The sequence below is a fragment of the Panthera onca genome, chromosome A2 (genome assembly GCF_046562875.1).
Source record: "Panthera onca isolate mPanOnc1 chromosome A2, mPanOnc1 haplotype 2, whole genome shotgun sequence".
Classification (NCBI taxonomy): domain Eukaryota; kingdom Metazoa; phylum Chordata; class Mammalia; order Carnivora; family Felidae; genus Panthera; species Panthera onca.
In genome coordinates this window covers 134,565,403-134,626,350 of record NC_138340.1, presented here as the reverse complement: position 1 = coordinate 134,626,350, position 60,948 = coordinate 134,565,403, and the positions used below count along the sequence as shown (strand labels likewise).

The window sequence follows — 60,948 nt, the reverse complement described above, 5'->3', positions numbered from 1 at the left end:
TTCAAAGCATTAGCCCCTGGATGTGTCATTTACCAAATGAGAATATTAATATTCATCACAAAGTTGTTGGGGTCTCAAATTAATTGACATATAAGGTGGGTGGGGAGATGGGTTAAACAGATGATGGAGATCAAGGAGTGTACTTGTTGAGATGAGCACTGGGTATTATGTGAAAATGTTGAATCACTGTATCACACACCTGAAACTAATATTACATTGAGTATTAACTAACTGGAATTTAAATAAAAACTTTAAAAAAATAAAGCATTGGGTAAACTGCTAAGTAAATAATTCTTATTAATTATAACTTTTATCTGAAGTAACTCATGCATGGTGATGGCCTTAGAACAAATATTCCACCTAAATTACTTTGCAGTAATTGATAAGCAGAAGCCCATTACCTCCCACAAACATACTATAAATATATACACACACTATGTACATGATCACCACACACAGACACAGACATAGACACTGACACATACATGCCTGTTTTGGGGAAAAATAATAATGCTGACTGTTCAACTGTTAAACATTTTTATTGTGGAGGCTTGTAACCTTTATAGGACATGCAAGATAAAAAAGTGTAAAATATATCAGTAAGCATATAAAATTTCAGCAATCTTTTGGACCAGCAATTGATTTGCAAAAGGGACTAGAACAGACATGTCTTGGGATACACAGTTTACAGATTGAATCACAAAGCAATTCCCCAAGTGATTTTCCTCATATAAAGATAAAAATATCTTTACACTTAAAAAGTATGTAGTATACTACATTTTCAGTTATGTACACAGTTTAAAAGTAAAACTATGTCCATGCCAGTGTCTGTTTTAAATGCAAAACTTAAACATAGGTAACAGGTTGATAATTAAAGTGTCAGGAAAACAGAAAAGATGAAAAGTAAAATCAAGCAGAGTTCCAATGGGTGCATGAGAATAAAAATATAAGCATATAACTGAAGGTTGAAAATAATGTCCCCAAGAACAGAATCTTAATATGAGCAGGAGGAATAAAAAGCTTTTAGATGTACCAGGAAGCTTTCTTTATGACTCAGGTTTACAGGTGAAATTCCTCAGTTTGAGTTCAGAAGAATTTGAATTTATTCCAGCAAAATTACTTCAATCGTTTATTACTGCCTCCTCCCCATCTTCTTTCTGAGCAAAGTGATGCTTGGATTAGGTCCAAAGCTCCTGGCAGGGGGAGGGGCTGTGTGTCACAGCATAACAGACGGTTACAAGTGCTTTACTTTGAAGGGGTCACATTTGCAACAAGTCTGACAGTCTCACACAATGGCCTCCATTTTATGAGCCCTTCCCTGGAGGCCCGCTGATCAGCTGAAAAGGGAACACAATGTTCAGCCACTAAACCACCCCAGTGATGGATTAGTTTGGAGTCAGGAAAGCGTGATTATTCTTGAAAATAAACGAAGCTGAATAGACATGCTGACCTCATTCAGCTGATGAGAGGCAGGGAAAGTTGGCTTCCACTCCTGCCAGCCCAGAGAGGGCTCAGTCCCACTTGTCCACCTTAATTCGTTTCAAGGGGTTGATATAGACCATACTCGATATGGATAAAGATGCTGCGTAATCAGATGCAGACATGAACTTCATCCAACTCTGTTTCTGAAAGTCAGAAACAAGCATGGAGAACTAGGCAATGGATTTTCTAATTTTTGGTCTTCAGGGAGACTGCTGACCTAATGAAAGTTGATTAGTTGGACCCTATTTGAAAAGGAAAATGTGAAGAACAGGAAGGCACTTAGGTCTCATTATCTATATGACAAATATCCAGGCACAGAAAGTATCACAGGTTAAAATTTCAAGAAGTGTAAGGCATTAGTCGCAACATGTGAATGTAGATTATGTTTTCTAACTTGATAAAGATCACTTGATCCGATTGGATCCTTAAAGTGAATGGCAGCAATCTACTAACACTTCAGATTGTGGGGGAAGAGTTTGCTTAAAACCTGCCCACATACCTGTACACTCAATGGCTATAGCCTGTAATTCTTCCCTTACCATAAAATGATCAACATTTTAGAATAGGCACTTGAGGTTGTTCTTTTTTTTTTCTCCTCAGTTCTTCATATTTCTCTCAAATTACCTTTCAACAATAGGTCCATGTCTCAGCCAATAAAACAATGATCCACATGCAAATAAGAATGTAAGGCAAAAACTTTAAATGGGTTTAAAAAATTGAGACCACCAAAAAAAATAGATGAAATAGCTCAGAAGAGACAAATAATAGTTACAAAAACTGAGTGATTTCTTTGTTCTGAACCGAGAAAACTCATTCATATACTGTTGCTATAATAGCAACTCGAAACTTGAAATTGGCACCAAGAAAATTAAAAGGAAAAAAAAAGAATCAGGTATACTTTTATCCCTAAAATGTCATTTATATTTCTTTCTGCATATTGATGCGAATATTGCTGAATATTTTGCCAACAGCCTCAAAGAACGGGTCACAGAAGGTGTGGACGTAGATGGAATAGACACGGCTGATGCACTGAATCTCAATCAGGAAACTCTTAATGCACGGTACAACTGCCCAGATGTGCAGGAAAGAAAGAATGGCAAAGTAAATGCCCCAGATAAGCGCCATTGGGATGCCAAAGAGGGCAGACAGCAAGCGGTAAAACCAGTATTTTGTCACAGTGAAGGTGGTGAAGCTGGCCTTCCAGATGCCATCAAAACTGTGTGTTCCTTCTGGTTCTGCAATCACGTCTTCAAAATCAATCTAAAAGGAAGAAGTGACAGAATGTGAGCTATAATACAGGAAAAGAAAAGCAACCACTATTGAGTATCCATAAATAGATATTAGTTTTTATTAACAGGTTCTGTATGAGATGCTCAAAGGCACCCAGAAGCATTAGCATCACTTGGAACCTGTTGGAGAAAACACAGATATTTGGTCCCCACCTAGACCTTATTGCATCTCTGGGGGTGGAATCCAGGAGAACTTTTAACATGTTCTGTAGATATTTCTTTAAAATTCCTGCCTTCGGGGCGCCTGGGTGGCTCAGTCGGTTAAGCAGCCGACTTCGGCTCAGGTCATGATCTCGCGGTCCGTGAGTTCAAGCCCCGCGTCGGGCTCTGTGCTGACAGCTCAGAGCCTGGAGCCTGTTTCAGATTCTGTGTCTCCCTCTCTCTGACCCTCCCCCGTTCATGCTCTGTCTCTCTCTGTCTCAAAAATAAATAAATGTTAAAAAAAAATTTAAAAATAAAATAAAATAAAATTCTTGCCTTCAAGTAAAACCTGGCAACATGGATAAGTATACAAGGTACACAGTAAACTGTAAATGACATGACCAACACAACTACACACACAGTGTTAAGGAGCTATTGTATAGTCAAATACTGGCTCTTTGAAAACTCAGTTGATAGAATTTCTTCAAATTAGTTCACTATGAGCTATGAGTACTCAAGGGATGGTGGGGCTTGGGCAGGGCTTGGAAAATAGGGGTATGATTTGGAGAGGAAGAAGGGACCTTGGAAATGGTGTGAGCAAGACCCCAGGAATAAGGAAGGGTGATACAGTGAGTATATAGGCAGACAGACCTGTACACACAGCTAGAAAGACAGGTCGAGGCCAATCTTGATTTTATTTTACCTATAGTGGAGGGTCCATTGAAGATACTGGAGCAGGAAAAGCAGCCATTTATCAAGATGAATTTAACAGCAGTGTGCAGGCTGGAGAAAAGGAACTCAAGGCAGAGAGACTGCTATATCCCAAGTTTGAGATGGGAGGGCCCAAAATGAATAGCCAGGAAAAAGAAGAAAGAAAAGAATGAATTTCAAGGATGTTAAAGGAAGACCCCACAAGATTTGGTTACTTCAAGGTTAGGGAGAGAGAAAAGCCTAAAATGAGCCCTGAGCTTTGAGATTCTGATTTGCCTGCTAGGGGAAACCAACGTGACATTAACAGCAAGAAGAAAGTTAGAAAGGAAGACAGTTAAAAACATGGTAAGGGAAATACATATTTATTCAAAAATATGTAAAGTTTTGAGTAAAGACAGATGCAAATATCAGTGGTCCACAGCAGTGAATGCTGTGGTAGTCCCTGTTGGTGGCCACTAGGAAGTAATCAAATGAGTTTGCAGTCATATAGCACTTAATAGTAACCAAGTGCTTCTACATGCTTCTCCATATGACCTGGGGTTTCAAACCAATCTGAGAAGGTAGGTTGGTATCGCTTTACAAAAGAAGATCTGGAAGTTCAGAGGGGCGCCTGGGTGGCTCAGTTGGTTAAGCATCTGACTTCGGCTCAGGTCATGATCTCACGGCTCCTGAGTTTGAGCCCCACGTTGGTCTCTGTGCTGACAGCTCAGAGCCTGGAGCCTGCATCAGATTCTGTCTCTGCCTCTCTCTGCCTCTCCCCTGCTTGTGCTCTCTCTCTCTCTTTCTCTCTCTTTCTCTCTCACTCTTTCTCAAATATAAATAAACATAAAAAAGAAAAAGAAAAGAAGTTCAGAGACATGGAGGGGGACTTGCTAATGTGATGCACACAGCAATGGTGGGACCAGAATGCAAACTCAACACCTTTCCTTAACAGCATTCTCTCCTACAGTACATGTTACCAATGAATTCCCAGGAGCTTTTCTCTTTCTGCAAGGATTTATATAAACTTAACTGAAGTATAGGATTAAAAAAAATTAACAATGGAACAGTAGGACAGAGCCAACTAAACTGCTTGGCAAAGGCAGGTATATGAAGGGATCTAATGTAGTTTGAAATCCAGACAAGTTGATCATTGCCAGCAACAACCCAGGCAAGCTCAGGATTAGGGAATGAGGACTTGGTGACTCTCTGGAGCTTCTCAGTGCCAAGAAGCCACAATTGATTCAACACAATAAAACTTCTTTTGGAAAAAGTACATGATGCTTACCAATAAAGTTTATTTTCTAGAACATTCTGTTTCTTGATCTATTGTCCAATGTCCTAATAATGTAATATGTAAAAATGGTATGTCTGCAATTATGTAAATGAAGTTAAACAGATTTATTGTTCTAATTTTTCTTTGATTTAGATCTAGACTCAGTAGTAAACATTTAGTTGTGTTAAAATTTTAAAAGGTCGTATGAAATAGGTAGCAAGTCAGATCAATCTGTGCAATTTACTTAATTGTCTACTGTCAAGTTTTGTTTTGATACTGTATTTTCCTAAAGCTGTTAAGAATAAAAGCCTGTGGGGGCTCCTGGGTGGCTCAATTGGTTAAGCGTCTGACTTCAGCTCAGGTCATGATCTCATGATCTCATGGTTCATGGGTTCAAGCCCTGCGTCGGGCTTTGTATTGACAGCTCAGAGCCTGGAGCCTGCTTTGGAATCTGTATCTTCCTCTCTCTCTGCCCCTCCCTCACTCACACTCTGTCTCTCTCTCAAAAATAAATAAACATTAAAAAATTAAAAAGAAATAAAAGTCTGTGGTTTTTCTTCATCTAACTGCAAGATACCCAATAGTTTTGTTTTTAAAAGGTGACCTTCTTTTGTAAAAGGATTTTGTGAAGTCAAAATTAATACACAAGAGCAGACATTCTTAATATGGGGTTAAAAGATGGGCAGTGGTGGTCCATGAGTGCCCAGAAATGGGAACATACATTTTGAGTGTACAACGGGAGAGGGTACCTCACTTTTATTAAAAAATAAAAACAGTTTACTATCAAAGGAGGGCAGGAAGCACTTTACTAGAGTAGGGTATTCCTACCTCTTTACAGAGCAGACTTGAAGCATGGCTGCCTTGAGATTCTTTTCCTAGGGAAGGGAGAGTTACTAACATTTGTTGACTGGCTATTATGTCAGACACTGTTCTCAATTTAACTCACATCAACTCCTAATGTATTATTCCCATTTTACAGGAAAAATGCAAGCTTCAGAAATGTTAATAATTTGTCCATATAGATAAGAGGTAAATTTGAGGTTTGAATCTGGTCTGAAAGATACACTTTCTTCAACATATCACTTTAGAAAAAATATTTTTTGAATCTTCTCCAAGGCAATTATAGTATTTCATAATTAAAAGGCACATTAACAAAAAATATAAAATTGCTGAATTTTACAGTTCTGGTAACTGTAAGAATTCCCACAGTATGGTCTCTGAGGATGATATTAACAATGATGTTATAGGGGTGCCTGGGTGGCTCAGTCGGTTAAGCGTCCGACTTCGGCTCAGGTCATGATCTCACGGTCTGTGAGTTCGAGCCCCGCGTCAGGCTCTGTGCTGACAGCTCAGAGCCTGGAGCCTGTTTCAGATTCTGTGTCTCCCTCTCTCTCTGCCTCTCCCCTGTTCACGCTCTGTCTCTCTCTGTCTCAAAAATAAATAAACGTTAAAAAAAAAATAAAAAAAAAAAAAACAATGATGTTATATACATCATATATACAGTTGGTCCTTAGTGAAGATCTATGGACATATGAATGTGGATAAGATTTCTTGATAATAAATTTATTTTCTAAACCTAACTATAAATTCATTTTTTTCAACAAACATATTGAAAATTCTTAACTGCCAGTGAGCATGATTTATCTGCATGTAAATTTAGAGCTGGTCTCCAGGGGTAGAGAGCAACATGACAAAAAACATGTTATATAAGTATATTCAATTAGTTGCTGCTTTAGTCCTGAAATTTTTAAATGGCTAAAGATTACTAAAAGTATAGCCATTTAGATTCAGCTGAGAAAAAGAAAGCAAGGCAGGTAAAGGAAACACACTGGAACCAGAAATAAAGCTTAGTTTCTCTCTACTTCCATTTCTACAACAGTAATAATAATAGGTTTTTGTGAGGAGTACATGAGATAATGTACGTAAAGTCTTAGTACAGGGATAGAGCATTATAATATAGCAAATGCCCAATAAATAGTAGCATTAAAAAAATTCCTTGCTGTGGTTGGCTAAGCTTTTTAATTGACAGTTATTATTATTATTGAAGCTATCAACCACAAAGCACAAGTGATTCAAAAGAAGTAATTTCCATTTATAATGATCTTCACCACTACCCTCTGAGATGCATGCCATTTTTCACATTTTACAGATGAGGGTAGTGTGGGAGGTTAAGAAATTACTCAAGGTCACACAAATGTTAAGTGGCAAAGGTGGAACTTGTTCAACTTCCAGGGTAAGCTCTTTCTGCTTATGTGTACCTGGGATTACAAGTCCCTATACTAGTCTTATTTGCTTAATTTTGACCCAGATAGATATGCTTCTCAAAATATTCACATTTTGATTATTAAAGGAATCATTGTTGATAGTGTTTCCATTTTAAGTTAGGACATCTAGTAACTAGGATGTTTTGCATTTTTGGTACTGATTGCATTTTCTTGGCCTTGCACAGTATGTTCTCACAATCCTGGGCACCCAGCCAAGAACTCTCACTCTAATTGGCAGATAAGGAAACTGAGGCACAGAATGATTAAAATGGGCCAGACATTCTTAAAGTCCCAAGTGAATTAGTGGAAAAGCTGCAATTAGAACTTTAACTTCCCGATTCCCAGGCCTGCGTCTAGTCCTGTGCTCCACACTATATCCCTAGGAATTACATCTGTCTCACCATATCCCTTCTCCATCTACCCCGTCCGTATCTCTAGGTCTCCTGTAAGTCTCTCATTACATTCCAAGGCATTGACTTGAAAGCTATCTCCATGTAAGGTTACGAGAAATGTCCTTTAGCAACGTGAAGATGAATGCTTTTGTACATTTATCTAGGGTGACATAAGCAGGAGGGAGTATTTTTTAAAATATCTTCATTTTGACATGCATTCACAATGCATTGAGCCCCAATAAAGTTCTGCTAGATAATCAGTAATTCCATATAAAGTCGGTTCACAATCCCCATCACTCAAAGCATAATTGCTTCAGCATTTTCATAGATGTTGAGAGCTGAAGGAATCCTAAAAGAAATGGAGTCCCATTTGAGAAATTGACAGCCAAAACTGTCAGATGACTGGATCAAGGATACCTTCCCACTTAATGGCAGACACAGGATTAGAATTCAGGCTTAGGAATTCTCCAGGCTCCTCTGCTACTGCTATCACTACACATCACTAGTCAATCTAGCTGCTACATTCTGTAGCCAGCAAGACAGCAAGACAGCTAGACTTGCATCTAAACTTGAACATCATCTTGCTTTCAATAGGTCCTGCAGATCTATTGTTGAATGAATGATAGCACCTCTCTCTGACAATCTCCAATATGTTCACTGTTTACATCCATCATTGGTTAATTTATCCCTCATATCACTCTGAAGTCTCATTTCCTCAGGGACTTACTCCTCTTACATGAGAGTAGGGCTTGCCTAGAGTGGGGCTTTATCTGCTCACTTAGGTTTGGAGCAGAAGAGGAATTAGAGATTTGCTTTAAAACAAAAACCAAGAGGTGCAGGTGCCATTTATTTTCTTAAAATGAGATGCCTCAGATGAGCTTGACCTGCACCTCCAAGAACTGATTTTCTGTTATATAATCTATGGAACAAGTTGTCCTTCTGGAAAGAATCATTATGCAGACTTCAGGATCAAAGGCATAAATGTGTTTCAGTGATATTTCTGTGTCTTAATAGATGTTTTGTAAGGAATCAACAGTTTATACTACTAGATTTTTATAAATGACATTAAATTCCTTTGTGCAACATTGACTTATGATGCTATAATTTCAGAAACATAAGTCAACAAAAATCTAGCAGCAGGTGTTAAGGAAAACAATCTGTCTTGTGTTTTGATCATACTTGACTAATATAATAAATCTAAAAAGATTTCATCTTGTTAAAAGTATGTCATGGCAATATTTTTTTTTAAAAATTTATATGTACACAGTATTAATAAAATACAGAGTCATTTTTTGTCTCAAAAATCTGACATTTTATTTCTGAATAAGGATTTTTTTAAGAAAGAAACTTTAAGTACTTTTAGGATTTCATAAGCAATGAAGCTTACATATTGTTTCTATGGGAAAATATCTTTTTAGACTATTAGTGGAAATTGTGATTATAAAGAACACATAAATAACAATATACAAGATGTTTACGAAAGACTTGTGTGTTGTCTGCCCAACATCCACAGAATCCTGATTTATTCAGGTACTAGCAATAATTCTTTGATCTCAGAGGTAAGACATGGTTGGTTTAGACTTGCCATGGTAGTGTTAGTCTCCGTACTGAGAGATTGGTTTAAGGAAAACATGTGGCCCAGTTCTGGATAAGTGGAAGTCTGCTGTGTGGGACTTCCAGGAAAGCTTTATCTTCCTTTTGAAAAGAGACAGAGGTGCATGATGTGGCCCTTTCCCCTTTTATCCTGCTTAGAATATGATGTGTTGCCTTAATGTAGGGAAGGCATCTTGTGGTGAAGTGACGTGTATATTTTAAAGGCCAAGAGTATAGAAGATGTTGCTTTTGTCATTATCAGCCTATAAAAACAATGCCAATAGCTGTCCGTCTCTAGACTTCTTATGTGACACATATATACACTCATTTTAAGCCACAGCTATTCAGGTTTCCAGTTTTCTATAGCAGAAAACACCCCTAAGTGATACAGTAACTAATAGTCTCTTCTGCTGGTTAACATAGTAGTTGTATATCTCCACATTTAGAGACCTGAGTTCAATTTCTAACCTCAATGTATCTTTCTAACACTACTAGACTACTCCCAGAATATGTTACTAACCTATATCAGAAAATACTGGCTTTACATTAACATTTAGTTTCAGTAAAGCACAAATAGGATGATAAATTATGAAAGAGACAAATGAACATATTGTGTGATAAATAGCATCTAAGATGGATCCCAATGATTTCTCCTCCCCTACTTCCTGTGTTCATGCCTCATATAACACCCTCCACTTGAGTATGGGCTGGAATTAGTGATTTCGTTCTAAATAATAAAAACATGGCAAGAGTAATGGGGTGCACTTCCAAGATTAGGTTAAAAAAGAGTGTGGCATCTGTCTTGCTTCCTTTCTTACTCTCTTGCTTGCCTACTCTGCTAGAAGCCAGATGCCAGGTGTGAGTTGCCCTATGCAGAGGCCTATGTGGAAGGAAATGAAGGAGGATGATACCCAACAATCATTGAGCGACTGAGGCCTGTAGTCCAACAGCCTGGGAGAAATTGAATCCTGCTATCAGCCATGTGAGTGAGCTTGGAAGTGGGTCCTCTCCCAGCTGAACCTTGAGGTAACTTCAGCTCTGATAACCTGGATTGCAGCTTGTTAGAGACCCTGAGCCAGAACCACTAAACTAAGTCACACTTGGGACTCCTGATGCACTGCAAGATAATAAATGTTTGTTGTTTTAGGCTACTGAATTTTGGGGTAATGTTATGCCACCCTGGATAACTAAAACAATTCCAAAACAAACCACCTTTATTTTGATTATCATTTCTTATTTTATATTTTATTTTTCTTTTCTATTAATTCAATTCTCCATACTTACAGAAAATTACAGGGGTGCCTGAGTGGTTCAGTTAGTTAAGCGTACAACTTTGGCTCAGGTCATAATCTTGCAGTTTGTGGGTTTGAGCCCCACGTCGGAGTCTGTGCTGACAACACAGAGCCTGGACCCTGCTTCAGATTGTGTCTCCTTTTCTCTGCCCCTCCCCCATTCATGCTCTGTCCCTCTCTCTCTCTCAAAAATAAATAAGCGTTAAAAAAATAAAATTACATACAACGTATGTATATAAACATACTAGAATTCAGTCTTGGGGAAAAATTCAGGAATATATGAAAAGGAAAGAGCATTTTCAACTTTCTTCAGTGTATGTCAAACAGCATGTTAGAAAAGTTTTAGGCTATTTATGGTTCCATCATTCATTTACCTAAAGTGGGTTGGATTTATAACCAGATAGGCACCAAAGACTAAGAGCCAGCTTCATCTACTCCATCTAGAAAGTCCATCACCAAATCTGGAGATATCTCTATATCTATCTATCTATCTATCTATCTATCTATCTATCATCTATCTATCTATATTTTAAGTAGGCTTCATGCCCTGTATGGAGCCCAACATTGAGATTGAACTGACAACCATGAGATAAAGACCTGAGCTGAGATCAAGAGTCAGATGCTTAACTGACTCAGCCACCTAGGTGCCCATGGACTCTTATATTTAATACTTGTGAGTGAACTACTCAGGGATCCCCAATTCCAAGGAGTTCTTAGCAGGGGCCATGTAGCAAAGGAATCAATCAACTGGAGGAGAGTGCTTCTTTAAAAGGCGCTCAGGTCCCATTTCATTCTCAAATCAGATTCTCTCCTGTGGGGCCTGCGGAGTCTGATTTTTAACAAGCTTTCTCTTCTTTTCTCATGCAAAAGACTAAACCAGAGTTATGCCCTGCCCCTTTGGATTTAGTGATAGCTCCTTTTTGTTCATGCTACTCTTTCCCCTCCAGCCGTGAAGTCCTAGTTTGCTTTCTGCTTCTCTTTGGGAGCTCCTGCTGGATGGCACATGGAAGTCAGTGGATAATGAATGGAAATGCTCTTTGAAAGCTTTTCCTAATTTAATCCTATAAATATGTATTATTGGACAAGGATGAATGACTTATTTATTATGAAAAACACTCTAACTGGCAATAGAAATCCTGATTTATTTTCATGATGCTAAACCCAGTATAAACAAAAGTACATTTAAAAAATCAAATACGTACTTCTAAAATCTGAACGTATGTACCAAACCCAGTCACACAGAAAGTAGGTTTAGACTGATTGCAAGCTCACTTCACTGTTCTCATGTATATTTCCAACATGTTGAGCAGCGTTTGAAGTTGATGGAATACATGTGCATGAACGTGTGGGTGTAGAGAGGGTTGAGGACTAGCACAATTAAATGTTACCAGAATGTAGGAACTTTGCCCTAATGCCCATGTATTTTCTCAGGGGCAAGGGCAAATACCCATGTGTTCACTGGGCCAAACTGGCACCACTGAGGGAAAAGGCTACAGTGTTCTTGCAGCCTCAACTGAAAATAGGCAGCCTGGGTTCTGTTAATGCCTGCGATTACTTGGATTCCCAGAGAGTCCACACACAGCCCTAAGAAAAATGTAAATCTGGGGTGGAACACTGATGTATTTTGAGCTGCCTTGGGGTGGTAGGTACTAGGCAACTTGACCTTACAGAAAACAGAGGATTGCCTCCTGGAGAGGGAAAGAGAGGGTTGCATTATTAATCACGGTTTCAAGCTGGAAGATGGTAAGGAGGGTATTTACCTACTTCTGTGAACAAGAGGAGATGGTGTGGGTGCAGGGGGAGGAATTTGGAGGAGATCTGCAGTCCCTGACCTGGGCCTCCAGTTGGGACCTTTGGGTCTCTCCCTTTGGACTGACCTCCCCCTTGTTGCTTTCCAGACACAGCAGAGGCCTCAGAATAATGACATTTCACATGAGTACCCTATTTCACTCATCTGCTTCCATTCAAAAAGTTGTGAAATTCTAGGTTATCTTTATAATAAGAATGGAAAAAAATCTTTTATATTCCCACTAAGAAGAGGTCATTTAACTAATAAGTGACTGGACCAAACCAGGACTTAAGGGAGGTCTGTGTCTGTTGCATTCAGCTTGATATCTTCCATGATACCTAGTAGTACTATGCACCCACAATTATCAAATAAACATTTCTTCAGTAAGTATACTATTTTAAAGGAGTTATAAATGTCCATCGAAAGGATGTAGGCATATATAACGTTTCACTAACCATCATATTATCTCCTATGAATTCTTTACCTGATATCACAAGTGCGCTTTTATTTATCTATTGTTTTGGTGTCTCATTTTGTTCAAAATGATGTTCTTATTTACCACAACCCTATATTGCCATGACCATTTTGATCAAAATGAAGTGGTTATCATTTAGGTGACTTGGGCACCATGGAAAGGGGCAATCCAAGCTCTGAAGTCTTCATCTTTAAGGAAAAATGATTTAGAAAAAATGATTTAGAAAGCATATTTTTGCTTGGTTGGGTTTTGTCCCAATGATCTGAATAACTACAATTATGTAAACATGGCCCAAACGCAGGGGGTGTGCACTGAAGTACAGTGAGGAGGCGTCACCAAGAGAAAGTGAAGGTGGAAACAGGAATAGCAGCTAGGCCCAGCCCTGCAGGGGACCAGCAGAGCACCCCAGTGGGGAATGGATAGTGAGGGAGTGAATTTGTTCTTTTCCCAATGAATTCCTGTTGCATATATGTGTGTTTGTGTGTCCCCAGTTCAGGAAAGGAGGCCTACAACTAATTTGTACTTCAGAAAGCATTTAAGGGACTCTGTTTACTTTCTTAGCAGGAATGGAGGAAAATGTACAGAGAAAGGCAGAGTATTAGGGTGGCAGAATCAGTTGACCCTTGAATAACCTAGGTTTGAACTATTGGGTCCACTTACACACAGATTTTTTTTGGTAAACACAGTACCACACTATAAATGTGTTTTCTGTATGATTTTCTTGATAACATTTTCTATTTCTCTAGCTTACTTTATTTTAAGAATATGGTACATAATACATATTACAATCAACATATGTGTTAATTATTCCTGTTATCAGTAAAGCTTCCGGTCAACAGTAGGCTATTAGTAGTTAAGTTCTGGGGGAGTCAAAAGTTATATATGGATTTTCAGGGGCACCTGGGTGGCTCAGTCAGTTAAGCATCTGACTCTTGGTTTTGACTCAGGTCACGATCTCAATGCCTGTGTCAAGCTCTGCATTGACAGCATGGAGCCTGCTTGGGATTCTTTCTCCCTCACTCTCTGCTCCTTACCTGCTCTAGCACATGCTCGCTCTCTCTCTCTCTCTGTCTCTCAAAATAAGTAAACTTTAAAAAAAGTTATATATGGATTTTTGACTGCACAGGGTGTGGGCACTGTTAGCCCCCATGTTGTTCAAGGGTCAACTGTATATTCTGAGGCAGCAGACTTTTACAGAGGCCTTGGAATAGCAATAACTTACATTATATAGCACTATATGCCTCTGGGTTCATATCACATCCTGTATGTGAGGAGCTAGCTGCAAGGCAGGAGTTATTTTCCCTATTTTACAGACTATGAGACTGAGCCTCAAGGAGGTTGTAATCATTGACTGGATCAAATACAAGACTTGTCTCTCAGGATCCTCATTCAATTCATCATACCATTCTCCTCAGCCCCACATCAAAATTCTCATTTTGTTTATGCAATACTGCTCATTCAAGTGGAGTCACATAGGAATTTCTGAGTCCACGTCTGGTTGCTCTCCCTTGCCTATACCCATGCTTCCCATCCAAACTGATACAGAATGCTTCTCAGACTCAGCAAATCACCATTGTCACCAGGACAGGGCATCTGATCCAAGCCAGAGGATGTGGGTGTCCTCCTGCTGTCAAACCTCCATGCTAAATGAGGTTACCCTCACTCCCCAGCAACCAAGCTCCTTTATACCCAGGACCCTTGGGTCATTTGACTAACCACTGGTCACCAGGGTCCCCATTGTCTTGTCATCTCTCTCTGGCTTTTCCATGTTTACCATAAGATGGTATCTTATTCCATTCCTGTAAGGCCAGTTGTTGTCCAACATTAGTACACTCAAGAAGTTTCTGGGTGATGTTTGTTAAAATGCAGATGCCTGGGCCCTGAGATCCTAGATTGGTGGGTTTGAGGGTAGGGTCCAGGTATCTGTACTCCCTCCCCTACTTTAATGCAAAGGGTCTGGGGAAGATACTTTGAGAAACAAAAGCTGCTTTAGGCTTCATTCCCTACTTCATTCCCTACCTGAGTGTCTGAGAAATCTGACAGTTCTGAGTGGGCATGATAATAGATTAGTTACTGTGTTGCTCCCTACTTTTGAGAGGCAATATTGTCCCCTCCCCTGGTTCATAGCATGAAAGCTAGGTTTGAATCTCAACTCTGCTATGTTACCTTACATAAGCTCTAAGCCTCTCTCTCTTAGTTTCTCATCTGTAAATTGGAGGTCAAATAGTACTTACTTCATAGGATTGTTCTGTGTACTAAATGACTTAACTTATGAAAAATGTTTGGGACAGTGCCTGGGGGCAATGGTCAGTGCTACATCAGGAGCTTCTGGTCCAAGAATTCCAACCAGGAGAAGTGGGGAAATGTCAGGGATTTCAGTAACAGTGTTGGGAGAATGGAGGAGATATTTTGGAAAAGGAGAACTCTTGGCATTCCTGAAATCGTTTCAGGCAGGTGAGTGCTTATTTTGCATCCTGCCATTATGCAAACAAGAAGGATTAAGTCATCTCTATCAAAGTGCATCACTCATCTCTATCAAGTGCATTAGCCTTCTGGAGTTTATTATAAACATGAGGCACACAGCAACCAAATATATCCTGAGGAAGATGATGCCCCAGCTGACTGAGCTCCTGGATTTGTCAGAAGGTGGCACCAACACCAAGTAATGGGACTCTCTTTGCTTTGGATTAATTCCTTTTTGCCTTCTTCTTTTTCAATCATTTGAAGGTAACCAACAGGTTTCTCCATCTTTTGCTCTTCTTAGGAGGAAGTAAGAATTACCCTAGGGTTTGTATTACACTTTAAAATTTTAAGTTAAATTTCTCTGTTCTGATAACAAAAATATACATTCCTAGTTTGCATCTTGTTATGCATTGAATTGTGTCCTCCTCAAAAAGACATGTTGAAATCCTAATCCTTAGTACCTCAGAATGTGACCATATTTGGAGACAAGGTCTTGCAGATGTAATTAGGATGAGGTCATACTGGAGTAGGGTGGGCCCTTCATCCAATATGGCTGGCATCCTTATAAGAAGATGGTAATGAGAAGACAAACAGGGAGAAGGCCATGTGATTGGAGTTATGCAGCTGCAAGCCAAGGAATGCCAAACATTGCCAGCAAATCACCAGAAACTAGGAAGAGACAAAGGACTCCCATACAGGTTTCAGGAGGAACATGGCCCTGGTGACATCTTGATTTTGGACATCTAGCATCCAGAACCATGAGACTATAAACTTCTATTGCTTTAAGCCACCCTGTGTGGGATTATTGTTAAGATAACCCTAAGAAATGAATATACATTCCTTTCAAATTCCTGAAAACTATCCTCCATGATGATTTCCAGGTTCCAAAGCATTTTCATGCTTCCTGGAGTAGGTTGCCCACCCTCTTTTTCTGGGGATCCCAGATAGAAATGTAAAACTATATTTAGTGTACCTGTGACGAGCTGGCTCTGAACCTTCTTTAGGAACCTGAACCATCTCTTCTGCCAACATGGCCTCACATATTTATGATCACAAAAAGTGCTTAGTTGCAGATGGTTCAGTACAAAGCAGACTGCATATCTTTTGATTCCTTATTTAAATCTTCAGTCTTCTGATATCGATTTGGTGGCACTTGCTGATGTTGAGTGTCACCAAACAAGTGATATGGAACAAGTGAACAGAGTAAAAATAGGCCATGTAAGGGCTAGTGATAGGAGAATTGACTGAAGCAGTGAACTTGAACAGGAAGGAATGGTGCCTTTGGGGATTCGTGTTTGCCATCCTTGAGGAGAAATAACTTCAGCCCTTGGAAGTATTGGAAGTTCTCTTAATAGAAAAGTCCTGCATTGCTTAATGCATGGAAATCTTATTCTACCTCCAAACAGCATTTATAAGGATTCATCTAGAGGCCTCACTTGCTCACGAAATTCTGTGTTTACAGTTGGGAGTTTGTTATTCTTTAAACTTCTGGGTGTGTCATGGGACAAATATGAATGATTACCACACTAAAGAAAATAAAAGCTCTTTCCATTCTAACAAAGACACAAGAAACGGAAATGTCTTCACCATTTTCAAACTACCGATTGGTCTGCATAGACATTTGTTTGAACCAGAGCATTTCCAACCCTCTTAACTTCTTTTCAGTTTCTACAATTCACTTCCTGATGGTGGGAGTTATTTCCTACCATTCAGTTAAGTCAACTAGGGTTACTAATAGCATTCATCTTACCTCACTGCTGGAATATTTTCCCCTCCAGTGCTTAGAGTCTGTTTATTAAACAAATAGAAAATTAATGAAATAAATCTACTTGCCTACATTGCTAGGCAAGTAAGGAAAAGGATCTAAACTAGAGTTCTTGTCAGATCTAAGCAAGGATAATCACAGCCATTATGTGGTTCTCAAGACACAGACCCTAACTTCTACCACAAGGTTTCTCCATCTGAGCACTGTTGGCATTTTGGGCCAGATAATTCTTTGTTGTGGGGTGAAAGTAGGGGTACTGTCCTGTGCACTATAGAATGATTATCAGTATCCCTATCCTCCACCCAATAGATGCAGTAGTACCCCCTGAACTGTGACAATTGAAAATAACTCCAGACACTGCCAAATATCCCTTAGGAGGGAGAGCAAAATTATCCCTGGTTGAAAACTACTGCTCTAGAAAATCATAATTTGATGCAATGAGCTAGGACCTGAACTTTAGAAATATTTATAGCCTAGAATGCTTGTATATTTATTGCAGGCACTTTTGGTTTATAGTACTATGGCTTTGTGAGTTGATTGATTGATTGATTCATTCATTCATTCATTTGTTCAGTATTTATGAAACACCTACTTTTGAGGATGGAATAAGTGAAACAAGGAAACATAGCTGGTTATGAGTCATTGAAAAGGGGGCAGTGCAAATAAAATAGAGATGACCTCTGGCTGCTCAAGCTTATTCAGGAATCATTACCAGGGAGGGGTGATGTCCTTCTGTGGTGCACCACCTTATTATTAAGGTAACAGAGGAATTTTCTTTCTTGCTACTCCCCAAATCAGTAATAATTTGAATTTAGACTGGAATTTTGAGTAATTTCTTTCAGGACAATGACCCGAGTCCTTCCCTGTTTTAGGGCCTTCCTACCTCCTGTTAGTTTTGCTTGGAACACTCCTTCCATCACTCTTCACCTGGCTATCTTGGAGTTGTCATGTATTAATCTAAATGTTCTTTCTTCAAAGACTTCTTTCTGGTCCCCACCCCTTTTCTCACCTGGATGTTTTATAATCCAGCCTTTCTGACACTTATTTAATGGTTTGATTGAGTGAGTGTGTGTTTGAGAAAGAGAGAGAGAGAGAGGGTAAGAGCTAGAGAGAGATTATTTCTGCTACTAGACTATAACCTCCCTGAAATATAGTTTGGTGTGTGTGTGTGTGTGTGTGTGCGCAAGCATGCACGCGCGTGTGTGGGAGGAAAGGAGAGAGAGAGCACAAGCAGGGCAGAGGGAGAGGGAGAGGGAGAGAGAGAATCTTAGGCAGATTTCATGCCCAGAGTAGAGCCTGACTCAGGGCTCTGTCTCAGGACTGTGAGATCATGACCTGAGCTGAAATCAAGAGTCAGACACTTGACTAAGCCACTCAGGCTCTCACCTCCCTGGAATATATTAGGTACTAAATTAATATTTGCTGAATAAATGAATGAATTAGTTAATGCTGCCATTTGCTTAGCTATATTTCTCTCTCTTCTATTTACAAGAGCACCAACCTGATAAAATGTCCTTTAGGAAAGAAGTTCTGAATATGTTATTATCCCATCCAAGGGTTAGTAATTGCATTTATTGATCGCATTAAGTTATTCTAACACAGTTTTAGTAATTTTGGTGAAAGAGTGATCAAAGGTGATTAATAACAGTAAACTCAGATTAATTCAATTTTTGCTTCTCATGAAATTTGGGTTCAAACCTATGGATTTAGACATAGCTTTGCTTAGGGAGTTGATTAGTTCCTGAAGAATGTTCAGGTGGTCTGAAATCATGTTTAGCTTTGGCATCGTACAGGTTGGGCGCTAAGTGATAGGATTAAAATCATACAGGGCCCTAAATTTGAAACTTTGTATGGATCAGAGAGAAATAAATTATAGCTGGCTAATGGGAAAATCTGACTCAAAGTAATAGTGCTTCTGCTCCATAGCTCTTAGTCATCTGATTCTATTGCTTGCAGATGGGCTGTTAAAAGAACTTCAGAAATGTGGCCACATGGGCTAGGTGAATTTGACAACTGTCAGCACTCAGAAAATCTGAGCATTTTTTATTTAGTCAGACTTTTTTAAGACCATTGCTCTAAAGTTATAAGTAAGGGTGTAATCTGTTAAGTGAATGAAGAGGAATAAACTGGTTACAAAAAAAATTACTGAAAGTTTGTAATCTACTTTGGAACTAATTTTCTGGTCTATCTTGGGACACAAGCAGAGTTTTGAGGCAAGGACAATAAAAGGGAAGACCACAGTTCTGAGCACAGATGAGAAGGGAAAATGAACTCCAGCTCCTCATCTCTTTAGTACCAAATATTTATTGGTAGTATATTCAGCATGTCATCTGTCGTTAGCTCAGTACTTCAAAGATGATTTAACTGAATCCCACAGCCTGAATATTAAGAATGAGAATGACAATTGGTAAAATCTAGGAAGAAAGTAAAAGTAGTATTGATGAGGAGTCTTCCACCATTCTCTCTGAATGGACTTCATATACCTTTACAGGCTTCCACTCTTATGAATACTGGTCAACCGGATCATAGAATTTTAGAAGTGAAAGCAACTTAGGGACCATCTAGTCTCTTATTGATTGCTATAGGTGAAGAAACTGCTGTCCAGAGGGTCCAAGTGACTTTTCTAAGGCTCAAGGCAACACTGGAGGTCAGTGTCCAAGAAAGGGTAGAATTCAGACTTTTTCTGAGGCTCAGTTTCCCCATCTGCTCTGAGGAGTAATTGGCATCAGTAAAGCACTTCTCTCTTCTCTGTGCCAGGCACTAGAGAAACGACAGAGACCTGCCTGTCGCTAGGCCCAGTGAAGCTTCCTGTGGCCTCTGTACCAGTAGAAGAAAAACCAGTGCATGTTGTCAGCTCCATTCTTAGTATGCCTGAGCCGTGAACCATGTAGAAAAAGGGGAATGGGGATGACACTCTAACCAGATGATATTCCTCTTGGGGAGAATAGAAAGAATGAGCAAAAGAAAAGGGAAACAACAGGACTGGATTACATGAGTGACACGAGATTTATCCCACATACAAAGTCTGTCTTATACAGTTGCTATACTAGAGTTCCAGAAAGTATTTTTTGTAATAGGAATTTGAGAGACAATATCATACTCCAATGCTAAGGATTGGAGTGCTAAGGATTCCCCAAAATGAAGACGCTGAGAAGGAATAATTTCCCCATGGTGGCCCTTATGGTCCTGAAAGTTTTATGATGGCACATAATTTTATTATTAAGAAATTCGGAGTCTAAACCAGACTCAAATCTGGCTGTACATTAGCCTAACCTGGAAAGCTTTCAGAAAAACAAAAAACAAAAAACAACAAGAAAAAAAAACAAATAACAACAATACATAGGCCTGGACCGCATCATAAATTAGTTCAGTTAGAATTTCTGGGGATGGGATACAACAGTATTTTGAGATGTTCCCCCGATGATTTATGCCTAAATCATGTGGTCTAAAGTCACAAAACAGCCACCCCTTTGCAGAAGCCATACTGTCTAGTGAGTTTAAATCACAATAGAGGTTTATACAAACTGTGAAATTGTTTGAATATGCAATGTGTAGGTGGGAGTGGATGGGCAGGCTTGCCATAGAGATAATATTTCATACTGACCTTTTGGTACATACAATGCATGCATTTTTCAGTGTTCTACTTTCAGATGTTTACCACATGCATTCCCAACCACTGTTTAAAACAATGCCGTACCAACTACTCTTTGCCCTCAAACAAACCAGGTATCCTGCTGGAATAGAGGAAAAGTGCTCATATGTATGCCAGTGCTTAATTATGAGACTGTGTGTCAATGCTGTTATACATCTATTTGTAATTGCAGAGGTAGAGGAATTTGAGCAGTTACATAGACTAGTAAGGAATTTAACACACAACTATTATAAAACAACCTCTGTGACACATTCCTGGGATTAACCCCTCTAATTACTTGAAATTTCTTCTCCCAGGAAACCTAACACTTTTTTTTTAAGTGTACATCCCTTCCTCCCTTTTCCTTGTCCTGAATGGTGATTGTGTCTGAGCAGTATTTTTCTTGTAAGTCTCATAATAACCTGGCAATACCTAAAGACAGCTGTCATTCCATGTTCCCTTCCAACTCTTCTAAAAAATTGTCCAGACAAAGCAGTCCCTTCTCAGCCATACCTGGAGGTTTCTCTTCATCCCTTATCTGCTTCCTTTTGCTCTTCTGTGGGATCTTTCTAGCATCTCTACCTCCCTCATAAGATCAAAACAGAACGCATTTTTAATAAGTCTAACAAATAGGAAATGAAGTAGAGAATCTTGTAGGTGACATTTCTTCTGATTGCATTGTCCATTTGATTCCATCTATTATACTTCCTTTAAAGTATCATTATATTACTGAGATGTTTAGTGTTTATGAAAAACTGGTAGACTAGCTTGCATCCCCTATTGCCCAAGGGGAATGGAGCATTGTGGATTCATTTAAGGGCACATTTACAATAGTGATTATTACCCTGGAGATCTTGGTCCCTTATATAGACCAATATAATATGGAATTATAACAAGGGGTTTCCATATCCATTATGCTCACCAAGCATCTTGGTTTTCCACACCAAATTTCCACAGAAATGACAACCTTTTCCTGGTATTTTCTTATTTTTTATAAATTTACCTTATTTTTTATAAATTTTTATAAAATTTTTATAAATTGTTTCCTACTTAATATCTATACGTTCTATTTCTAGTCATTTATCATTATCTCACTTTGTATAGCCCTTTATCTTAATAGGGCCATAAATATAGGCCCTATATTTATGGGCTACTTACAATTTGTCACAACCACTTTGATGTTATTTTTATCACAGATATTAACAAGGTCATTGTAATTGGTGTCATTTGTAAGTTGTGAGTCCTCTTGTATTCCAGTCATTGATAAAATATTAAATGTGCTAGGTAGGGCTGTGGTCTTGGCTGTATGTTAGATACCAGTCACACCTAAAATTCTCATTACACATCATCACCCTTTTTTTGATGGCTACTTCCTAGTCCTATCTATTCTTAACTAAATGAGATCCTGATCTCCTATACTTAGCTTGTTGATAGGGAAACTGGAGTCAAACCAAAAAGTCTTACTTTTATACATATTGCAGTAAATCCACTTCCTCTCACAGGAGATGAGAGAAAGGATGGAAAAGGAGCTAACTTCTTTTCATTTGGGACAGACATCAACAATGAAATGAATGATGTCTGATCCTTTCTAGAGACATCTATATGTATTGGTCCATTTTTCTTCTCCTCCTTCTCCTTCTTCTCTTTCTCCTCCTTCTCCTTCTTAAACCTGAGACCTATGAGAGAGGACCTCTGAGGTACAAAGAAACTTCTATGCTGTTGGAATAGTGGATTAATGGTTACCACCTACCAGTTAGTAAAATCTCAGAGCTCTATGTACTTAAGATCTAGAAGTAATAAAGCCAAAGAGAAGGAAAAAGAAGCTTGGGTTTCTCAAAGCTTTTGGCTCCTTCAGGTGTGGAAGGTTTGAATTTTTCTTCAGAGCTGTCTCCTGACTTAGTCATTCCTCTGATGTTTGCCATTGTCCAGAGGCATATGGATGGTATGACAGGGAATTCTTACCCCCTTCTTTGTAAGGGATTTCTCATGTGTCCCAATATCCAACTGTCAGTCTTCTGGCCCCAGTGGGCAACATCAAACATCAATAATGGCATCTCTTGGCATTCTGGGAATTTGCCTGCCCTACGTGCCAGAAACTTAGGAGATTATCCTTATCCCCCAGGCCCTGGGAGACCATCCAGGTGCCGTAGCCTGCTCACTGAAGGCTCAGGAGAGATGCATTTGTGTCCTCCTCAAACTGGAGACAAAAATAAAATTTTTAATAATAAACATATACACAGAACATGTTTTCTCTTTACTTTAGTAAATAGAGTTGATATGTTTGGATTTCTTTATTATCTGGATATGTTTTTTTTTTAGAAGGTTTAAAATGTGGCTGCCATAGAGAAAGGGGCAAAGGAAGACACTCAATAATGTAATCCTGTTGTCCTTTCACTTGCAGGAGACATTCGGTTACTTAAAGAAGAATTTCAGCAGACTCAACTTGACATCCATTTTCTGATGGCAGACTCAGTGTGGGGCCCTGGGGTGGGTACTGGGCAGCCACAGTTCTGGGGCCACCAGGGGGTCACTGTCCAGCTCTGAAGGACTCAGGCATGCAGTGGAAAGGGAAGGTGGGGAGGACATGGGGATAGAGAAGCAGAATACTTAGAAGGCTTTGATGTATGCCAAAATAGAGATAAAAACAAAATGTGGTGGAAGCAAAGAAAAGAGATAACCAATTCCTATGAGATTGGTCAGCAAAAGCTAACAGAGGCGATGAGCCCTGGCAGAAGGCTGTGGTTCTGTCAGGAAGACTCTGGTGTGGAAGGACTCAGGACATCCTTTGTGCCTGGTTTAGAGTGCATGCTTCTTTCTTAAATATTTGTTAAATGGCCTTTCTAAGGGAGTGCATTATCTGAGAATGACTCTCATTCTCACCTCTATAACTACAGTAATGGAGGTGTTTACTTACAATAGTTTGGTGAAATGGTGATTATTAACTATTTTGGGCAATTTCTCTCCCTATTAAAAAGCATGGTGCTCAGGATCAAGTAAGGAAGAGATCTGTTCACCTAACCAAAATAATTGGTTATCTACAATGAATGCAATTCCATTTCCTTGACATATTTTGGTATTCCCATTTCCAGCTATATTTTATTACTGCTAATCATATAGAAAAGGCCAACAGTGAGCCATGATTGATAAAACACTCCCATTGTTCTTCTGAGAGATTAATGGTGCCTTGTAAAATGCCTTATTAAGTCTGTTCCTTACTTCTGGCATTTGTTTTTGAGAACAAATACATAATTACTAGGGAGGAAGTCTCAGAGAAACTACTTTCAGGATTAAAGAGGCATTTCTCCTACTAGCATAAAACTAAGGTTTTTCTCAACTGTTTTGTTTTCACAACGTGTTACTGTAACAGCACAAATGTCTAGAAATCGAATAGGCAAATTGAGAACCTTAAATAAAGCTGTTAAGTTGAAAGTGCCTGTCAGGACATGCCTCATTCTCTCACATCTGCTCCTCCTCCCCACACATCCAGGTAGGACCAGCCACACCCCAGGCACTTTGGCCAACCTGGGCAATCAGGATGCTTTAAAGACCCAGGTGATTGAGCACAAGCCAGCACTGCATCTTGTCTGGTTCTGGGCATGTATTACACTTTAGTCACTGAGACCACATCCCCACTTTGTACCCCAATTCTGGTCTTTGGGACTTGACCCTCCCTGTCTTATTGGGAACTCACCCAGCATCTAGATTTCTTGAGGTCTGGGGTCTTACATTAGTCTTCACATTGGTCCTTTTCCCTCCTTCCCCAACCCACCTGCCAGCATCTAGAGTCTGACCTTAGGACTACAGGCCTGTCACTCCCAACTCAGAGGACTTCTGGAATCCCCCTTGCCAAATGCTGTCCACCTACTCTGAGAACACAGTCATCTCTTTCTGCACTGTGGTGACATGACTGTCTGCTTGGACTATGATCTATTGCTGGAGAGAGAGAGAGAGAGGCACTGGATGGAGTACAATGGTTAAGAACCTGAGCTCTAGAATCTCACTGTCTAGGTTCAAACTCTGACTCAACCACTTCTTACCTATGTAATTCTGAGTAAATGAATAAGCCTGAGCTTCCTTATCTGCAAAGGGAATATAATGGTGATAATAACAATAGTCCCTACCTCAAAGGGTCATTGGAGGAGTAAGTAATCTGTACCACTGAGCTAGTGTGTAGGAATGTTGGCAGAAGCATCCCATCTCCTGTTTGACTCTTGCCTGCACATCTGGCACCCTTTGGATGGCCCCACTGCTTGAATTTAGCCCTTTTTATTAGTAAAGGCCTTATCTCATCAGTTCGCTTCCTGGCTTAATGATGCCTTGGTGGATTGCTGTGGCTTATAAAGGGACAAATGCCTTGGCTAGGCACAGAAGACCCTGCTGATCTGGGTATTGGTTGTGTCCCTTGCTTTCTCCCCACTGACCATGCCATCAGACATGGCAGCATTGTGCAAAGAAAGAAATGGACGTTGGGATACTGGAGTTGGCATGTGCAAAGCTCATTCTAGCACAGAATGGATGGCAAGATGGGGAGAAGGGGCCTTCTTTTTTTCTCTATCTTTGCTTCTTTTTTTCCCAGTCTTACACTTTCTCAACTACTTGGGTCCCTATATCAGCATCTTTTCCAGTTACTCGTTGTAAGTGAGAAGATGTAATTGTGTTTGATACCTGCAACAAATAGGAGATGATCCAATGCAAGCTCTAGACACAATTTATTTTTTTACATAGACTCTATCAATGTCCATTTTTACTGTAATGTCCTTGCTGGGCTCAGGAAAGGTTTATATATTGAATACAGCTTTAAAAATTTTACTTTTAAATTGCTGTAAGATAGAATATTAAGCACATATACACAACATCAAATTTATTTAAGCCTCCTCCAAATTAAAAATGCCTGGCTCTTAATTACCTAAACAGCTGACAGTAGCTGAAGAGGAAGCTTGGTTGTGCCTTTAGGAATATGTATTTCCCCTGCCATGAAATAATGACCAACAAGAAGACATCTTTTCAAGGTTCAATAAAAGAAAACAAGATGTATTTTATATCTGAAACATCAACATAGTTCCCATGAGAGGCAGGAAATATGTATTCTGTGCAGGTGTAAATCCGTTCTATCAAAGAATTCCCCTGAGAGTTGCACCGTACATGGATCATGCAGATTTCCTTTAAGACAAAATTAAAAACACTTCCCCCAACCCTAAACAATGGTTCATGTGAAAAGCATGCCATTTTATGTTTCCTGGACTAACTGAAAAACAGTTAAAACTATTTTAAACATTTTAATCCTTGATGGAGGAATTGACAAAATATGTGATGGAAGGATGTCAGTTTCATTAACCCTGTGTTGCAGGGAGAGAAACTAAAGGCTGACAGAAGAGTAGATTGGCACTTAAGAGCTCCTCCTTCAAGTTACAGTGCAGCTTGATGGTTGCGATGAAGGGCAGGAAGGGGTCAGCTGGAAAGAAAGGCATGTCATGCCTGGCGTGTGGAAATTTTGCCCATTCTGCTAAAAATTAGTGTGTGTAGGGATTTCCAGTGTAATCCAAGTTATAGGAATCAGCTATAGGCCATTGCCAATCCATCTATGACCATATAATTTATCTCTTAAGCTATGACACTTCTGAATGTGGAAGGGGCACTATTAAGAGGCCATATCTATTAAGGCCTATTATGGCACTATTAAGGGCCATATTAAGAGGCCAATAGTTACTTGGGGCTGATCACTACCAACTGGTCCGAATGGGACAAACTAGAGCCTGTGGCTACCCACTCCTAGGTCACCCTGCAGTGCTAAGTTTATGGTTGGCTATAAACCCAAGTGGCCTCAAGGGATGGAGAATCATTGAGCAAAGTGGATTTGGGAGACTTTCATGATGTTTCAAAACTCTCTGGTAGGTTTAAGCTAGCCTAATCCTCAAATATTCTTCTGGAAGGGAGAATATCTAGAATTATACAGTGTTACTATATAGTCCTCTGTTTTCTTAGGATAGAGCCATCCATGGTGTATGTCTTTAAGCCAAACTTTCTAAACCTATACAAAATGTAATTACATTGCAAAAATCATATAGGGAATTTTGAAAAATATAGATCCTTAGGCTCCAACTCTAGATATTCTAACTTAATCGATCTATAGTAAGCTCAGACACCTGTATTTTTTAAAAAATTTTTAAATATTTATTTTTTGAGAGAGAGAGAGAGAGAGAGAGAGACAGAGAGCGTGAGCACAAGTGGGGGAGGGGCAGAGAGAAAGGGAAACACAGAATCCGAAACAGGCTCCAGGCTCTGTGCTGTCAGCACAGAGCCCCATGCAGGGTTCAAACTCACAAACCATGAGATCATGACCTGAGCTGAAGTCGGATGCTCAGCCGACAGCCACCCAGCCTCCCCGGGCACCTGTATTTTAAAAAAAATTCCTTTGGTGATTCTGATGCCTAGCCACATTTTTATAACCCTCTTGGGTTTGTAAAGAGGCTATAAGGTTCTTAAAGAGCTGCAAATTTTAAGGATTCAATAGGAATATTAGAAGTTGAGAGCCAATGCTGGAAGAGACAATATGAAAGAACAGAAATATTTTCCATAATTTAATTACATTTTAAATAGGACAGGAACAGAGGCAAATTGTTTAAAAATATATATGTTCCTTATTTTGCCCGTGCCTTGTTTACTGGCTCAGGAAAAATTTGAGGCATTATAAATGAGTCATTTTTTGAACTAAGCCCTGAAGGTTATAAAGTTGTAACAGACAGTAGAATTTGTTAAAGAAATTCCAGCAAAAGTTTGCAAAATAAACTATATAGAGGCAAGGAAATAGCTTTATACTCTGTGAGTAGTGCTCCTATCTATCTTGCTCCGTATGGTAGCCACTGGCATAGTACGTAATAATTATTTACTTAAAGGTAGATGACTTTTTGAGGGAATGCTATTATATGAGAATGATTCTCATTCTTTTCTTTATAGTTAGAGAAATTGAAGCATAGAAACAAAATAGCTTGCCCAAAATATTTTTAGGGCTGGTGTTTATTAGCTTTTATTAGCCAAACAAGTTTGATTCCTATTTATAAGCTCAATTCTCGGGGACTACTGTTGGCCCAACCATTCTTTACTTCTTCCTTGGTGTCCAGTCTTCCACTAATGGGACTAGATACTTTCTAACTGAAAGAGATCATGAAAGTTTTAGGCCATTATGGTGAAACCAAAACTGATCTGATTACTATGTGTATGCTTTCCCTTGACTGTTAAAGGAAAAGAATTTTGTGTCTGTGCATATTTAAGAATGATTACATTCAAGTTTTAGAGAAGAAAGTTACAAAAGTTGCAAAAATATTTTTTCTTATCTTGGCACAATACTCTTTCCACTCTATCAAGGTGCCTCTGAGTACCTATACACCAGGCATTTATCTTGGGGCTGGGGGCTTCTTTTTTTAAGAAACTTCTTTTAAAAGAAGTATAGTAAGCAAATCTCTTTCTCTATGGCTTTAGGGTACTGTAAAGCAGATAATATATATAAGATCCAGAGTGTGGAAGAAAAAAGAGTGTTTCTTGGCATAAATCACCTTTGTATGAAAACAGCACCCTTGCCCTTTCCTCACACAAACCAAGCCAGGAGTATCATGAAAGGGTCCAGAACCCCACAGATCAGTGCACGCAGCCCTGTTCTTGCAGGGGCCAATTCTCTGTGCGTGTTTCATCATAGAGAACTTATGTTGAAAAGTAGGGCAAATTAAAGCAGTTTCATTCAGAATATGAAAATGTCTGTTATTTTATGGACTTGAGTGGGCAGGATGCATAAGCAGGTGGTTTTTCAAATTACTGGACTTTCCAGATGCTGTTTACTATTGCAGCTGTTCTTACTTTAAGCTCTTTTAAAATGTAGCCAATGCTGTTGTGAATTGGAAGAATAAGCCACACCATGAACTTTTTCATAATTCAAAGACATTTGGTGTATCTTGTCTAAATTTTAATAAGTTTTATGAAATTTCATAACCAAACCAAATTTGAGTTAATCTTTCAGTGTCTTTTGATGACAGGAGATGGAGAAGAAAAAGAGACTTTCTTTTAATAAACATTTAAAACGTATATCATTGTTGGCTAAACTTGTGTTTTCAGATGCTTATGAATGAGTAATAACCCCCAACTTAGTATCATTCTTTATTCAGTGATGTGAGAATAATTTCCCACCAAAAATGACCATAATGCTCCTTTACAAGCTGGAGATTCTGAATTCCATGCATGATCTCGTCCTATGTGGCAGCATGTCTATCACCATCTTGTGAAGCTATCTCCTACACAAATAAACCAACAAAACCAACTCCAACAGAAGAAAATATTAAGAGGGTACTGAGTGCTTTGAGACCATCTGATCTTTTAAGTTTTATGCTTTGATTATATGTATATCAAATAAACAGAGAATTAAAAATGACCTTTATATTGAGATTAATTGTCAATGGCTCTAGATTGCTTTCTAGCTGAAAGGGATCAGGGATGCATTAGGACGTCATTTTGAAATCAAAACCGGTCTGATTACCATGTGTATGACTTTTTTTTGACTTCCAAAGAAAATTTTGTGTCTGAAAATATTTAAGAATTATTACATTCAAGTTTTAGGATAGAAAGTTACAAATGCATATTTTTATTTTCCAACCAAGTTCTTCTCTCATATGTTCTGATTTTTCTCAGGACTAATCTCAGAATCATCTCAATTCATTCCTTCCCTCAAAGCAATAGTCTATAAGAATCACATAATCTTGTCTATCCTTCCTTATATTTCAAAATTTCTGTTTTGGACAGTAATCATTTGAAAACATGGATAAAATTTTAAACTTCCTTATTTAAATTTCCCTTAAATAATTGGAAGTTAGGCTGGTAACCATTATGTTCTCTTCCAATTCTAAAATTCTGTCATTTTGTGCTTTTTATCCCCAGTGCCACTGCATACCGTCTTTCTCATTTCATGTCTAGACCATAATACAATTACCTCGTAACAGTTCTCTGCTCATCCAGACTGTCTACCTTTCCTTACATAGTATAGTTTAACTAGTCATCTTCCAGAAAGCCCACCCTCACCATGTCATACTCAAACTTGAAGTCTTCTTGCCTTCTCACTGCTGAGATGATAAAGTCCAAAGTTATCATGAGTGCTGAATAAAGGACTCTGCCATCTGGCCATGATCATCTGGCTCATCTTTATGATGTACCGTTCTGCCACATGAACTCTCTAATTCCGATCAAAACGGGCTACTAAACCTTCCATCATGCCCTGTATGAGACATTCCCATCTCTGCCTGGTTTATTTAGAACGTCCTCCTGTGCTTTTCTCAGCTATTTGCATTCTATTTGTCCTTTGTGATCCAACTCAGATTGCACTCTTTTGTGCTCTTCTCTATTAAACTATAATTCGTCTCCCTTCCCTCACCCTGTTGTGCTATCCACAGGAAGGTCTCCCTAACACTTAACATCAATATCGTTCACTTTTTTTAAAACTTTATTGAAGAATAATTGACAAGTATAATTGAATGTATTCAAAGTGTACAATGTGATAATCCGATATACATCTACATTGTTTGATTAGCAAGATCAAGATAATACCATTCACTTTTTAAAAACCTTTTTATTATTCAATATTCAATAATACTTACTTTTGACTTATTACATTATAGATTTGATCTATTTCCAAAATGATGATGAGAAGTTTTATAGTAGACACCACATAAAATATCCTGTCTTAAAAAAGAAAGTGAAAATACAAAACCATACGTGGGAAAGAGTAAGTAACATGGGTTAATGAAACTTAAAATCTAGCTATATGTTTCCTGGCAGTCAAAGCAAAAAGGACCCATTAGTTACCATTTGGCAGTGACTTACTATTGTGATATGGTGTGTGTGTGTATTTTTTTAAACTTTTTATCTATTTACATCTTGTCTCACTAACTGTAATCCTTGTGATTGTTAGGACTTATTTTGGGAATTATCCTTTGTAGTATGTAACACAGTGTGTAGTCTAGCATATGATGAATTTAACAAAGGAATTGATTGATGGCTAATATGATATCTGAACCCATTTTATTTATATAGAAGTTACAAATAAGTGCATAGTAAACATACAAATGAAAATGTGAACATAAAAAGAAGACAGAAATCTCAGAGAGAGAATGAGGGTCTGAAGTTGTGATCACTTTAATCAGAAGAAATTTTAAAAAGCATTCATAGCCTACTATTTTTGGACAAATGTCTATATAGATATCTCATAGTATAGCAAACCTTTAGTGAGATAAACTAATTTTATTGGAATGAATTGTATAGACCAATTTATGTCATTATCACTAGTGGAATAGGTGATAATACTCTACCCTCTTAAAATATAAATTCATGGCATACCCAGCTTCTGAGTTTTCTTTTCCTCCCTAAGTAGCTGTTTTATGAGACTGAAAGGACACTGTGCAGATGAACCATGCTGTTCCTCACACTGTACATCAGTGTTTCATTTCTTCTCCTTCTAGAGTTATTTTTCTAAACTTGGTATAAGAGACTTTTAAAAGTGCAGGGAACTAGTCTGGCGCTGTCCAAAAGCAATTTCCATGATGATGGAAATGTTCTGTACCTGTGCTAATACAGGAGCCAGTAACCTCATATACTGAGAACTCAGATTGTGGCTAGTGTGACTGAGGAACTGAATTTTAAATTTTATTTAATGTTAATTATTTGAAATTGAAATTGAAAGAGCCACAAGAGGCCAGAGATGACAGACTCAGCAGAGGCAGCTTTTATGGAGCTGCTTGCCTTTCAAACAGGCCTTTCCTTACCTGATTTGGTATCCTGACCACTGCTTCTTCTATTATCACATGAAGTTTTAAGCTACTGTGCATTCACAGAACTTGGGATGATTTTGTTATTTTAAGAAGTCTGTGTCATCAAAAGGAAAATTTAGGGAAATTTATTATTTACTGCCATGTACACTGGAGAGAATCATCCCTCTTTCTGTCATTATGTCTGTGCTTGGACTCAAAGAAAAACACTTATAAAATAGGAGTCTCCATAGAATATAGGCCACCCTTCCTGGCTCTACTGGCAGACAGCACTCTTTGGGCAAAATTTGTACTTGTAGCTTGGGTCTGTCTTTGTAGAGCATTCTCTGAAGTCCTCTCTTGACCAAGCAGCTGGTCTCCAAAATCTTCCCAAGGTGGATTTTTCTGTCTAACTGTCTTGTTTTGCTCATAGGAGCAAATGGGAGGGGTTTGCTTTCTCTAGGCCAGCAGGAGCTTGCTGTAACTCTTCCTTTTAATTTTTTTTTTTTTTTTAATATGAGGATCCCCACACTTGCTCTTTGAAATGCTATTCTGTAAACTGCTATTTCCTCTAAGCCTGTTATGCCTTTTTTCCATCTGTGTTGAAGTCTCTTTTCCCAGTGGGGCCTTTCTTTCTCAGCTTAGTCATGCTATGTGTAGAGACCCACATCCACACTGCTGGCTTCTCTGACTCATCCTGGGAGGCTTGCTTGCTCCAGGAACCCCACTCACACTATGGTGGAACAACAGGGAGGCTCCAATGAAGCTGGCCCTTTCTGAAATCTGCCTCTTTTCCTGGCATCTCTTCTCATCCAAAGCTACATGAGACTGGCAAAAAATAAAAATGCCCTGCCCCGCCCCCCTTGCCCCTTTGAAGTGATGCTTCTAGTAAATAGTTTTTATCAACTTTAATTTCCAGTTTATAAACTACTCTTGTTATTGCTGCGGCTTTTAAATATTCCATAATCTGGCTAGTAGAAAAACCCGCTAATGCTCCAGTTTTCCTTTTTCCTCCATCAGCAAGCCAAGAGAGTCAGTTCTGACAGTTACATTTTCCTTCCAGTTACAGGTTAAATTGTTTCCCTTTTTGAAATATATTATTCATAAATGTGAACAGTTTCTGAGCTCTAGCTCCTCCCATCCACAGATAGAAGGCTGGGTACGTGGAAATCACTCATCTGCCCCATTGGCTGTTCTGGGTTATGCAGAATTGGGTCTTCACACTGTAATCTTTCAGGCCAGGATTTTCCTTGGCCTTCCCCACCCCTCAAAGAAAACTCTCTGCCAAGAATGGCTTAGGCCCATGATTTCCCAATCCAGATGGGTTCAGACAATAAATTTCTCTGACTTGATTTGCTAAAAGGGTCGAAGTTGAATAATATAATGATAATCAAAAACTGACCACTGATTGAAATCTAAATTTGGCCAATAACTCCTTCAATTAACTTTTTTTTTAATCACTAAAAACATTCTGAAAGTATAAAAAGGAACTCCAACCTGAGTGTCCCATTAGCTGAGGGAAGGCTGACTCAGGTAGTCACTGAAGAAACAATTTTATATACCTAACTAGAGGTGTCTATGGGAGAAATCAAGAAGTACACATTATTTTTGGTTGTGTAAATTAGCTTGATTGTGCATGAGTACAATACCTTTCCAGTTAAAATACCTTTCATATGTATAATATTATATCCTATTATATATAATATGTACTATATGTATTACTTGTACTTAGTCTGAAGCATTTTTACCCACTGTATTATTTTCAAGAAAATATCTTGATTGGAGCTACGATAATCTGCCCACTCTGCATTCCGGTTCTCATCTTGGCACAAGACCTTATGCAATGACCTTACTGCTTTAATTCTATGTGCAATAGGGCACCACCCTTCACTAGACATTAAGCCTGGGAATAGACAGAGGGTGACCTGCAGGGCAACTGTCCCACCCTCCCGAGGAGTGTGGGTCAATCTGTTGCAGAGATCCAGAGGTTCATTTGCCAGGAGAAAAGTGCAGTTGTAGGAAAAGTGCAGTTATATGAAACTCCATTAGCGACATTCCGGCTGAACTAGCCAGCAGGAGGGGGGAGGGGATATGTGACATTTCTGAAAACTGCTGGAGCTCCCACACATCAAGCCCAGAAAACGATATGTGTGGCAAAGGTACAGAAGGATGCACAGCCTGCTTGCCAGAAGAGAGCTGTCCCAACCCTGACAGCGTCTCAGGGGCGGGGGTGGGGTGGGGGGGCGTCCTTTATAAGCTGGCCGCCTCACCTTACCTTGACAACGTCGTCATTGAGATGCTTGGGATCGCGGTTGACCAAGTCGATCTCCTTCGTGTGCGCGTCGTACACTTGCTTCTCGTTAATCTCTTCTGCCATGGCCTTGTTGTTGGGCTTGTAGATATTGCCCTGTTCCCGGATGGGAACAGTGTAGAGATGTCCCTGCGGAGGGCAGACGGCCAGGAGGGGGAGGGTGGTCCGGGCAATGGGAAGAAAATTTCAAAAAGGAAAACAAGTGATCAGAAGTCAGGCTGGCGGCGGAGCAAACCTCGAGGCTCAAAATCGAACTAACCGCTTCGGCAGCGGTGGCTCAGCGCACAGTAAACTCCTTGGCGCCGCTAGCTTTTTAAGAGGATCGAGCAGAGGACACCACACCCCTCCGTACCAGGCAGGGAGCTCCTGTCTCCCCCGCCCGCCGCCAGGGGTCAGGGCAAACCCCGCGGCGCAATCAGCCCAGGCCCCCGCCCAGCGCGCGCCCTGCCGGAGGTACCCCGCGGTACCCCGCGGAGACCCCAGCAGGCGAGGGGATCCGATCTCTGACGTCTGTCCAGCCACTCTTTCCGCCACGCCACGCTCGCCCCGAGTGCTTCACCTGCTCCATTTTTCCGTCCCCCATTCCTCCTCTCAGTAAGCTCTTCCAGTTTATCTTTCAGATCCAGGTTGAACACCCCCGACCCAAAAATGGGCTGTCCCCATTTTTGTTGCTTCCAGGTCGCATATCCCTCGCACCTGTTCGCGCCCCACCCCCCAGTCTTCCTCTGCGCTCTTTGTCCCTACGCTCTCTCCGCGCTCGTAGTGGTCACAGCCCGAAAGCCCCCATCTCTGGGCCAAGCCATGTGTCAACCCCCCTAAACTCCCTAGAACAATGGTATCTCACCTGCACTGCGCCCTCGACCCACCCTCAGGTCACTCCTAGGCTGCCGGCCGGTGGTTGAGCGGCGGCCCTGTTTGGGAAAACGAGGTCTCCACACTCGGGCGGAGCCCGAGCGCAGGAGGGTAGTTGGACCTGGTGGTGGTAGTTGGGGAGAGTAGAGCTCCATCCTTCTCCAAACACCCCCTCCAGGCGCCAAGATGCAGGAAGAGTTCTTGAGGTGGCCCAAGAGCTTTGGAAAGTGCAAACATGACTCTGCCGTTCCGGCCAACCGGTCCAGGTGCCTGGCGGGGAGTCGCGGGGACCGTCCCCAGGATTGCGGGTGAATGACTTCCCACCCTGCGTTCCAGCTCGCCGCCTCCCAGCAGTCAGGGATTGGACGGTGGGAGTCCCGAAATAAAGCAGCACCCCGGACCCACCTAGAAATACGTCCTCGGTCCGGCAAGCAGACCTAATTTCAGGACCCCCGTCCTCTTTTCCTCCTCTCTCTAGTTTGGGGGGCCCAGGGCCCCTTTCTCATAGGAAAATCTAAAACATTCCTGCCTTCTCTTCAGCTCCCCGCCCAGGCCCATTCCTCAGAGGTGCCAGCGCGAGAGGAGTGTTCTAAAGTCAAGAGAGGGCTGGGGCAAGGAAAGCAGTCGGAATATTTGGAGTGGGAGATAGCAGGAGACACTTCTTGTGCTCTCCAGGGCCCGGCGCGCACCCACCCAAGCCTACCTCGGAGTCTACGTATTTGCCCCCAGACATGCTGGCCCGTGGCTGGACGAAGGCTCTGAGATTTCCCTGGGCTGTTATTTAAGGGAACTGAGGAAGGAAGATCTTGTATTGTATGGGGGAAAAAAAGGCGCTGGCGGGGGGCGGTGGCTGGGAGGGAGCCTCCTGGCCGCCGGCCAAGGGTTTGTTCTGCTCGCGGTTGGCCGGGACTTGCGCTGCGCCGGGTCTAGGCACATCCCCAAGGTTCTGGCAGCGGAGGGTGGGGAGCGCCCGCAGGGAGGAAAGAGCAATGAAAAAGCGTTTCACCCGCTCTGAGTTGCTTGGGCAGATATTTTAAACCTGGGGCAAGATTTTCCCAGTTATGAACCACTGAGAGGCGTCCTGCGGAGAGCGAATGTTTTTGCAGTGCATCATCCCTGAAGGGGTGGGGAGTGCAGGGACACGGCGCACAAGCAGAGATGCCCAGTATGGGCACCAGAGCTTCAGAAAGAATTCTGCTCTGTTCTGAGCCGTTTCTTCCCATCGCCCAGGTTCCATCTCTGATCAAGACACAGCTATCTCCCTGTTCCACAGAGGAAGGGATGAAAAATGGCCCGGGACCTTTAGGTGCATTTCGTCTAAACACAAGGAAGGAATTTGTGTGGGCGCGCGTGTGTGGTGTGCTTTTGGTGACAATCCTTTACATCTAGTCGGTGTGGATGGGAAACTTGGAGAAGCAGGCATGTAGAATTTAATATTTCCCAAACCACTTCTGAAATTCTCCCAAATGCTTTGAAATAAATGAAAATGTTAAAGTTTACTGTTCTTTTTGGAACAAAGGAAATTTATGCCAACACGTTATGCCGTATTTACAAAATAACATAAAATATTTACAATTGTAGAAATATTTAACTGGGGCTGCAAGTTTATCATAGAGGAGTTTTTTCTAATGTACTTGGCTGTGAGTTACAGGAGACTTGGTTTTTCTACTGTTTGATTAGAAGTTTAAAAAAATTGTCAGCATTTAAAATGCTCTATCTCTTCCTGAATCTGGGGCTGCTTTCTTTATTATAAAGCAACATAAGAATTAAACAATAAGCAGTCATTTTACATTTGAGCTATCATGAGTCAAGATATTCGCTATTCAGAAAGGACACTTTAACTAAGGTTCCATATACAATCAAAAGTAAAATTATGGCTTGAAATAAAAAAGCTGAGAACAACCTGAAGGGGCACAGGTTACATTAAAAATAAAGGCAGTCTGTACATACAGGTGGGGGCACAAAAGGAGTGGGGGGGGAAAGAGGAATAGAAGATGGAACACTTAGAATTAATTATCTAGATGGAGAGAAGTTACGAAAATATAAAAGAAAGTATAAAGGACAGGCTATTGTTGATAGCAAAAAAACAATATAACTTAAAAAAAATTTTAATTACATGTCAGGACAAATATCACAAATGTTGGCATGCATGACTTTGATTTTGCTGGCTAGTCATTATTAGAATACTGATGATCTCCTAAAATATTGGGATTTTAAATGTTTATTTCTGCCAAATTCCATTTCTAAATTCTTTGAACAAATTGTGTGTTAACAAACATGATATGCTAGGAAAGAGTGGTGTCAGCGTCAGTGTGTTGTGTGGTGCCCAGTCTACCTCTAATGATTGCTGAAAAACTGCTGTTCATCTAACTCTTCCTTCATAAGTGTTGGTTGCAAAGCAGTTGTGGTTATGTTCTATGGAAAAATGTGGAAACCCTTTCCCATCTATTGTTATTCAGTCCTCAGCTGTGATGAGTAATCTTGACTGTGAAAAAAAGCCAACAGGAACTGGGAGAGAGTGTGTCCTGCATTCCAGCAAGGAATGGACTTTCCGGGGAGGCCTGTGAGTGAATGCTTAACTAGCACTCACCGGAGGGAAATCCAAGGTGGAGTCAAATCAACAGCAGCACACGGAATCATAATGATCACTGAAGCGTTGTCAATGCCAGAATGAATTCCTAATGAGAGGAAAAACCACAAACTCTTCATTAACCTGCCTCAACAAGAAGCTAGAACCAAAAAGAAACAGATTATATGGTTTGTAATAGCTAAATTGGGGAACTGGCTCCAACTTCATGAGAAATAAAGATAGGAGAACATTGTTAGCATAGGTATAATATTTGAAATGAATAGATGATACAGAAAACAAAATATTTTTTTTGATACCCTTGCAGATAACTTTAGGTTTGGAGGTAAGTCAGTAACTTTCACCAAATCATTTACTAAAAAATGAGTGTATGGCAACTCATTTGGCCTATATATATTTTTTTATTTAAATTTTTTTTTCACGTTTATTTACTTTTGAGACAGAGAGAGAGACAGAGCATGAACGGGGGAGGGTCAGAGAGAGAGAGGGAGACACAGAATCTGAAACAGGCTCCAGGCTCTGAGCTGTCAGCACAGAGCCCGACGCGGGGCTCGAACTCACCGACCGCGAGATCATGACCTGAGCTGAAGTCGGCTGCTTAACCCACTGAGCCACCCAGGCGCCCCAAAAGAAACAGCCTTAAGGTCAGCTTATGCATTATATGTTACTGAAAATATAGAGCTAAAAGGGACACCATTCATCCAAATCCATCTGTTTTAGAGATGAGGAAATTCAAGTCTAAATACATGAAAATGATTTGTTCTTAAGGAGTTTTGTGGGGTAATGAAACATTTTAAAGTTGATAAATAACGAGAGCACCTGTTAACTGATGGGGTTTTGTGATGGGGGTTTGATGCTGATGGCCTAGAGAGAATTCTTGAAGATGTCTTTGGTGCAAAAAGGTGATTTTTATTAAAGCACGGGGACAGGACCCATGGGCAGAAAGAGCTGCACTGGGGTTGTGAAGAGTGATCCATATATACTGTGGATTTGGGGGAGAAAAAGTCAAGGGGAGGTTTCTTAAAGGGATTTCCATATGCTAAAGAAGACTCATAGATAACTGGAGGCCTAGCTATTGTCAAGCTAAGGTTGTTTTCCCTTCTAGCAAAGCATTAACACTAAGACAGTAGGGCATTCCTGGACTTTAGGTTATTAAAAAGATTGCCTTTTTTTTTTTTTTTTGTAATTGTACTAGGTTATTTGTAAACCGATGAAGACTCTTATCAGTTTAACCAATTGTTTTTTGTCCTTTCCTTTGTTCCTGGACAACCAGGAGTGCCTGAGGAATATCACATGTATCCCACCTTGGGGTGGGTGGGGGGTGGTGGTGTGCTAGCTTGTGCTTGGCTCTCAGCTTGCCTTATGGTCCCTTATCATTAACAGTTTCTGGGACATAGGATTTTTAAGCAGCCTGGTGAGGACCTACTCATGGTAAAACTGTGAAGTTAATTGGGGCACCTGGGTGGCTCAGTCAGTTAAGCGTCGGACTCTTGGTTTTGGTTCAGGTCAGGATCTCAAGGTCCCTGAAATCCAGCTCCACATTGGGCTCTGTGCTTCCAGCTGACAGCATGGAGCCTGCTTGGGATTCTTTCTCTCCTCTCTCTGTACCCCCCATTCCTGAGTGCAGGCACACAGAGAAACACGTGCTCTCTCTCTCTCTCTCTCTCTCTCTCAAAAATACACATTAAAAAATAATTGTGAAGTTAATTGCCCTTTGTGTTCTCTTACCTTCTCTAGCCTCCTCCTCCTACCACCTTCCTGCCCACCCACCCCCACCTCTCCAGCTTTCCTTTCCAGTCACCATGAGGTCCTGTTATGCTAAACTGGCTTCATCAATTTCCACTCTAGGATTAGGAGTCTAAGGTTTGACTACTTACAATGGTTTTAAGAAGAAGCATCTTTCCAACATTTATCAACACTCAAAAGCCCAAGACTGCCCAAATATGACTTTGTCAGTGAGTTCAGAAAAGGGATTACTGTTTGCATCATAACAGTGGTTATCATGTAGCAGTGACTCACACACAGCCAGGACACCAAGGCTTTTCTTTCTAGGAGGCAGCTTTTTTCGTACCATCATGGGCTCAGTGGGCTAAGACCCAAAAGGCTGAGCCCTGAGCACAGCTAGGGGCTGCCTTTTGTACAATTTTTGCTCCTTTGTCTCCCATATATGGTAACATACAGTCTGAATGGTTGGTCTATGTTAGAGTTGTGATGTTGCGCACACACACACATAGCCAGGCTGCCTTCCCTTGTCTTAAGGTATTCACCACATTCCTTAGGGAGGGGCTCTGCCACATTCCCCTCTTCGATGCTTGGACCCCCTATTTTGGGTCAAAGAGCATTATCTTGGTTTAGAGGTTTATATTTCCATAACATCATCACATGCATGGCAGTTTTCCTTTCAACCATTACCTCAGTGAGGCTGGAGACAGACCGTATAACCAGGGGAACTAGGCACGGTAGGATTAAGTAAGCTCCCAAAATCAAGAGGATAATACCTTTGAGGGTTTTGAATCCCCTGAGAGTTGAAAACCGTCCTCCAGATAACTCCCTGGGGTCCCAAACTTTCCAGCTCTGGACTGGGACATGAGCAACATTTCTCATTCTATCTGTAATCTCCTCTATGACTTTTCCTTGGCCTGAGAAGTGGGTATGGTATAGTGACTCCCTGGCCTGATCTGGTTATGCGAATGCATGGGTCACAGGATGAGGAATCTAGGTCTACAGAAGGGATCCAGATTAGAAGAAACCAATACCAATGAAGTATCCTATCCACAAAGGGAAGGTAAATGCTAACAGAAACCTGTCGCCACACTTCCAGCCAGTCAGGGCAGCCTCTGCCAATCCTGTGGTGAAAAGTAGAGCAAGAATTACAATAACAGTGAGAAACAAGGGGCAACAGTCATCACAGTAAGGAAACAGATATAGAAAATAAGGACAGTTTATTTGTTCCACTGGGCCATCGATTCCTCAAGCTTCTGTGTAGATTAGTCAGCTTCCGGAGTGACGAAAGCAGGGCTGCAGTCTCCCAGAGCCTCTGGAGTTGCGAATTGCTTCTTCCATATGGTCAGCTTACAACGCGTTATTGGATCAGGAACGCACTCCCAGTTTCGAGATGCCGGCTTCACTCTGTTGTGGTGAATTCAGGGACCCACCTCGGCTACCTTTACTGCACTAGGGGTGGACAAAATGACAGTGAACGGGCCCCTCCAGAAGAGTTTTAGGGGCTGGACATTCTACTCCTTCAACCATACAGCATCTCCTGGTTTAAAGGGGTGAGCGTTTGTGGTCAGACTCAAAGGTAACCACTCCCTAATCCAGTGATGTAAGGTGGTTAGGGTAGAGCCAAGAGCCAGCATCTGTTGCCTTAGGGGTAGATTGCCTATCTCATTTAGATCCCCACTTATGCCCTTGATAATGGGGGCAGGGTGCCCATAAAGGATGTTATAAGGGGAGAACCCCATCTGCTTCATGGGGCTATGCCTGATCCTTAACAAGGTGATTGGCAACACATTGTTGCCAACCAGCAGTGTAGGTGGGTTTCCTGACAGTTTGCTTAATTGCTGCTTCAGGGTTCGGTTCATTCATTCCACCTTCCAGGAACTCTGGGGTCCCTATGCCGTGTGTAACTTCCACGTGATCTTTAACCCCTTTGCCACCAGCCGCACCACCTCAGCTACAAATTCTGGCCCATTATCTGATCCCATAGTGATAGGGATCCCAAATTGAGGAAGGATTTCTTTTAGAAGAAGTCAGGCCACTTCACATGCCTTCTCTGTGTGAGTAGGGAAGGCTTCCACCCAGCCTGAGAAAGTGAACACAAGACCAACAGATATTTATAATCTTGGACCCAGGGAACCTCAGTGAAGTCCACCATCATATTTTCAAATGGGGCTCCCCCAACACTCTGCACCCCTGGGGCAGCCTTGGGTCCCTGATGTGGGTTATTCCAGGCACAGGTTTCACATCACTGACATATTTCTTGGGCTATGCTGGAGAGTCGAGGGATGTAGAAATATTGGTTCAACATAGTCTTGAGAGCTGTCTGGCCAATATGGGTTTGATCGAACTTCTTGACAAAAGCTGGAGCTAGAGCCTCAAGAATTGCTACTCGGCTGTCTTCAAATTTCTACCATCCACCTGGGAGGTAGCTTCCATTTTCAGTCTTAAACCAGGTACTCTCATGTGAGTAATTAGGGTCCCATTCTGCCCAATGGGACAGTGCAGTGTTTAAAGCCACTGATTTGTTGTTCCTTTGGAGGCCACAGCTTTACCTCTTGTTCTGCCTTATGGTTTCCCCATTCAGCCGTGGAGACCCCTTTGATGTCCCTGGAAATGCATGACTGCCACTCTTTTAGGGGCTCACACAATGTCTAAGAGTTCAAGGAATTCCTTACCATACTTTTATGTCTTTTCCTCCTGAGTTTATTAGAACCTTCTCTTTATATAAAGCCCCATGTACGTGGAGGGTGATGAAGGCATACTTAGAGTCTGTTTATATGTTAATATGTATCCCTGACACCAGTTGGAAGGCTTGGGTTAGAGCAATCAGCTCTGCCTTCTGTGCCAAAGTCCCATTTGGCAGGGGTTTGACCTCAATGATAGAATTCAGGGTCACCATGAAGTACCCTGCAAGGCTTGCTCCCTCTTTCACAAAACTACCATCAGTGAAATACTCAGTATCGGGCTTCTTGAGGAGCTGGTCCCTCAATTCTGGTCGGTTGGAGAACACCTCATCCATGACTTCAATGCAGTCATGATCTGGTTGACCTGGCCCAACAGGCAGTAGAGTTGCAGGATTTAGAGTCCACACTATGGGTTCTCACATAGCATTCCCTGATATCTCACCATCCTGGTGTTGGTTAGCCAGTATTGTCCCTTGTGTTCCATTAATGTCAATACTGAATGTGGCACTCAGACAATTAATTCTTGTCCTATAGTTAACTTGTCATTCTCAGACACTAAGAGGGCCATGGCTGCAAGTGCCCATAGGTAGGGTGACCAGCCTTGGGCAACAGAGTCAAGCTGCTTGGAGAGATATGCCACCGGGTGATGCCATGACCCCAACATCTGGGTTAGGACTCCCACGGCAATTCCAATACATTCATGAATGTACAAGAAGAAGGGCTTGGACATGTCTGGGAGTCCCAGACCAGGAGTGTTGGCAAGGGCCCATCTGATCTCTTCAAAGGCCCTTTACTGTACTTGCTCCCATAACAGAGGTTCCCACTCTCCCCCTTTTGTGGCCTCATAAAGGGGTTTTGCCAAGAATGGGAAGTTAGGTATCCAAATTCTATAGAAACCTGTGGACCCGAGAAATGTCCAAACCTGACAAGTCAACGGGATGGGGATGGAACAAACAGCTTGTTTTCTCTCCGGGTGGGCTGAGTTGGCACTGCCCTGGGAGAGGTAAAAGCCAAAGTACTTGATTTTCTTTTGACAGATTTGGGCCTTTTTCCTTGAGACCTTATAGCCAGTTTCCCATAGGAGAGTAAGGAGTTCCTTCCATGCAACCCTCCGAGCCCTTCCAGCCAGCAGTAAGTCATCTACGTATTGAAGCAAGACACAGCCATATTGATCTGCTGGGAAGGCTCTTAGGTCTGAGGCTAATGCAGTGCCAAAAATAGTTGGGGAATTTTTGAACCCCTGAGGCAGTCTTGTCCAAATCAACTGGCCCTTGTCTTTGGGTGTTCTTCCCTCCGCGCCCCCTGGTCACGGTTGACAAACACTTTAGTTGCTACTTCCAGCAACTGAACAGCATTCATGCTGGCAAAACCTTCTAGCTTTTGCAGCTTGTACCAGATGTCCCTTGGGGCTGACCTATGAAAGCCACATTGACCATCAGCTGCTTAATGGTGCCTCTGGATCAAAAGGGGTGTAGAAATGAAATGCCTCACATAGTCTCTCAGAACTGACTCTGGCTCTCCTTGGGTCCCTGGAGCACTTCTGATGTTTTACTCATATTTATGGCCTTTTCCCCACTTCCTTCATGCCATTTAGAAGGGTTCCTTGATACCATTCAGCCTTTGCAAGCTCTCCATCTACACTTGAGTCATTTGGGTCCCACTTGGGGTCCTCCCCGGGGAAGTGAGCCCTAGCATAAGCCTGGGTGTCTAGCATACCAGCCAGGGCACTCTCCTCTAACCATTTTAGGGCCACTTGGGTAATTCAGCAATGCTCCTCCATGTCAAAGGGGGTCAGGAAGAGTTGGTGGCAGTCCCTCCAGGTACGTTTATGGGTTTGAAATATGGACTGCATTGGTTCAATCATGGCCTGCAGCTTCTCCATATAGGAGGGAGTATGGCGCTTCTAATTTAGGAGGTCCAAAGTAGTAAAGTGGTAAAGGTCCGTAAAGGTAAAGGGCAAAGTGGTAAAGGGTCCACAAAAACACTCTGGCCTCCTCGGATATGGCCTTCCTAATCATAATAGATGGGTCCCCTAGTTTCCCTCAGTGGCATCTGTAGGGCTCCCTGGTGTTGCTGCAAGGAGGGACTGTCTCCATTGGACTGATCTTCTAATTGCCTTCTGGGAGTAGTATATGAGGTTAGGACTGGTGGTCCGGGAGAGCCAGTCACATCGGGAGAGGCCAGTGGTGCTAGAGGTGGCAAGGCCTTCGGACTAGGGGCAGGCTCTGGTGGGTTTTCAGCAGCTGAGGTGGCTGGAGGCGCAGGTGGCAGTGAGGGGTACAATGGGGCATATGGCAGTGAGGTTTCCGCAGGCTCTCCCAATGGTATGGGTTTTTCAGTTTTGGGCTAGCATTTGGAAGAAGCCATGACACGAGCCATCATAACTTTACAGTTCTCTTCAAAACAGACTTTCAGCCAAGGCAGCCTGGATAGGACCAGGTTTTGCCAACAGTCAATGTAAGGAAATTGGTTGGGGTGGCCTGGACCCCCCACAATGACCCTGAACACTAGGGCCAACTAGTGTTGGCCCTTATCAAGTGAATCTTTGGAGGGCCAGCCCACCCTGAATGATGGCCAATCAATTTCACAAAATGTCTGGAGCTTTTCAGGAGTTAATTTCATACCACAACCACCTGAATATCCCTTTTGAAATTCCTCAACATACACTCCAGGGGAATCAGTTTACTCTGCTTTCTACCCATTTCCTCCCACTAAGGGACAGCTTTCATGCACAAGAGAGGAAAAAGGGGGAAGGGAAGGACTAATTTGGAGAAGACACACACTCACTTTGTCTGTTTCTTGCCTATCTTCTCTCAGAGATATTTCGGGCACCTCTTGACATTGGCGGGTTGTCTTGGGCCTTTCCATTTTGAGTATTTTAAATGATTTTTTAAAATTTATTTTCTTAAAAAATAAACAACTATTTTTACATTTAAAGACCTTTCTGATCACGATGGATGAGAAAATATTCTTTTCATACTATTTCTTTAAACTAACTTCATTCTGCTTATTTGTAAAATGGAAAACATATTGATATCTACCCAATAGCAGTGCTATGAACATTTAATGAGGTAGATGCATTTAAAGTGCTGAGGATAATGCCTAAATCATTCCAGATGCTAGGGTTAAGGACACATATCAGCCTACAGATTCAGAATTAAAATAAATGTATTTTACTTTAAAGTATTTTTATTGTAAAATAGTTTATCCACCCAAGATACAGCAAATAGTGTAATGAACACCCACTATCAAGTTTGATCAAATAACATCATTTTGCTTTATTTGCTTCAGATTGTTTTAAAATGGAAAATATAGATACTACTGAATTCCTTTGTGGGATGTAACTTTCTCTGTTTTTTGTAACTATGATAGTAAAAAAAATAGGATAAAATAGGCAGAGAGGGAAAGGATTAGGACCTGAGGTCCCTGGGTGGAGAAAGACCTATTTTGGAACAATGCTGGGAGTGTCTGCCCACAGCAAAACCCTTCAGGTGACTCCCCCTCAGGTTTCCTTCAGGAATTTGACAAAAGACCTGACTAAAAGTAAGTAAAACCTATGACCCACAAAGAACTGGTATGGCCATAGACCCCTCATACAATGGAAATGAGCCAATCAGGAATGGACAACCCAGCACCTAGAGTTATGCAGCCAATAAGGATAAAACCTGAGAAGAAACAAAGGGGAAGGACAGGGGAGGGGCGACCAGAACCTTATAAAACAAGGACCCTTGCCTATTGTCGGGAGGCTTTCACTTTCAAAGGTAAAGAGAGCTTTCCTACTATTCTTCCTTTCTAATCTTATACTCTAATAAACTTTTGCCTACTGCTCATTTTGTGTCCACCTCTCATTCTTCGAAGTAGTGAGATAACGAATCATGGGTATTGTGGTAAAAAAAAAAAACAAAAAAAAACCCTACAACATAACTGAATTTAATTTCTTTCACAAACCCCCATTCCTTCAGATGGCAGAAACTTCAGCTCAGTCCATTTCTGGTTTTTGTCATTTTGTTAGGATTGCGCCTAAATTCCAGGGGTATATGAATTGCCAACGCATCTCAGGGTGAATCTATGGAGGAGTCTCTTCCTTAGCTGTGCATCTTAGATCTGCTGATAGGTACATCATCCTATCTGTCCTCAATCATTGGTCCACTCAGGGCACTGCTACCCTGTCCTTCATGGTCATTCAATACACCTGTTAGGACTAAAGACACTTTTTGCTACTTTTGTTTTTTTCTTGGGCTCTATTTACATCTAATGAATTTGGGTGGGCAGGCTGATGTAGCAGCATGGAGCCTCCCTTGGTGAGTGTGGTGTAGAGAAGAAATGCCCTTCCTTGGTGCAGAGAAACTCTAGTGGGTTGCTGTCTCACAGGCTCTGAGCACAAATAACTCAGCTATTAGATCCTCTTCATTTATCTGGGCCTGGGCTAAAGACACACATGTGTCAAAAATCATTTTGCTTTTTTTTCCTCTCCCTTGCACAGGAAGGCATACTCACATATCACCTGATGGGATTTTGGAGTGATGGGTTCAGAGCTGATGGCCAAGAAAGAATTCTTGAGATGTCTTTGATGCAAAAAAGGTGATTTTATTAAAGGAAAGGGACAGGACCCAGGGGCAGGAAGACCTGCTCTGGGACCTTGAGGAGAAACTGGTTATATACTTGGGAGTTGGGGAGGTAAAGTCAAGAGGAAGTTTCCAAAGGGATTTTCATATGCTAAAGAAGACTCACAGGATCCTGGAGGCCTACCTATTGTCAAGCTAAGGTTGTTTCACCCTCTAGCAAAGCATTCACATTAAGACGGTAGGGAGTTCCTGGAGAAATATTATACTCCACCTGCCCCAAGTATTTGTCAGTAGGCTGCAGGTTATAAGGAAATTTAATTTTATCTGCCATTTCCTTCTGTCTTTGTTTCTTACATCAACACCCAACTTTTTTTTTTTTTTTTTTTTTTTTTTTTTACATGCCCTGAATTCCCCCAGGGCATTCACCAAGGCTTTTGGAATCATGAAAAGCTTTATCTCTGCTTTTCTGCTGTAAGATCCTTCCCTAGGCATGGGGTGGGTGGGGACAGGGGAGGGCTCCAGGGGCATCCAGAAAAGAACCTAAGTTAAAATCTCATAAGTGTCATCATTCAGTTTTCTTTTTTCCCTTCAACCAAATCCTGCCAAGATTTTGCCAGTAACATTACTCTTAAGTTCTATCTGGTATTTCTGAATTATAACAAAGCCTAAAACTCAAAATTTAAATATAGTAGAACTTCTGCCAATATTTATATTTTATTGATAGCCTTGCATTAAGGCTTTTATCCTTCTAATTAACTAAAAATATTGATGGTGGAATTATATATCTGGCCTTTAGCTATCATGTCTGTTTACTTTATAATTTTTGTATCAAATATTTTGTTATTCAAGACCAAATCAATCTGTCTGGTTATGTAATATGATTGAAAGAAGATTAATTCTTGGGAAAACTTTTGGGTAGCAAATCCTGTGTAGAAAAATACAATTCTTTTTTGTGTCCTAACTAAAATTGGTAAAGGTATAGTTGTATTGTACACACTAAATCAGTGCAGGTGAAGCTTTATGGCTATGTCTGAGTGATATCACAATAGCTGATTAAAAGTGAAAGATGATGAGAACGAATACTTTTTAAAACTTTTTTAAAAATTAAGAAATTTTTAAGATTTTGTTTATTTTTTAATTTGATTTATTTTGGGGGGATGGAGAGGCAGAGAGAGAGGGAGACAGAGGATTCAGGGCTTGAACTCAAGAACTGTGAGATCATAACTAACAAACTGTGGTCGGACACTTAACTGACAGCCACCCATGTGCCCCTCAACCAACACTTTTTTTGTCATCATATATCCAATGCGTATTTTAAAACTGAATTTTAGGGTGTTTCAATCAACTATTGCTACAATAACTGGACATAAATAAACTATAAAACTGAGTAGCTCAAGAACAACCATTTATTTATGTAATTCTACGGGTTGGGTGGTCTGGGGCTCAGTTGAAGTAGTCTAAGGTGGCTCTGGGGCAACTCTGCTTTTCATTCCAAGTCTGTGCTGTCTCTGTTCCATGTCTCTGTCCTCCTTGGACCAGCAAGCTATTGGATAAGGTTCTTCTCATGATCAAGAAGTAGCAGCTATGAGAAGTAAGGGAGATGATTCATTTTCAGAAATACCAAATAAAAGCTGTCTGGTCTAATTAGCAATAGGTTTGCAACCTATTGGAAATATGTACAAACTGCCCCGACCTCAAATGGAGTTCCAAACCCTTGGACACTTCACTTTCTGGTTCTTCTTACCTTCTCCATTTTCAGGGCTTATATTCATTGCAATGAGCATGCGCCAAAGAACAGAGGGAGGAGGGACTGAAAATCTCTGTGTCACCTTAGAGAATGTACATTTATTCCAATCAGACTACTTCTTGCCTTAGATTGGCATAGGCAACTTCCTGGTAAGGCTGTAACCTCTGTAGTACTCAGCCAATGAGGAACCAGGGGAGGGACTTGCACACTAAGAGATAAATTTTCAGCCGTAACTGCCCAGAGTATGCCTGTCCTTCAGATACCTGCTCTTGCAAGAACGTTGATGAGAGCCTCCCTTCATTGTGCTCCCAGTCTCGGTGTCCCTCCTTTGATTGTGTCAATGGGCTTATTTCTAACACAGCCACAAAAAGGGAGAAGGAAAAATATGAACAGGTTCCTAGAAGCCTAGAGCTGGAAATAACACATTGTTTCTTCTACCCCCTTCTGTGGACCAAGGCAAGTCACATGACCTCCCCTAAAGTCAAGCAACTTTCATCAATGATGAGGTCATAACAAGGATGTGAATACAGGAAGGTGTGAAGAGCACAAATCTACATTAAATGTATTAGTCATTAGGAACTGGTTTTTGGTTTTCAATTTTCCATGTTTTAATCTAGTTTCTGAGCTATAACCTTTTGCTATCTTTTATTTAATTCTCATAAAGCTTTATATATTAAAAATCTTCCCATTAAATAGTTGGTAACAAAAAAATATCTCTTAGTCTCAAATGCAAACTTCAATATGAAGATTCTCACATATGATGCTTGACAGAAGGCCTCAGAGAGAGGAGCCTAGACCAGTCACAGGATGCACTCTCTTGCCTTAAAGCAGAATGTGATTTTCCAGATAGTTGACAGTTTCAAAACATTAGGCTATCTCTTGTTATCATTGTCATTGCCATTATTATTATTCTGGATTAATTGCTCTGGATTATTTTTATTATTATTGTTCTGATGAAACTTGTGGTTTTCTTTGAAAATGTAGCAAAATATCTCTAAAAGTAGGTGTTCAAAACCTACAGCCTTACATTTTCTTTTACCTGTAAAATTTTTTCTTTGAGACATTGTCTTTAACAAATTATATTAAAAACAAAATCATAGAACAATCTGGTTTTTCATCTTCAAAGTAAATTTAAATATTGAGAAAATGATAAATTATAAGCAAACACAAATCACATTGAGTTCTTTTTAATTTGTGCTTAGATCCATGCAAAATTCCAGGTTCAATTTAGGATCTCATTATGATGACATAAGAAATCAAATTAACTGCTGTGAAATTGAGCTATCTACCTACCTTGACTATTTTAATAACCAGATTATAATAGCCCTAAGAAAATAACTGGTCTAGTATTCTTTAAATAGGGAAAATCTTAGTCCAAACTTAGAGTGAAATGGTAATATAACCTAGGCATAATGCATTCAGAAAGCATGAAATAAGAGGTAAATAAATATTTGGCTCATTTTTTCATCTAGATAGATGTATATCAATAATAAAAGTAGTAATTCCAGTCTTATCTAATCCAAGACTGAAAATATTTAATGTAATGCTTGGATATAGCAATTTTCAGAAAAATTGGGGTCAAGTGGTGAACAAGATTACTACATTACATCTAACTGAGAGAGGTAGAATATTTAGATATGTGGACAATGACTACATTTCCTTCTATTCAAGCAAAACAAAATTATGAGCACCCTTTAGAAATATGGAAACTATAAGTCTTATCCAACTTACGACTAACTCATAGAAAAACCTAGTAGGATAATGAAATACAATATGATATAAAGTAATATAACATATATGTGCAATATTTACCATTTTATAATATACTGTTAGAGTGTTTAAACAGCATATTAGAATATCACATATTTTATTTTTACAAATTTAAAAATTCCATTTTAACTATAATGAAATGATAAAGAATAAAATAACATTATCCCCTGAATACTACTAAAAATTATAAGGAGATACAGATGCTGTATTTTTCTTAAGTTAATGTAAATATTTGGGAGGATGCCTCCACAAAAGCCCTTTGTTTTGTAATCATCTGGCTTTAAGTCAGAGCTCCATTAATAACAAAGGAAACTCTCTTTCCTTTTGGCCCTTTCCCTAGTAAATAAAGTATTTACCAGGAGTTGCTTTTACCTGGGGAAATTTATCTCTACAGCCACTCCCTTTGAAGCAATGATGCTTAATCATAAAACATTTCACTCTTAAAAAAAAGTGTGTGTGTGTGCACACACACACGTAAGTTAATTTGACCATTAAGTTTTTTCACTAATTTCAGAGACAATTTGTGATTACTAATCACATACTGGAGGAAGGGATTAATTCTGCACTGCTGGCTTTGCCTTCAATCAATTCAGCTCACTTCAGAGGAAATGTGAATGTGTTTTAAAAGCAGGTGTGGGGGATTATAGTTATGGACAGATTGTAGAATCCTTTGATAGGGCCCAACAAATATCTCTGTCAGTTTCTTCTTTTCTGTCTGCAGCTGCTTCATGGTCTTCTCTCTCCATGTCTTACTCAAGCTTTACTAGGACTATATTACTCAAAGTGTGGTCCAGGGAGCCACAGCATCGGCATCAGCATGGCCTGAGAACTTGTTAGAATTCAGAATCTCAGGCCCAGTTCCTGATTTACTGAATCCAAATCTTGACTTTCACAAGGTCTCCAGGTTATTTGTATGCACTTTAAACTATGAGAAGCTGTGATCTAGGGGAAACTTGAAAATGCACACTCTGAGGGCATTTTAAAAGCAAGAGTTATGACAGCAAATACTACTTTCCAATATAAGAACTATAATTGAAGACCCCCCCCCCACCACCACCACAATTACATGCAAAAATAACCTTTATGTGATGGGAAGAACAGTAGAACTGAAGCCTAGATGACTTAACAGGGAATCCCAACTCCACAAGAGGAAGTAACAAACATACTATTAAAGAAATATTTGTAAACATGTTGAAGGAAGCATCATTTAAGGGGGAACCCTACAGGCTTAGTTGGCCAAGTTGCTTGCAGAGAACTGGCAGTTCTTTTCATTTCTATAAACTGAAGTCTTCTTGGATTGTGAAATCAAGAATTACAAACTGGGTAGCAGCCAACATGATTTTTTTTTTTTTTTTTTTTTTTTTTTGCTATGAAGGTCTTGAGCTATATTAAACTATCGTGTTAGCCACACCCAAAAAGTATTGACCAGTAATAAGAATTGAGGCAGAACTAGCCTGTTAACTTTATAAGAAGACAGAGCAGTTTCTTAGGGACTGCTTTAAAGTAGCCCAACCTCGTCTTGAACCATGAAGTGTTTCATGCTGGGCAAACCTCAGAATTCCTGGTTCATTCATTTAATCCCTAGTTAAATGAATATGCAGCAATGAACCTGCCTACATTTAATCTGTCCCAGATAGATTAATGCTCATCATCCCCAAAGTTCTTGCAGGAAAAATATTTTACAATCTTCTTTTTACCATTTCCCTTTGTTTGAATATATTTATGATCACAATCTTATTGTGTGTATATATCTACTGTAATAGAATTTTCATTAAGAGAATTCCACTTAGGCTTTCTCTCAGAAAAAAAATAGTTTTAATAGAATCGTTATCTTTCATGTTTCATGTGGCCCTTTAATCACTTTTAGAGTAAATAGTACCAATAACTGGCTCTTTTTCAGTGGTCTATTTCAAATTTTTAATTATGATAGGATCTTCCTCTCATCTAAATAAAATGTAGGGTGCCTGGCTGGCTCAGTCGGTTAAGCATCCAACTTCGGCTCAGGTCATGATCTCACAGTTTGTGGGTTTGAGCTCCAGGTCAGGCTCTGTGCTGACAGCTCAGAGCCTGGAATCTGCTTCAGATTCTGTGTCTCCCTCTCTCTCTACCCCTCCCCTGCTTGTGCTCTGTCTCTCTTTCTCTCAAAAATAAATAAACTTAAAAAATTAAAAAGTAATAATAATTACAATTGACTTTTATACCCTAAGTATTCCAGTCTCTGAAGTAAAAGCTGGCAAATCATCACAGATATATCCTAGAATCACTGGCTTATAAACTACGAGTTTGTGGTAGTTTTTCTAAAGGAGTATTTTTTTAATAAAATTTCAATAGAAAAGGGGCGCCTGGGTGGCTCAGTCAGTTGAGCTACTGACTTCGGTTCAGGTCACAATCTCATGGTTCGTGAGTTTGGACCCACATTGGGCTCTGTGCTGAACAGCTCAGAGCCTGGAGTCTGCTTTGGATTCTCTCTCTCTCTCTCTCTCTCTCTCTCTCTCTCTCTCCCCCCCTCTCCCACTCATGCTCTGTCTCTCAAAAGTAAATAAACATTAAAAAAAAGTATATAAATAATTCAGTTGATTGCTCACTTGTTTCTTTTGCATGATAGCAAATGATTTTTTGGTCTTTTATTTCTGATGTTTTGATTATGCCCTTTTCATACAGTTTCCACCCCCTGCATGGCCCCTACACAAGGAGCCCATGAAATTGGTTGAGTATGCTAAATACTCTTTGGAGATTTCCCCACATTGTTTTTATTTGTTTATATTATTTAACCCCAAATGATGTGTCCTATTCCTGTGACTGCCTCAGCTAGATCATATCTAAACTGGAGACAAAGGTTCAGTTTATCTTATGCTTCATTTTATATATTCCAGTGTTACGACTTCTCATCTTCAATATTGCTCCCTATTTTAATATTGATTAGTTTATGGCTGTTACTTTCGAGAAAATATGAATGTAAAAAATATTTGCCACTACAGACATGTTAATTTGGTGATTTCTTTACTTGGGTGCATTGTAGTTTACAAAGTTTTAGTCAGAAAGAATATTAAATTTTGTTAAATAAATAATTTAAGACAAAGTTCTAAAAACATCAAGATCATATTGTATGGTCCATTTAGTTTTTCTTTGTCTCATAGCAAAACTTTGTAAACCTTTACCCTTTAAAGCCATCTAAAGTGTTCAATTCATTGGACTGGACAGGAAAGGGGAAGAGAAGAAAGAGAAAAGGAAGAGAAGAGTGGGCAGATCTGTTCTAGCCATTGCCAATACTGGGAAATATAAAGTCCATGCCCTATGATAGGCTCTAGGATAACCATTATTGCAAAGCACAGACAGCATTACTATTTTAGATATGAGTGAAAACTCAGGGGGATAAATAAGAATCGGGGTCACAATACTTGTTATCACTATAGAAAAAAAAGTTTACTAAATTTTTATTTGGGTACAATGGAATACTACAATTTTGTTCTACAATAACACTGAATACCTTAGTAAAAATTACATATACATGTATAACTTTTTACTAATACATATATATATATACATAATATATATAATATATATACATATATACATAATATACATTATATATATATATATATATATATATATATATATATATATATACACAAATGCTGACTAGCACATTCTGCTATTGCAATTTTAATTTGTACAAACCTATTGCAAAGCAGTTAGACAATATACAACTACACCATTAATATGGTTGTATACATTAATCCAGTTTTTCTTCTTTTGAAAATTTATCATGAGCAAATTACGCTATAAGAGGAAACAAATTTATATCTGGTTTTCTTTGGGATTTCCAAGATTAAACAACTGCCAATAAGATTGGATAACATATTAAAAGATGTACAAACTGACAAGAAATTTCCAACCAAATAAGAAAAGATACAAAATATGCCCTCTGTTTAGAAAAATATATGCTTAGGGGCACCTGGGTGGCTCAGTCGGTTAAGCATCCGGCTTCGGCTCGGGTCATGATCTCACAGTCCGTGAGTTCGAGCCCCGCGTCGGGCTCTGTGCTGATAGTGCAGAGCCTGGAGCCTGCTTTGGATTCTGTGTCTCCCTCTCTCTCTGCCCCTACCCTGCTCATGCTCTGCCTCTCTCTGTCTCAAAAAAAAAAAAAAAAAAAAAAAAAAAAAATTAAAAATAAAGAAAAATATATGCTTAGTCTAAATAGAAATTATTACTATAATTATTAATATTTTATGTGTCAAGCTGTCAGGTATTGAGGAGAAATATCATCATTGTGCTTTTGATACATATTAAGGATGTCTTTGTTAAAGATAGTGAAATTTTATGAAATTTAAAAAAGGTAAGAATAATGATATTTGAAAAATATTTTTCTGACCTAAGCTAGAGTGTAGGGCCTAGAGCACAGGTCATAAAGGGAAGGAAAAGGTGTGCTCAGGAGAGCACGGTCTAAGGCTAGGGGAGGGCTCAGGGATCATAAGGGGGCAGAGTGAAGAGGGTACAGGGAACTCAGTTACCAGCCTGAGGGGAGCTCTTACCACTGAGGACTTGGAACTGACTCCATTGATGGGAGAAAGGAAAAAAAAAGGTGCTTCTCAGGGCAGGGAAGGTGACATGACTGAATGGTGAATGAAAAAGAATTTGCCTGGAAGGGAGAACAAATCATTAGAACAGCTATGACACAGGCTAGAAATAGCAAATCATCTCTGTAGTGATTAAGAGCCTAGACTTTGGTGTCAGATTGTCTTGGCTCAAATCCTGACTCCCATTGTGAAAATCCCTCAACCTCAGAGCATGAGTTTACTCTCCTGAAAAATGGGGATGATGATAAGACCTATATCATTGGGTTGTTGTGCAGGTTAAATAAAACCCTAGCAGGTAATAAATGCTCACCAAATGTAAATGTTATTGTTTGTATCGGAGATCAGAATTCATCTGCTGATATAAGGCATGAAGGATTCCAACCAGCTTCCCCCTCAGTAAAAGAAGCAGGTTAATCCTTGCTACTTGCCTCACTGGGAAACTGTGTTTATCCCTGCAACTTTCCAAATGACTCCTTGTTTCACTGTCCCAGTTAGCTGAGCCAGCAGTTGGCTGGAACTGGTATGCCATTCAGCTAGAGAAGCAGGTCCTGCTTACTGCCCTTCCCTCCCCTTTTGTTACTGGCAGGTGCTGGATGACAAGCTACTAGGAGGCAGGGAAAGAAAAGAATGCTCCAAAGATGACCTTTTGCTCCAATCTCTTCCTGATGCATTTATGTCTGGGAGAAATATTTCCCCTGCTTACGTGCTGTTTCCCACTCTGAGTCATGTCTCTTCCTTTCTCTCATCATTTTCCACCCCTACCTTTTCCTATAATGGCAAAAACCACTTCTCCAGCCGTGCAGCCAAGCTGAGTGACCTAACACGTCCTAGTGCAGGCAGATAGGTGTCTCTGTCCTATTTTTGGATAATTGTTGAAGTGGTGTCCTCTGATTTCTCTGACTGCTGCATGGTCTTCTTTCTTTGCTACGGACACATGGCAACAGTCAACAGCACAGAGAGGCAAGGTAGAAGAGAGACAGATGGTCAGACTTTGTAGTGTTCTTTATACTTTAACTTTTGCTTTTCTGCATTGCCTTTAGGGCCCATGGAGGTAGCAAAGCCCTCACAACCCCTTCTAGCCCTTTTCATTCAATAAGACATAAATAACATTTCTTTATGAAGGAAAGGAAAGTTTTAGATGATTTCAACTCCCTCTATCCTTGCTCATTTTCCATTGTCCCCCTTCACTAGAGGTTTGGGGCAGGGCTGTCCAAAAGCAAAACTGTGATGGGTGATGATTGTATCATGGGAGCCTTCTATTTTCCCTTTCCTGTCCCAATTTTCTCTTTGGTGCTGTGTCTTTTAATCAGTATATGGTAGTCACATATGGAACTCAGGTCAAGGCCCTCATGCTCAGGTCCCTCATGTAGTTTTCAATATGCCCTTCTTATTCACATTAAAGTAATAGATGACTGTTTATGGATGTAAATGTTACCCTACCCAAGGGTACTTTTTACTTAAGCAAGCATCAAAGTGTAATATTCTATTGGTGACAGTTCAGATATAGTCCAAAGAAAAAGGCTGAGGAGTGGGTACAAAAATGTTGTAAAATACAACAAAGAGTGCCTTCTTTTGCTCATTTGCTGTTTGGGGGTGAATAGGAAAGGAGATTGTGATGATTAAATTGTGGAAGCCCAAATTATTCTGATTCCTACAAATTATTGCCTGAATATCTAGTATATCTTTATCCTCTGATTTTTTCTCCTATAATTCTTTCCCTTGTCCTCCCCACATATATACCTTGAAGGAAGGAAATATACCAAATCCTGGTTTATGATAAGTTACATTGTGGGGTAATTTTTCACTGTAGCAGTACCTACATTTTTTTTTTTTTTTTAGTTTCTTAATGTGTAGCCTTGTAAAAATCCTTTAAGCTCATGTTATCTCAAATAAACATTCTAAAATGACAAAGCTGCAAGCTAAAAAAACTGAGCCATTATGTATATGATTTCTCTGCCATGCTGTTTAATTTGTCCTGGGATTCAAATGAGACAACATATGGGACTGGGTTTTCTAAAATGTAAAACTCCATAAAACTATCTTTTAGCATTATACATTTCAAAATGGGAAATAGGATAGTAAAGGAAATAGCAATATATTAGAATACCAGGAAGCATGTTTCCAAATGAGTTTTTAAGTGCTAGTATTTCCTACACTTCAGAAATGAAAATACATTTTAGATAAGAGAATTAAGAGTAAAGACAAGCATCACAAGTAAAGACAAGGATGAAATATATCTGTTTTACATACATTTTTGTTTTCCCACCTTGATGATTCATGAATGAGAAAATGGTGAGAAAGGAAATCTTGTTAGAATCAGTGCATTTCAAACCTCTCTTGCAAATAAAGAAAATTTGGTTCTTTCTTTATAAAGAAAATTATGAAATTGAAATGTGATCCCCATTCCAGCTCTGCAGTCATTCCAAGTTTTTTTCAACTATTTATTCACATAGTTATTCATTCAGAAAATATTGATTGAGCTCACTATGTGCTGGGCACCATTTCATAATCCCAGGAAACAAAGAGGAAGTCATGTTTTTGCTTCTCAACGACCTATCTAGCAGTCTAGAGGGGATTAACAGGGTTAGTTTTACCATGTGGGAAGTAACAATAGGGGTTTGCATAAGATTTTATCTGAAGACACAGAAGAGGCACTCGATGTCGAGGAGTTTTAGAAGCGGGAATGGGACAGGCCATGAGGAGAGGAGTGATGTGGGCATGGGGACAGAAGAGAGAGTTGGGCACTTAAGAGCAGTATGGCACTTCAGTAAGGGCTACAGTAGACAGCAATGGGTTGGTAGTGAAGGCCTTGTCTAAATAGCTCAAGAGTTTGGATTTTAGTCTAAGGGCAACCACATACAATTGATAGTTTAACACAGGAGAATGTCATGGGAGTCTTGATAAGATCACTATTTTTTGAAGGGGGAGATGGATTAGAGAAGATAATATTGAAGGCTGGAGGTGAGGCCCATTAGGCAGCTGTGGCAACTAGCCAGGCAAAAGATGAAGAAGGCAATAGCAGTGATTTTGGCAGAAACATCTTCAAATACAATACACTTTAATTAACTAAAAAAAATAGAGTAACACATTATTTTCAGAGAAAATGTAACAATAATCCTCAGAATTGTTAAAAATCTAGGAATCCTTGTCATAGATAATCAAAGCCACACACTCATCTTCACAGTCAACTGAAGAGTGAAAAGTGAATGTATTTGTTATTGTATTTATAGCACATCAGCCCTCTGACAGAAAATTTTTAATTAAAAAAAAATTCCTGAACAGCTAGATTCATTGCATATAGCGCCAAGGCTTTATCCTACTGATGTCACAGAAAGCAATGAGATAGGAAGTTCCTGAAACATCCTTTTGTTCAATTCTTTCATTAAAGATAAGAAAACTGAGAGCCCGAGGTGAAACCTTTTGCAGGAGGTGACACACCTCAGTAATGGCAGTGCTGAGACTGGAATCCAGATGCCTAACCTGGAAGGCAGGGCCCTTTTCACTGCACTGTAACAGCTTCCCAAGAAAGGCATCTAAATAAATCAATGGGATGTGGATGACTATTGAAAAGAGGAAAATTTTTCAAAACTATAAAAAGCATTTTAAAAAGCCAAACACCTGCTTTATTATTAGAAGCTGGTCATTTTTCCAGATTAACTGATGGGAAAATCCATGCCAATATCAGCAGCTACTCTTCACATACTCACTTTCCAAAAATAATTTTGGACTCTAGTCTGGCTTCATGGCACCAGTATCCAAGTACATGTGATTTATGTTGTTTTACTTTCTTATTTAAAAAATTGAAAACAGAACTATCAGTTTATTTAGGATTAGCAAGAGACTTTCATTTCATGAGGAAGATGAAGTATGATGGGTTTGTGAACAATTCATTGTGTATACTGTTCATCAAATGATAGAAAAATTTATAGGGAACCAGTTTAAGTGCTGAGAAAACAAATTACCAATCCCATAATTTTTCACAAACACATTCCTGAATAAGCAATAACTCATATTTTTTTTCTATTATGGGGTTTTAACAAGGTTTAAAAAGGTTCTTTATTGATCAATTTTGTATTTAATATAATAAAAACAATGAACACATTATGGGTTTTTAGAAAGTTTATTATAGAGACTCATCGCCTACTTGCCCTACCCCTGAAGAAAAGAACTAACATGTTTGCACATGAAACCTGGATCACTTGGTACAGAATCTCAGTCTATGAAATAAAATAGCTAATGGCAAGTCTCAGTAAAAATTCATTTTGACAGTAATCAATGCTATTCAGAAATAAGGAAGTCATATATCTCACTTGTTAAAAGTTAATAGGTTTTGTTATATGACTATGTGTATTTATTTTGGCTTTAAAACTTGTCGATAGCTATTTGGAAAGATATGATTTATTTAAGCTTATGATTTATTTAAATACATATTTTATTAATCAAATACTTTTGGCCAATCAACAGATCCAAATATTAAAAAAAAAACCACTTCAAATACATAGTTGTATTGTTTATAGTATAACTGTAGTCATGAGACTGACCTTTTTAACTAACATAATAAAATCTATATAGTCAAAAGAGTGGTAATGTTTTAAGGTAATGATCATGAGAATCTTTTCTAATTTTGAAGTCTCTTTTGTAGCTATCTTCAAAAGGATAGGAATTTTATAATTTAATCATTTGTTTACTTTGGCCCCAATAGTATTCCAGTTCAGTCATCCTTTATATTCACTAGTCCTAGTAATTTGGAAAAGTAAAATTAATATTCACTGAATGAAGATTTATTATCTATGAAGATGTTCAGAGGAATGTTAATTCAGGTTCTGATAATAATTCTGAAATTTGAGCATTTATAGACTTTTATGATATGTAAATTATAGTAACCACTTATATCATAAACATCTTTTGTACATGCCTATCATTTTGGATAATGAGATTTTTAAAAGAATAGTGACTCATAACATTGAATAGGACTTTACAGTTCAAAAATGATAAGAATAATTTTATACTAACAAAATCCATATCAGATAACATCTTCAAAATCTGTATCTGTTACTCTTTAACTTATATATATGGAACTCAATAGCATGGGCCCAACAAATTGACAACTTTCCCATAAGTCTTTCTCCATGAATCACTGTAGTTGAAATAGTACTTAAGTGTCAAAAATAGTCTTTATGTTGAGTGTTATTAAATAGCACCAGTATTACTTGAAGGTAAAATGAGATATTAACAGGAATGCAGAATACAGGTTTAATTTCTAACTACAAGAGAGAAAGCATCTCCTAGATGAAATACCATTTAGATCTGGATTATTTTTAAGGTCACAGCCAGAAAAACCTAAGTCAGAAAAGTCTTCAGGATTTTGGTTGGAAAATTTAAAAAGAAAAATCTTATATATCACTCTTTCATATTCTATTCCCAAAGAAGATATTTATGCTTACATAATCAAGACAGTGCAATCTCACCAATGAAGTTCCCCAGGAAAGATACATTTAATCATTCTATATATTAGTTCAATAAGATAATATAATAAAAGTACTTGAAAGCAATCTGATTAGAGCAACATTTACAGTAAGTACAAAATATACAGTAAAATGCAACATCTTATTAAATAGACCTGCAGGTTAACAATATCTTATTTAAAGGAACAGATGTTCATGAATCTATTTTCACATTTATTTGTTTTATTATATTTGATATCTATTACCACTGCATGCTTTTGTTACTGTAATTCCTAGGACCTTTTTTTTTTTCTGTACATATTTTTCCCGTAAGTATTGCCATGATTTTTTCTGCAAAGGTAATTTTAAAAGTATTACTCTCAGAGTAAAAAAATAAGAAATTGCATATTTTTTATGAGGAGTTGTGACAAAACTATTATAGTGTTTAAGAAGTGTCCCTTGATCTTTATAAATTCATCATTATGAAATGTATACTTTTTTACTAAAGCAAAAACCGTCTGCCTTTAACATTAAGTGTTGCCAACCTACTGTTTAATTCGGGCTATAAAGTTTGTTATGAAATCCTTGGCTATTAATTAGAAAAGGATTATTTGAAAAGATCTGCCAATAAACATTTCTAAAAGTGGTTGCTTATCTTAAAAATTTGCTCGATTAGAACAATTGGGAAATGAACAGAACAGTAGTGCTTTTACATTATAACAACACAGAAGTATTACAGTATCCAAATCTCTAGACCTGGGGTCTACGTGTTCAGTCGTGGCTTAGTTGCAAGCTGACAGAAGAGAAGCTGCGTCCTACACTTGTGCACAATGGGGCAATGACAACATCTGTTATGCTCTTCCATATTGTCTGCACTGAAGGTAGGACCATTAGGCAGGTCTTTACAAAAGGCATTATAATCCTGGAATGGAGGAAAAGATTTGTGTAAGGATTATTGATGTTACCAAATAAGGCCACTGACTCTTGCACATGCTTGGAAAGATACAATAATGGCCTAATTTACCTAAATTTGGTCGAACATTTGAAACAGGTAAATGAACAGTGACCCACATAGTGATAGGATGCACAGACATATGTTGCTTAAAAAAATAAACAGGCATGTAGATGACAAATACCAGTACTCTTTCTATTGGTGGCATGCTGTCTGAATCAGTAAAACAAAAAATAAATAAAACGGTAAATATATCTACCTGATCGCTGCCCCTAAACATTAACCTGCTTAATTCTGCATTTTTCCCTGAGGTTCTATTTCCTGGTAGCCCTTCCTGTTTCCTCATTCCACTTCCCTACCCCTTCATCCAGGCTGGGTTGGAGACTCCTTTTTTGTGCTTCTAAAGTACTAAAATAA

At 39.6% G+C, this 60,948-nt stretch overlaps 2 protein-coding genes across 3 annotated transcripts in view; both read right to left on the bottom strand.

Annotated features, from left to right (window-relative positions):
- Window positions 1–520: 520 nt before the first annotated feature.
- On the bottom strand, window positions 521–35,319 carry CAV1 (caveolin 1). Of its 2 annotated transcripts, none has more exons than XM_060632955.3 (3): window positions 35,187–35,319; window positions 33,596–33,760; window positions 521–2,742 (listed from the first exon to the last, which is right to left on the bottom strand). In XM_060632955.3, the coding sequence occupies exons 1-3, from the start codon at window positions 35,214–35,216 to the stop codon at window positions 2,401–2,403; spliced, it is 537 nt and encodes a 178-aa protein (XP_060488938.1). In that variant the 5' UTR covers window positions 35,217–35,319; the 3' UTR covers window positions 521–2,400. The 2 variants fall into 2 exon arrangements, with proteins under 2 accessions (XP_060488938.1, XP_060488939.1); XM_060632956.3 differs by lacking the exon at window positions 35,187–35,319 and adding an exon at window positions 34,476–34,638.
- Window positions 35,320–58,236: 22,917 nt separating this feature from the next.
- CAV2 (caveolin 2) overlaps window positions 58,237–60,948 on the bottom strand; it is an 8,023-nt gene continuing 5,311 nt past the window's right edge. The window contains exon 3 of the mRNA XM_060632954.3: window positions 58,237–60,501. Within this exon, the coding sequence (XP_060488937.1) occupies window positions 60,351–60,501 (151 nt within the window). The 3' untranslated portion in view covers window positions 58,237–60,350. The remainder of the gene's footprint in view (window positions 60,502–60,948) is intronic.

Coding starts and splice junctions, on each gene's coding strand:
- CAV1 (XM_060632955.3), bottom strand. CDS start 35,216: ATGTCTGGGGGCAAATACGTAGACTCCGAG. Junction 33,761..35,186: donor GCAAATACGTAGACTCCGAG/GTAGGCTTGGGT, acceptor TGCCCTCCGCAG/GGACATCTCTACACTGTTCC. Junction 2,743..33,595: donor TCAATGACGACGTTGTCAAG/GTAAGGTGAGGC, acceptor TCTTCCTTTTAG/ATTGATTTTGAAGACGTGAT.